At 34.4% G+C, this 72,089-nt stretch overlaps 22 non-coding genes across 22 annotated transcripts; 17 read left to right on the forward strand and 5 right to left on the reverse strand.

Annotated features, from left to right (window-relative positions):
* Nucleotides 1-17,736: 17,736 nt before the first annotated feature.
* On the reverse strand, nucleotides 17,737-17,809 carry TRNAA-AGC (transfer RNA alanine (anticodon AGC)). The gene has a single exon. It is a non-coding gene; the product is annotated as a tRNA-Ala (tRNA).
* Nucleotides 17,810-27,414: 9,605 nt separating this feature from the next.
* On the reverse strand, nucleotides 27,415-27,487 carry TRNAA-AGC (transfer RNA alanine (anticodon AGC)). The gene has a single exon. It is a non-coding gene; the product is annotated as a tRNA-Ala (tRNA).
* Nucleotides 27,488-30,362: 2,875 nt separating this feature from the next.
* Nucleotides 30,363-30,435, reverse strand: TRNAA-AGC (transfer RNA alanine (anticodon AGC)). The gene has a single exon. It is a non-coding gene; the product is annotated as a tRNA-Ala (tRNA).
* Nucleotides 30,436-30,736: 301 nt separating this feature from the next.
* TRNAA-AGC (transfer RNA alanine (anticodon AGC)) lies at nucleotides 30,737-30,809 on the forward strand. Its single transcript has one exon. It is a non-coding gene; the product is annotated as a tRNA-Ala (tRNA).
* A 6,861-nt stretch (nucleotides 30,810-37,670) lies between these two features.
* TRNAA-AGC (transfer RNA alanine (anticodon AGC)) lies at nucleotides 37,671-37,743 on the forward strand. Its single transcript has one exon. It is a non-coding gene; the product is annotated as a tRNA-Ala (tRNA).
* Nucleotides 37,744-39,125: 1,382 nt separating this feature from the next.
* TRNAA-AGC (transfer RNA alanine (anticodon AGC)) lies at nucleotides 39,126-39,198 on the forward strand. Its single transcript has one exon. It is a non-coding gene; the product is annotated as a tRNA-Ala (tRNA).
* A 413-nt stretch (nucleotides 39,199-39,611) lies between these two features.
* Nucleotides 39,612-39,684, forward strand: TRNAA-AGC (transfer RNA alanine (anticodon AGC)). The gene has a single exon. It is a non-coding gene; the product is annotated as a tRNA-Ala (tRNA).
* Nucleotides 39,685-40,037: 353 nt separating this feature from the next.
* Nucleotides 40,038-40,110, forward strand: TRNAA-AGC (transfer RNA alanine (anticodon AGC)). Its single transcript has one exon. It is a non-coding gene; the product is annotated as a tRNA-Ala (tRNA).
* Nucleotides 40,111-40,796: 686 nt separating this feature from the next.
* On the forward strand, nucleotides 40,797-40,869 carry TRNAA-AGC (transfer RNA alanine (anticodon AGC)). Its single transcript has one exon. It is a non-coding gene; the product is annotated as a tRNA-Ala (tRNA).
* Nucleotides 40,870-42,245: 1,376 nt separating this feature from the next.
* TRNAA-AGC (transfer RNA alanine (anticodon AGC)) lies at nucleotides 42,246-42,318 on the forward strand. Its single transcript has one exon. It is a non-coding gene; the product is annotated as a tRNA-Ala (tRNA).
* Nucleotides 42,319-43,016: 698 nt separating this feature from the next.
* TRNAV-AAC (transfer RNA valine (anticodon AAC)) lies at nucleotides 43,017-43,089 on the forward strand. The gene has a single exon. It is a non-coding gene; the product is annotated as a tRNA-Val (tRNA).
* Nucleotides 43,090-44,767: 1,678 nt separating this feature from the next.
* Nucleotides 44,768-44,840, forward strand: TRNAV-AAC (transfer RNA valine (anticodon AAC)). The gene has a single exon. It is a non-coding gene; the product is annotated as a tRNA-Val (tRNA).
* Nucleotides 44,841-46,385: 1,545 nt separating this feature from the next.
* TRNAA-AGC (transfer RNA alanine (anticodon AGC)) lies at nucleotides 46,386-46,458 on the forward strand. Its single transcript has one exon. It is a non-coding gene; the product is annotated as a tRNA-Ala (tRNA).
* A 5,610-nt stretch (nucleotides 46,459-52,068) lies between these two features.
* TRNAA-AGC (transfer RNA alanine (anticodon AGC)) lies at nucleotides 52,069-52,141 on the forward strand. Its single transcript has one exon. It is a non-coding gene; the product is annotated as a tRNA-Ala (tRNA).
* Nucleotides 52,142-54,192: 2,051 nt separating this feature from the next.
* TRNAA-AGC (transfer RNA alanine (anticodon AGC)) lies at nucleotides 54,193-54,265 on the forward strand. The gene has a single exon. It is a non-coding gene; the product is annotated as a tRNA-Ala (tRNA).
* An 813-nt stretch (nucleotides 54,266-55,078) lies between these two features.
* TRNAA-AGC (transfer RNA alanine (anticodon AGC)) lies at nucleotides 55,079-55,151 on the forward strand. Its single transcript has one exon. It is a non-coding gene; the product is annotated as a tRNA-Ala (tRNA).
* A 605-nt stretch (nucleotides 55,152-55,756) lies between these two features.
* Nucleotides 55,757-55,829, forward strand: TRNAA-AGC (transfer RNA alanine (anticodon AGC)). The gene has a single exon. It is a non-coding gene; the product is annotated as a tRNA-Ala (tRNA).
* Nucleotides 55,830-56,192: 363 nt separating this feature from the next.
* TRNAV-AAC (transfer RNA valine (anticodon AAC)) lies at nucleotides 56,193-56,265 on the forward strand. The gene has a single exon. It is a non-coding gene; the product is annotated as a tRNA-Val (tRNA).
* An 11,382-nt stretch (nucleotides 56,266-67,647) lies between these two features.
* On the reverse strand, nucleotides 67,648-67,720 carry TRNAV-AAC (transfer RNA valine (anticodon AAC)). Its single transcript has one exon. It is a non-coding gene; the product is annotated as a tRNA-Val (tRNA).
* A 701-nt stretch (nucleotides 67,721-68,421) lies between these two features.
* On the forward strand, nucleotides 68,422-68,494 carry TRNAV-AAC (transfer RNA valine (anticodon AAC)). The gene has a single exon. It is a non-coding gene; the product is annotated as a tRNA-Val (tRNA).
* A 1,931-nt stretch (nucleotides 68,495-70,425) lies between these two features.
* Nucleotides 70,426-70,498, forward strand: TRNAV-AAC (transfer RNA valine (anticodon AAC)). The gene has a single exon. It is a non-coding gene; the product is annotated as a tRNA-Val (tRNA).
* Nucleotides 70,499-71,758: 1,260 nt separating this feature from the next.
* Nucleotides 71,759-71,831, reverse strand: TRNAV-AAC (transfer RNA valine (anticodon AAC)). The gene has a single exon. It is a non-coding gene; the product is annotated as a tRNA-Val (tRNA).
* Nucleotides 71,832-72,089: the final 258 nt, after the last annotated feature.

The following is a 72,089-nucleotide window of genomic DNA, read 5'->3' on the forward strand; positions in this document are numbered from 1 at the left end:
GAATTCGACCGGGGTGTTCGACTGTCTGACTGGCTTACTGGCGCACACGAGAACTCTCGAAGGGAGTATCCGATTTGGTCCAAACTTGGTACATCCTAATATTATTGACAACATAGATTGAGTTGGCAGATGGGCAACATAGGTCCACTCCTTCTGGAACCTCCCCCACAAAAGATCGAAATTTTCAAACAAAATTATTTGCTTCACAGAAAGAGAAAGGATCATTCGATTCTGTGCATGCTTCGCAAATCCCAATTTTTTTTTTCAGTGCTAGGTCAGATGTAAAAATGGACAATATCGGCCCAGTCCATCAATCCCACAAATGTCCTCTCCCACAAATGTCTTAAAATTTCAAATATTCCAATGCTTTTATAAGTACAAGATCTGGTGTGAAGGCGGTATATGTCAGCCCACTACTTCTGGTACCTCCCCCAAAACGGGTCAAAATGTTGAATAGCCATGACGCTCTTAAAAGGCGAAATGAGTATCCGATTCAAGCAATATTTCTATTGACAGAAAATCTGTTATGGAGATGGTAGATATCGGCCCACGTCTTCTGGTAAATCCCCCACAAAGGGTCAAGCATTTGAATAACCAAAACGATCATAAAATGGGAATCCCAAGATCTTGTATGAAGATGGAATATATTGGATAACTCCTTCTGGCACTTTCCCCACAAAGGTTCAAAATTTTGAATAATTATATCTCTCATAAAATGCGAAATAAGTATCCGATACATTCTAAGCTTCACACATTCCAATATTACCACTAGACAAGATTTTGTGGGAAGATGGAATGACGGTCAACTACTTCTCCTATAACTTGCGAAATAAGTCAGCTATTCTTCTCAAACTCGATATATCTAATTATTTCTCTCCAACAGAGATCTGAAGCAAATAAAAATTTTGATTAGCAAGTATTCTCATTAAATTGAAAATAAGTGTTGAATTTTCTGTAAATTTTGCGTAACCGGATATTTTTTTTAGAATTAAATGAATAACAATATTCCGATCCACTATATCTGGTACCTCTCGCACATTTCAATATTTTCCTAAAATTTTCAATATAATATAAGGCGAAGGATGTAGTCAATATCTAGCCCCTTGTAATATTTATATCAGACTTAGATCAGATACAATATTGGACAATATTGGCCAACCTTTTTGAAACCTCTCTAGTAAAGAGTCAAAAGATTGAAAAATCATAACGCAGGTTTATATGTATTGTAAAGAAACAGACATTGACTGAGAGTATACATATGTCGGCAAACTCGACAGCTACTTTTTAACTTATTTTGAGAGGATTCCACATCAAAAATGGTAATGCTTTTAGAATATGGCTAATATCTGAAGGAAATTTTATGCGTTAAACAATTGCCATTTAATGTTCTCCTTTTTCTAGAAAATCTCGAAGACAATTTGGTTATTAAGAATTAAATAATAGAAGAAACTTAATTAATTTCATAACATTATTCTTTTGATAAAATATCTTCTTGGTTATTTTGTCTGTTGAATGTCTATATTTCAGTCCCCATAGTAATATTTTTATGACCCAAAAATTGTAGTGTCATATTTCGGTTTTCTGATGAAGATTTCAACATTATCTTTGGCATACAATTTTTCGAGCTTTTTTTAAAAAAATATTTTTTCCAATATTTTTTATTTTCTTTTAAAAAAATTCCCAATTCCTCGCATCATGACATTTGACACTAATCAATTCAATGCAAATCAAAATATGTCAATTATTGCATGACACTGCCATTTTATTACAACATAATTTCATTTCTAATCACTTTCACTTTCGTCCAATGACAAAATTTCAAATTCACGCAACCGAAACCGCCAAACCAATTAACATTCGTGTAAATTGTCATTTATTCAAAAACCTTTGCTCTTTTTATCAATAATGTGTGTGTGCGTGTGTGTGTGTGTGCACCCACATACACATGTATACACATGTGTGTTTATGGACTTGTCCAAATGTATAGTTTTCTAAAAACTAATTATCATCAATTATAATTAAAGCCGTTGTGATTTATTACAACAAAAAAAACAGAAAAAATACTAGTTGATTTAGAGGGCTGATTGGACGACTTTTTTTTTTTTTTTTGGTTTACTCTCCCATCCAGGGCTTGGGAATTGCCACAAATTATGCTGTAAATAAATCACAGAGATTTAGTCATCTGTATGTGTGTGAGCGCATACATGGGTGAGTGCGTGTGTGCGAATTGAAATCCTTTTGGTCGCCAATATTATTGTAATTTAAAATTTTAATGACTTAAAACCGCACATGGTGTTCACAGCCGATTTACATTGGCAGCGACATCGAAACCGACATGAACTAATAATAAGAAATTAAAGCCAACAAAAATGAACAGAGATCGGTGACAACAAAACGCACACGCACACACGCGCACAGACAAATGAACACTCAATTGCAAGGCCGCCGGATATATTTTTTTCATTAAATTATTTATTTATATTATTGGAAATACAAAAACAAAACTCAGACACCCAGTCAACATGGATTTATTTACATATGCAAATTTGGTTAATAAACGAGGATTACATGTGACATTTTTTTGTGAATTCGAATAGCTGTCATAAGCTTTCTTTGGAAATCTGAGGAGCCTTTATAAGGTTGCAGACCTCGTGAACCACTCTAGAGTGAATTTGAGTAGATTAACATGAAATGTTATAACTTAACTTTTGAACCACACCTCCAGCTTTATGTTTTCCAATTGAATCGCTTAAAAATTAACGCAGCTATAATCGAATGTTACACATCAAAATGTTGAATTTAATTGCAATTTCGTTGTTGGCGTTGCCGTTATTGTTTTATAATCAATTGAAAATAAATTAAGTGTAATCTAAATACATATATCGTTCAATAACGTGTGTATATCTTATATTTGGAAGTGTATTTGGGTGAAACGTAAAAAATAACAAAAATTAGTAATACTTTATTATTTAACAAATAAAAAAACACAAAATATAGAAAACTTCTATCTATATTATTAAAATGAATAAAGTACAAGATTTACTGACTAACTTAAAGATTCATCAACGTCCACACATAACGACTAAGGTAAGAATCTTGAAATTTTAGATGAGGGTCATTATTGGTCCGATGGGGTCAGATAAGGCTGGGTTATCGGAAATTCGTACTAGAACGGTACGAAATGTATATAAATATAGTACCCTTTGTATTTAAGGAAGCAGTAGAGTTAGAACTCTTAAATTTGGAATGATGGTCACTGATGGAGTGTGTGATAAATGTACCGAAATTCTAACTATAAGTGTATGGAAACCACCTTTGGTACCATTTCGTATCATGTAAACGGTTAAACCTAAAAACTTAAAATTTGGAATGAAAATAAAGATTAAGGTGTAAAGTCGATTTAAGGAGGTAGTTTTGGAAGTGTATACTCAAGTATACGAAAAGTACTAAATGGTACTAAATTTAGTACAATTTGATTTTGGACAAACGAATGGAGCTGGAATCTTGAAATTTGAAATTAACATTACTGGCGGAGTGTAGGATTGGGATATAGAGGAAGTTTTCGAAATTTGTACTTGTGTGCACGAAAAGTACCAAATGAAACTAAATTTGGTGCAATTTTGATTTGGGTAAACTAATAGAGGTGAAATTCTGAAATTTAGAAACAAGATTACTATTGGTAGTAGTAGTGTAAATCCGTACTTATATGTACTAAATGGTACTAAATTTATTTTATTTTTTTTTTTTGAAAACCAGTAGAATTTGATTCCTGAAATTTGGACTTATATTGGACTGGTGATATAGATAATTATGAATATTAGTACTTTAGTGTACTAAATTCGGTGAAATTTCGATTTGAGCTGTTATCCTGAAAATTATGAAAATTAGTACTTTAGTGTACCAAATTTGGTACAATTTCGATTTGAGCTATTATCCTGAAAATTGGAAATAAGATAACTGTTAGAGTGTAGTATTGGGTTATGTAGGGAGTTTTGGATATTCGTACTTATCTGTACGATATGGTACTAAATTTAGTACAAATATGTACTAAAAATTGTTACAATTGGGATTTTGGTGCAAGCTCTATCGGGCTTGTATGATTAAGGTATGGAGGTAGTTTTGGAAATTCGTACTTCTGTGTACTAAATCGTACTGAATTTGGTATAAATTGGATTTGGGCTAGGGTTCTGAAATTTGGTATTAATTTTGGAAATAAGTAATACTAGAGTACAAAAATTAATAAATGATACAAAATTGAGTATTGATTGTATGGATAGAGTTAGATTTCTGCGTTTTGGTGTTGGGGTCAGAATTGGGGTATAGTTTTGAGGTATGGAGGTGCTTGTGGAAATACACACCGCAGATGTACGAAATGTATTAATTGGTACTAAAATGTTAATTATGGTCGATATTGGTGTGTAGGTTTGAGATATGAAGTGGTTTTGATATATGTACTAAAAAATACTAAACGGTACTGAATTTGATATTTGTGTAAGGAATTAAGTTGGAAATCCAAATTTAGAATAAGGATCACCTTTTGTGCGGTTGATACATGACGGCCGATTTGGAAATAACTACTTAAAAGTATGGAAATTACTAAATAGTATAAACATTGGTATTTAGGGAAGAAATAGAGCTGGAAATGTGAAAGAGTTTAGATTTGTTCGAATTGGTCACCTTTGGCACGAATTATGGCCTTCCCGGTAAAGCGCTTGCTTGAGGTGATCGACACTTTGACATTTTTTAGTGCCAACCTTACTTTCCAAGATACTCCAGACACAATAGTCCAATGGATTGGTATCCGGAGATTTTGGTAGCCATTGTGCCACCATTGTGAAATGAAGCGAGGAACCTCATTTTGTAACCATTTTTGACGCGTGCTGAGTCTTCAATATACCCTCCAAAATATTTGCGCGATAATATCTTTAGCTCTTTTTAGTCTACCTTCTTTGCGGCGTAAGTTCTTGCACTTTTTGCAAATTTATGGCTTTACCTCGAGCTCATTTTTCAATATTTGCCGAATTCAATATTTTTCATTTTTCAATATTTTCCACTGCGGCTCGGGTTCCGATCAAGTCGCTTCTTTACATTTCGAACCATTTCTGCTGATGTTGCTGTTTTCTTCCGTCCTCTTCCTTGAGCGATGGTACGAGACAAAAAAGATTTATTCACATTTTAATGCTTGAGTGCTCTAAAGATAGCCACTTGTGGTTTTCCAGCCAAATATAAAGAAATCGCACTATCACGCTTGTATTTCATCACGAATAACTTTTTTTCTGGAAAATTCACACCAAAATGCCTTTGTACGCTTATAAACAATATAATGAGCTGTCACTGGAATAATTTTAACAGCTGTCGAACGAGTGGCTTACGAGTGACAGCAGTCTGAAGTTGGTTGCAGTTTCTTTATCTCACCCTGTAATTTCGAAAGTGAAATCTTCCACAATGGATTTGGATATAAGCCCCCTTATATCCTAACATAACATATTGTAGTGTTGTAGGGTGTTACATGGTCGGTCCCGCACGTCTATAGCATTTGCTTACTTGTTTTTAAATACATTCCGAATGTATCCTTGTTTGCACGAAAGCTTGTTCCTTACTTCTATATTAAATAAATTATTATCCAAAATTCCATTGGCAAAATATGGGGAAAATCATCAAAATATTGAGTATGAAGATTGTGACGGCAACTTTATTGGGCAGTACCTACTCTGAAATTTCAAATTTCTTTCTTTCAAAAAAATATCGGTAGACATGTACTATATGTCGGTTGCGGCCGTACGAACACGTTACAAATTGAAAATGCCAAATTTTCAAAGATTCTAGCTAAATTCGTCAAAATTAGAGCTCGTAAAAACTAAATTAAACAGTGCAACTAGAATTTGAGCGCGAGCATTCCTTACCACACAAGGTAAGAGCGCTTAAATAAAAGAATGAAGAGTAAACTCCGAATATGAGGACGCACATTCAATTGTCAATTGCAAATGTCGGCAATTATTTCCAATTAGCAATAACTTTTGCAAAAAAAAAGAATCAAATGTAAAAATGAATAAGGCTGAAACGGCCACACTCTAAACGTGGTATTAATTCCTAATTAAATACTCAAATCCCAAATTTCTGACGAAACCCTTTAAAAATATCATGCAATCTTTTAATGGTATGAATATCGCATGATTAGATTATATTGAGACGAGGACTTATATTGACCAGATTTTCCAGAGGTGAGATCAATAGATCATTCGCTTAATTTCAAACAATTGGTCTTTTTTTTAGAATGACAACCAACGGGCGAAAGAACATCGTAATGCACTATTATTCCCTATTTCCAGTTTTCAAAATATATCAATATAATGATATAATTTAATAAATGTGTGATATATCGTGAATATATATTAACATCCCTGAAAACAGCATTCTTAGTGATCCACCTATGTTTTCGACAAAATTTTCAATGCAAATTGTTTGCAAATAGTCATTTCGAGTATCTTCTGGAAACTTTCTTATTTTCCTTATTTCCACCGAAAAAATATTTCAAGATCGGCGCTCCAAAATATATTTTATATCTAGATCCCTTTCAACTAATTTTGGAAAATTGTGCGTGCCAACTTCACACAAAAGATTGCAATAAAATATAGTAATTGCAGCTGTTCACTTCCCAAACAAAAATTAACTATTCAACACATGCGATTAACAATCAAAATATTTACACATACACATTCAAATAAATAATTGATCGGTGAAAGATGGCATTCGCGCGAATGGAATTCATTAAAATGCAGGTCACTCACCTCACAACTATCATCATCAGTGGTTCGTTCGTTTTAATCATGGCCGGAAAAATGTTAAATTTCCTGATGAGGTTCTTCACTTAATTAATTCCGTCGTCTCAGTCAATGCGGTTGTCCGATGCACGACATTTACACATGTACCAGACCGTAATTTACATGTGAATTCATATACAGACATATTATTTGTCATGTCCATTCATTCAAATACACCATCAAATTGTTATAATTAATTAAAACAAATTAAATGTTGTAGACGAGAGTTTAATTTGAAGCAATTAAACACTCACAAAATCAACAGAGATTATTGTGTTGTGTATTTGTTTCTTGGTGTGTGGTGTGAGTGTGAGTGTGTGGTAGTAATCATGTTTCGAACAGTTTGTAAATGATTTTCATCAACATATTATTTGTTTGTCCGTGTAATGAACAAATTTATTTGTATTTGTTTATTAATAAAAATACAAAAAAAAAAAAAAAAACACTGTTGTTTATTTCCATAATTGGGTTGGGTGTTCTGGCAGCCACTGTTTTTGAATTATGATTATTTTTTGAATAAATATATATTTAACAATTTAATTACTTATGATATCTATAGTAATGGTCGTGTTCATTGCGTTTTATATGTAGCAGAGATATGACACGTTTGCAGTATGCTGCATTTGTAAATATTACATTTATGATTTTTATGAAGGTATGACGACAAGCTGCAATTAAGTAGAGTAAAAACATGCTTTAGTAGTCGATAAAATATATTAAAAGTTTAAAACAACAATAAAATAATAAAAATGAAACTGGGTATAAGAAGTCGGTTTTTATACTGGCATAATACGCTGACCACCACAAGGTGGTCAGGGTATTATGTCTTTGTGCATTTGTTTGTAACAGGCAAAAGGAAACTAGATATACCCATAGTTCCTTTTGATGAACTGGATAGAATCACATTCTGAGTCGATTTATGCATGTCCGTCCGCCTGTCCATGTATTTTTGTAAACAAAGTACAGTTCGCATTTATTGCGCGATCCAGACGAAATTTTGCACAAGGACGAACCCTATTGAAATTGGAGATAATCGGTAAACATTTAGATATAGCTCCCATATATATATTCGTCCGATTTGCTTTTATTGTGCACCAAACGTGTAATATCAGCCCGAATAGTATGGAATTTTGCACATACAACCAAAATAGGCCTGAAAATAAGTATGCCAAATTTGATCGAAATCGGTTTAGATATAGCTATAGCTCCCATATATATTGTTCATCTGGTTTGTTATTTTTATCCTCCGCAGCCGTAATATGCACTCTGTAACAACAATATATGGGGAAATACATCAAATACAGATCAGAAATACCTTTGCTACATTTTATCGAGATCGGTTCAGATGTGGATATAGCTATCATATATATCTTCGTCCGATTTACCTTTTATTGTGCAGCAAACGTCCAATATTTGCCCAAATGGGATAGAATGTGGCACTTGCGACAGAATTGAGTCTAGAAGCTAGTATTTCAAATTTGGTGAAGATCGGTTCAGATATAGCTATAGCTCCCATATATATTGTTCATCCGATTTGTTATATTTGTTACCCACAGCCGTAATGTGCACTCCGTAACAACGATATTCAGGGAAATATATCAAATACAGCTCGGAAATATCTTTGCCAAATTTTATCAAGATCGGTTCAGATTTGTATATAGCTCCCATATATATCTTTATCCGACTTCAAATTAATTGTGCACCAACTCGGCAGTGCAAGTCCGAATTTAAAAGAAACAAATGCTTCGGCATATTTAGTCCTTTGAACTTTAAATTATTATTATAATTATAATCATAGCGTGTATGATTGAATTCTCCCATAAAAACTTTTAATTGTTATGTAGAGCTCTACTAAATTAGCAAAGTGGTGTAGGGTATCATAAAGTCATAAAGTCGGCTCGCCCGACTTTAGGACTTTTTTTTACTGGTTATTAATTTTTTTTTACCAATTGGGGTGGACTGAAATACAACAATTTATTATTATGATTATTATTATTATTATATTATTTATTATTATTATTATTATTATTATTATTATTATTATTATTATTATTATTATTATTATTATTATTATTATTTTTGTTATTATTATTCGGTTGGTCTTCTAAAATACTACACCGCCTAAAAGTATGCCATCTTATGCAACAACGTGAATTTTATTAAGTTTTAACCCACACACAACAAAACGTGCAGCCAATTTCATACCCTACACCACATAGTGGTAAGGGCATTATGTCTTTGTGCATTTCCTTGTAGCATGGAAAAGGAAGCGAGAATCACTTTCTAAGTCGAAAATTGCATGTCAGTCCTTCTTTCCGTACATCTGTCCATTTATATTTGTGAACAAAATGCATGTCTCATCTAATATCCGATTGAGATGAAATATTCCAAACAATATTTGTTTGGCCCAAGGACCAAACCTATTGGAATTGGTGAGAATCGATTCAAATTTAGTTACAGCTCCCATATACAAGGTGAGATAAAAAAACGCTCTAATTTTTACTTTTTTCTTAATTTTGTTGAATGAAAGCAAAAAATGTCGGAAAGATCAAAATTTTTTAAAATAATTTTAGATTTGTTCGAAGAGGTCACCTTTGGCACGAATTATGGCCTTCAAACGGCCAATGAAACCGTCACACGCTGCCCGAATGTTGCTCTGCGGTATTTTGGCCCATTCCCAGCGAAGCGCTTGCTTGAGGTGATCGACACTTTGGTATTTTTTAATGCCAACTTTGCCTTCCAAAATACTCCAGACACAATAGTCCAACGGATTGGTACCCGGAGATTTTGGTGGCAATTGTGCCCTGGAAATGAAGCGAGGAACCTCATTTTGTAACCATTCTTGGTAATATTCGGCATTTATACAGATTTATTCTGATTCCGACCATGGCGGTCGATTAATAGGAGCGGAGAGCGACCATCGGCTGTTATGGTGGCCCACACCATCATGGCCGGCGCTTGAGTTCTGCTGGCCAACCGAAGGTGCAAATTTTCAGCTGACCTTTTGGGAAGTTAAATGCAATCATTTTGTTTGTTTACAAACTGCTGGCCAACGAATGTTTTCTCATCGGAGAAAATCAAATTCGGCAGTTCACACTGTTGCAGTGTAAGTTATTGCACTTTTTGGAATTTCAATGGCTTTACCCCGAGCTCATTTTTCAATATTTGCGGAATGGAATATTGCGATATGTTCAGCTCACGAGTCATTTTTCGGCCGCTGCGACGCGGGTTTCGATCAAGTCGCTTCATTACTTTTCGCACCATTTCTACTGCTGTTGCTGTTTTCTTTCGTCCACTTCTCTGACGTCGGGCTACGCCAGCAGTATCACGGTAACGAGCATTGGTACGAGAAACAAAAGATTTATTCAAATTTAAATGCTGGAGTGCTCTAACTATAGCCACATGTAGTTTTCCAGCCAAATATAAAGAAATCACGCTATCACGCTTGAATTCCATCACGAATAACGTTTTTTCTGGCAAATTCTCATCTAAATTCTTTTGTACACTTTAAAAACAATATAAAGAGCTGTCACTGGAATATTTTTAACAGCTGTCAGACGAGTGACTTAGAAATTACATCAGTCTGAAGTTGGTTGCAGTTTTTTAATCGCACCCTGTATATCTTCAACCGATTTCGGGTTATCAATACAAATGACCTGAATTTTGAGAAATCCGACCGAATTCAGTCTAGAAGCTAGAAAATCAAATTCGGAAAAAATTGGTTCAGATATAGCTATAACTCTTTCATCCGTTTTAGTTCTGTGATGGTTGGTACTGAAAAAGAGAGAAATTGGTCCACGTTTTCTTATAGCCCTCATATAACGACATCTTCCAGCTGCGGTGGCGAAAAAGTGAATATAAAGAAATCACACTATCACGCTTGAATTCCATCACGAATAACTTTTTTTACTATTTACATTATTTACAGGAATTGTTTCAATTTTGGTATTTGAAGTTCGTAGTGGATACTACATGCTAAGGCAGAAAATTGTCTGTGCAGGTCCACGTCTTTGTGTAGCGCCCATATAACGGAACCCCCGATATTCGGTATTTTGATGATTTTAGCGACATTATTTACCGGAATTATTTCAAATTTTGTGTTTGAAGTTCGCAATGGATACTACAGCCTATGACAGAAAATTGCCTGTATAGGTCCAAATTTTATAACCCCCATGGTACCTCCTTATATTCGATATTTTGATGATTTTAGCTATATTATAAACAGATTTTTTTTCAAGTTTCGCATTTTAATATTGTAATAGTTTGTGACAAATGTCGCCTATGCCGTATATAGCCGTATATTAGGGTCTATACGACGACGGCATTTTTAAAATTTTAACAGAATTTTTAACGGATTTTATTTTTTTGAAAATTGTTAAATTTGTTACAAATAGTGGAGGGTATTCAAAGTTCGGCCCGGCCGAACTTACAGCTTTTTACTTGTTTTTTTTGTGATTTCACCAGAATGTGACTATTACACAAACAGTTGGTCCATTTCAATCGCTAACTATTATTCGATGACCATTCAAAGTGGCAGGTTTCTAACCTGCTTCTAACTCTAACCTAATTCAAAATTTCACGAGGATTGATCTATTATTGTGATCTGTAGAACTGCTGCATGTTTGGAGGTGTTTCTTTTTGGCCCAATCAAACTTATAATACCTTCACAACATAGTATTGTAGGACATAATTATAAATTACATATAAACCGGCTTTGCACATATCAATATAAACATACTAATGTCCAATCATGCCATATAGCCACACAATATGTCTGTCTAGACGACTAATATTTTCATACCTATTAACGATTGCGATTGGACAAAAAAAAAATTGGTTAGGCTATTTGGTTCCCTTTAACTTTATCTGTTTTGAAATGGTGTAGAAAATATGTCCTCCCAATGGATTAGTTAGTTATAGGACCAAAAATTACAAATTACTTTTTCCATTGCTATTTGCACATGCCTCCGAACTTTCTCAACTAAATCAAATGTGAACACATCTCGCCAATTCAGGTATTTCACGCAACTGTATAATCTTATATTCGACTGTAAATCTTATTAAAATAATCCTATCCATTTATTCTGCCATTACACATTGCACCTACACGCTTACCAGAACAACGATACGCAGCACCAAAGTCACGATTCGAGTGAAAACTTTTATGAATGGGCATCAAATTTCATTGCACGCAATAACGCTTAAGTTATTAAGTGTTCTTTGCGTCTTCTTCCTCTGCATCTTCCTCTTCATCAGCTTCTGTTGCGAAATGAATTACAACTAAATTGTTGTTTTGTTATTGTGGTTTTTCGTTCAAGTTTTCTTTATTTGTTGTTCTTTCATTTGTGTACTTTCCCCTCAACCCTCTATAGACAGGTGAAAATGTTTTTATACGAAATGAAATTACTCGTGCAGCGCATAGCGAGTGGGGTGGAGAGGAGTGGCAACCTTTAACACGAACCCAAGAACCTTACTTTTGTTTATTTTTCAAGTTGTCGAGCGAATGGAGAAGCATGAACCGCCAACAAACCCGGTCATGGGCTTTGACTCCATCGAAGAGTCTGAAAATTCCAATAATGTCGGTTGGCTGGTTGGTAAGACAATGAACGAGGTTTGTTTTGTAATTTGCACCTATCGTCGATAGAAACTTTTGTTCTTGTTCTTGTTGTCGTTGTTGCTGTTGTACCACTTCTTATTGCCAGCAAATGAAGTCATAAAACTTTTTAATGAAAGCTCAAAAAATAGCAACAAAAAAACTGAAGATTGCAATAACAACAGCAATAACACAGAAATCACAGAAACTAGCCAAACTAACAAAAAACTATGCGGAACATAAAGTTTACAGTCGCAATATAAAAAAAGGTAAAGACCATGGCGGAGATGCGCTCACGTAATTGACTGGCTGCGTTCGGGAGGTATGGGGGCGTGTGTTTCTTGGCCGTCTATGGCCAATAAGATCAATATTGTTTCGAACTTTTTGTTTTATAAGACTCTATTGTAGTGGGGTTGGAATTTTTAACGAACAGCTATATTTTATTGCTGATTTCTGTTTTCCATAAAATATTTTAAGTAGCATGTTTTCAATTTCTATGCCAGAAAAATCCAGGAAATTATGAAAGTACACTTAAAATAGGAGACACTTGAATTGACGTTTTGCAAAGTAACAATTTTTTATATAAAGAGTCTTGGACAACAGTACAGATAACAGACAATGTATATTTATACCCCGAAATGTCAATATTTAAGGAGTTATGGCAATTTTTAAGTATCCTATTTTTCCACCAGATGTATACCCTCAGCCAATGTTCGATTATTTAAATATATTTTGACTTCTATTATGATTATTCAAAAGTTTGACTCTCTATGAAATAGGTTCCGAAAGAATGGGTGGTTAATATCGAACCTAAATAAATATGATATAAATATTGCGACGTGCCAGGTTTGGACTATATTGGTTACTTCCTTTACTTTGTATGAGATATCTAAATCAAAGAATCAAAGAAATCAGAGAAAAAATAAAAATTTGGCGGTTGGCAATGTTAATCATTTAATTTGTTCCAAGTAGATTTGTTTACATCAATTTTTGAATATGATATCTCTGGCTTCAATGACGTATTGTGCCCTTTTTGCTGCATTTTCCATCGTTTTTGCCAACATTTCGGCCGGAATAGCGGCTATTCCTTCACGAATGTTGTCCTTGAGCTCTTCTACGGTCCTTGGCTTGTTAACGTAACCCTTTGACTTCAAATATCCCCACAAGAAGAAGTCAGGCGGCGTCAAATCGTTCGAACGCGGTGGCCAGTCCAAATCACCACTTTTCGACATCAAACGGCCCGGAAACAAATTCTTCAGAAAATCGATTGTTATGCGACTTGTGTGCGGTGGAGCGCCGTCTTGGTGAAACCAGAACTGCCTCATACGCTTTCGACGAATAATTAGCATCACAAAATTGGTCATCATGTCGCGATAACGCTCCTGATTGATGGTAACAGCATGGCCATTTTCATTTTGGAAGAAAAACGGCCCAATGACCGTTTTCGCACTAACGCCGCACCAAACTGTGACTTTTTCGTCATGAAGAGGCATTTCTTGAATCTCCTGAAGATTTTCAGTGGCGTAAAAACGGCAACTTTGCTTATTTACTGTCCCATTCAATGTCCCAATGAAATGGGCTTCATCGGACATGATAATTTTGTTAAAAAATTGCTCGTCATCTACGGCCATTTCGATGACTCTTTGGGCCCATTCCAATCGACGAGGCTTGTCCGCAGGCAACATTCTTTGCGTCAATTGAATTTTTTACGGGAACAAATGCAAATCAATGCGAATAATCCGTTGTAAAGTGGACCGAGCCATGCCCAACTGCTGGGAACGGCATTTTTGGGATGTTCTTGGGGACCTCTCAACTCTGGCTCGTACGGCAGCGATATTCTCGGCCGATCGCCTTGGTCGACTCTTCGGATTAGAAGAGCCTTACCAGTCGAAAATTTTTCGTATAAACGCTTAATGGTGTTCTTAGAAGGCGCACTTCTCACATGTTTTAAAAGCACGTTGAGTTTTCACAATTGACTTCTTCTGTTGAATGTAAATTTCAACTATTTCAGAGCGCTCGCGTAGCTTGTATTGGTTCATGGTAAAAGTCTGCTTGGACTGACGCTTCAAACGCGGTATGTCATTAAGCGATGTGACATCTCTGTCAAAAGTTATGGCGTTGCCAGATGGGTCCGTCTAATATGGGCAACCCTGTATTGCAAGTTGTAAAGAATCGCTGATTTGTTTCGCAAGTTCTGACAGTATTGAAAATTGTGACCCTTGGTGAGTGAGGTACCAGAAAGGGTTCGCAGCTATATATTATTTTCACAACAGATCTTGTGTTAGCAAAAATGTTTGTATGTGCGAAATTTGAAGCGATTTGAATGCTTTTTTCACGTTTTTTTGAGTGTTCTGTTGTTCAAAATCTTGAACGGAGGGAGGGAGGTACCAGAAATAATGGTCCGATCCCTATCATCTTTATAACCGATCTTGTGTTGATGTAAAAATTGAGATGTACCAAGTCTGGGAGGAATCGGATATTAATTTCGCGTTTAATGAGCTGCATGGATTTTAAAATGTTGACCCTTTGTGTGGGAGGTATCAGATGGAGTGGACAGATATATTCCATCTTCGAATCTGACCTTGAGCTAATAATGCGTGTAATTTGAAGACAATCAAACTCTTACATCACATTTTATAAGAGTTATAATTATTTAAAATGTTGACCCTTTGGGGAACATACGTGATGGAGTGGTCCGATATTGTCCTATTTCGCCCCTGACGTAGCACTGATGGAAATATTAGGATTTGCAAAATTGGAGCAAATCGAATCATTGTTTCTCTTTCTGTGCAGTAAAATATTTTTTTGAAAATGTCGCCCTTTTGTGGGGAAAGTACCAGAAGGAGTGGACCGATATTGCCCATCTCCGAACTCGATCTAAATTTGACAACAATATTACGATGTACCAAGTTTGGACCTATTCGGATACTCTCTTCGAGAGTTATCGTGTGCACCAACCAGACAGAGAGATGGACGGACGGACGTCGCTAGATCGACTCCAAATGTTGTGAAACGGATTTGGTCCAAAGAGACCTAGGGTCTAAAACCGTTTTTTTCGACTAGACACGTTTTGACCGTATTAAATGATATATACCCTCTCTAGTCATATGGCTGAGGGTATAAAAACTTCAAAGGCCGACTCAGAGTCAGTGTTTTAATTATAATAAAATTTTAAAATAAATTTTGGAGATGCAGGGCATCGATCCCGAACATCCCCTTATATTAAAGTTCTCGGCCGGGCCAAACTTTTAATACCCTCCACGATTGGACAATGAAAACATTTTTTTATGAAAGTATCTGAATTCATACGTGTTTCACTTTAAACTACAAATACCAGTAAGAACGTTTGGATAATGCCGGTTTTTGCGGGTCATACCAAAACGGGAATCTCCGTAGAAAATTTTATACTTCAAGTATTGTCATCTACCAAGTCTTCTAAAATACCAAATTTGAAACAATTTCGTGGTTAAATGTGACTAGGATTATCAAAATACCGAATATCATTGTGTATCGTTATATGTGCGCTATAGGAAAACGTGGAACTAAATATTCAATGTTCTGCCACCGGAGCTAGAACCCATTATGAACTACAAATACCTATTTTTAGACAAATTCGTGGGAAAAACTGGTAAATAAAATATCCCTCAAAACCAAAATTCTAAAATGGTCATAAAAAACGTCGAATTTAGTGAGAATGTAGAGTGAACTATCCAGGATCCTTAATCATTGTTGAATGTTATGTAAAGAACCAAACTGCTGAAGCAAATATTTGAAAATATGTCATGTTAGCTAGAAATATCTAAGCTATTTTCCAAGCCCACTCTTTCAAGAACCAATATTTTTATTAAATTAATTTTGAGCATCGAAATTGTTTAAAATCGCAATAACTATGCGAAAAAAAAAACAATTCTTACTTTGCGAATATGCAGAGGTGAAAAATAAATGAAATGCTGTCTTGTAGCAAATGTCAGTGTCATGAACACACCAACATCCACATCGAACGCCACCCACCATCCATGCATGCAACAACATAACAATCAGTATCAGCAGCAGTCAAATAACAACGTGATGTTTTCCATCCAAATACATTGTTCTAATGTAGGGAGACCCGATAGGAAAATATGTCTTAAATTAGTACTGTCAAAATAGACAATTGAAATTACAACAAACTAAATACTAATGGTCTATATTTTTCTTCTTTTTCAGAGTGATTCGACAACGGTAAGTTTAAACAAAATATTATGGTGGAGCATAAAATTCTCTACGAAAAGTTTAATATTGATTTTATTCCTAGAAACTACATTAGACATTTCGCGATTACTCATAATGTTGACCCTTTCTTGATGATGTATTAGAAGGAAGTGGTCCAAATTGGTCATCCGAAATGGTGTATATTCGCTCACTCTAAGGTTCTCAGAAATATTTCGATGTAAAATATTTAATAACACATTTTCGAGAAAAAAAAAAAAAAAAAAACAAGTAAAAAATCAGCTAAATTCGACGGGGCCAAACTTTTAATACCCTCTACCATTTGGAAGGAAGTTGAAAAAAAATCCGAAAGCTACCACTTAATTGAAAACCGTTATATGGGGACTAAACGAAGTCGTTGACCTGCTTACGTTAAATGTTTGTCATTTGCCCATTACGAACTTCAAATACGAAATTTAAAACGGTTCCAGTTAATAATGTCGCAAAAAACATGAAAATACCGAAATACGACTATAGGGAGGTCATATGGGCGCTATACGAAGACGTGGATCTGCATACAACATTTTTTGTCTTAGGCTGTCGTACCCGTCACGAACTTCAAATACGAAATTTGAAACGATTTCGGTGAATAATGTGTCTGAAATCATCAAAATAACGAATATCGAGAGGTACCGTACCATACGGAAACGTGGACCGGCATTGCCCATTTACGAACTTAATCTGCCTATTGGTAAAACATGCGAAATTTTAGCCTTCAACCTCAATTCGTTCGAAATATAGCGTGATTACAACACACAGCCGGACATCGCTAAATCGTCTTAGAATTTTACGCTGATCCAGAATATATATACTTTGTAGGGTCTATTATGAATATTTCGAGGAGTTACAAACAGAATGACAGAGCCCTCCATAGAATGGTGGAGGGTATAAAAATCAAAACACTTCAAAAGGTCGACCTTTGACCGATGCATGATCTTCGCTAAAGAGTCTGCGCAACGCATCAACAGCCAATACCAATACCTCATACTGTGACGCATTGTATTCGCATATTAGCCTGTGATAAATGCCTGCTTTAATTGCAGTAAGACCACATTACCACATATAAAACATATTTGGAGATGCGGGGCATCGATCCCCGTACCTCTCACATGCTAAGCGAGCGCTCTACCATCTGAGCTACATCCCCAGATAACGAATCGACGAATAAAGTTAATTTTGAATATTTGTTTGGGAATTGCTCCAACTAATAATATTAACCTCTGCACGTACGAAATTGAAAAGGTCACTGCACACATTTACATGATTTGAATACAGAATGACATTCATTTAGGTTTAAACTAAAACATCCAACCGAAAAATAATGCAAGTTGTTTTCAATATTCAGTGTCAATGTTTAGTATCAACAACTGTTTTGTTAAATATTGATAAATGGTTCCTAACTGTTATTCCATTGCTTATAATTCGCATATGTAGTTTCCTTAACGCAATCATTTAGGAGAATTTTGAAAAACAAGTAAATGTATCAGTCATTATCAGATGAATACCTTCAGCCAATGTTCGATGATTTAAATATATTTTGACTTCTATTACGATTATTCAAATTGCTGACCCTCTATGGCGTAGGTTCCGAAGGAACAGGCCTATATTGATTATTTCGATCCGGACCTAAATATATATGATATAAATCTTGCGACGTGCCAAGTTTAGACTATATCGACTACATCATTCACTTTATATGGGATATGTGATAATTTTTAGAAAATGTTGAAATGTGCGTGAATATATCGACCAAAGTATTCCATTTTCATACTTCTTCTTATAAAGATAAAAATATTGGTATGGGCAAAATTAGCAGAAAATCGAACATTTACATCCAATTTTTTGCGAAATCAAAAAAAAAAAAAAAAACAAATTCCAGAATCATCTCAGGTTTCCGTTTGAGAGAGTTTTGGTATTGTTTGAGAGAATATTGGTATTTTTTAGTGCCAACCTTGCTTTCCAAAATACTCCAGACACAATAGTCCAACGGATTGATATCCGGAGATTTTGGTGGCCATTGTGCGCTGTAAATGAAGCGAGGAAACTTACTTTTTAACCATTCTTGGGTGGCGCGTGCTGAGTGCGAAGGTGCTGAGTCCTGTTGGAATATCCAAGGTCTGCGTACAAAATGTTTGCGTTCCCAAGGCTTTAATACACCCCCCCAGAATATTTTCGCGATAATATTGGACATTTATTCTGAAGTCGAGTTAATACGAGCGGAGAGCGACTATCGGCAGTTATGGCGGCCCACACCATCACCATTGGTGGCGCTTGAGTTCTGGTGGCCAACCGAAGGTGCACATTTTCAGCTGACCTCTTTGGCAAGTAAACACGATAATTTTGTTTGTTTATTAACTGTTGAACAACGAATGTTTTTTCATCGGAGAAGACCAAATTCGGCAGTTCACCACTCACCGAAGCAACTCTTTAACTCTTTTGAGTCTATTTTCTTTCTGTTGCGGTGTAAGTTCTTGCATTTCAATGGCTTTATCCCGAACTCATTTTTCAATATTTGCCGAATGGAATATTGCGATATGTTCAGCTCACGAGCCATTTTTCGGCCACTGCGACGCGGGTTTCGATCAAGTAGCTTCTTTACTTTTCTAATCATTGCTGCTGATGTTGCGGTTTTCTTCCGTCCACTTCCTTGACGTCGGGCTACGCTACCAGTATCACGGTAATGAGCAATGATACGGGACACAAAAGATTTATTTACATTTAAATGCTGGAGTGCTCTAACGATAGCAACTTGTGGTTTTCCAGCCAAATATAAAGAAATAATACTATAGCGCTTGAATTCCATCACGAATAACTTTTTTCTGAAAAATTCTCACCAAAATGCTTTTATACGCTTGTAAACAATATAATGAGCTGTCACTGGAATAATTTTAAAAGCTGTCGGACGAGTGGCTTACAATTGACAGCTGTCTGAAGTTGGTTGCAGTTGGTTTTACTGAATATTATCGCGCAGACCTTGAACATTTCAATAGGACTCAGCACCAACGCACTCTGCACGCACCACCCAAGAATAGTTACAAAATGAGGTTCCTCGCTTCATTTCCAGAGCACAATGGCCACCAAAATCTCCGGATACCAATCCGTTTGACTGTTGTGTCTGGAGTATTTTGGAAAGCAAAGTTGGCACCAAAAAATTCCAAAATGTCGATCACCTCAAGCAAGCGCTTCGCCGGGAATGGACCAAAATACCGCAGAGCAACATTCGGGCAGCGTGTGACGGTTTCATTGGCCGTTTGAAGGCCACAATTCGCGCCAAAGGTGACCTTTCGAACAAATCTAAACTTATTCTAAAATTCGATGCTATTTCCGACATTTTTGCTTTCATTATTATCAATATCGGCCAACATTTTGATACAATCCTCATATAAAGCCTGTTCAGCTGTTTCTGGGCTCATAGTCACATTTTTTAATTGATTTGGTCCTTGTTTAACATTTGGCTTCTAAGGTATTGGAAAACCTCTTGTCAGACATTTTTTATGTAGGTCAATGTTTAGGAGTAGCGCCCATATCCTGACTCTACCAATTTCGAAGGGCTTGACCACAGTTTTCAATCGATTCGGTCAACAATTTGTATTTTAGCTACTTTGGAGGGTAGAGAACCATCATCAACATAGGTATATATTTTGGTGTAGTGCCTATGTAACGGTACGATTCCTATCGGGTTTACCCGAATGTTTACGCTAAATGTAAGTGTTTCTTAAGTGATGTTAAGATGTACGTTTGATTGCACGGGCACACACTCGTACACCCATGCATGTACATTCATATGTTGTCCTTATTCCTTCATTTACCATTGTTTTTTGGGACTGATATTTCTTGTTGCTCTCTTTCTTTGATTTTCCCTGTTCTTAGTGTTACAGTGACAGCCGGGTGTGTGTGTGTGTGTTTGCGTATAACAATCGCTTGGCGTTGCTGTAACTGTGACAGCAGCAATGGCAATGTCTTTTTACACAAAGCGTAACATTTGTAATGGCATTTTTATGTTGCATCACGTAGTGGTCATAAGTCATGTTTAGAAATGTCTGCTACACAAGTCAAATCAAGGAAATTGTATACACAAGTCACTGCCGAATACAAGTGGCTGTCTGACGACTGCCCGCCTGACTGGATGTCTTTGAACATCACTTCAGCAACACACACACACACACATCCGTGTGCACGTATTTGCACACTATTCACTTATGAACTCTAGTGGTATGTACATATACAGATGCATGTGTATGGATGTGGCAGTTTATAAAGAATATGGGGGAAGATCTCAAGAACAAAGCTTCAGCATAGTTCTTTTTTCATTTTCAATATTTCTTCATTTCTAGTTCAATGTTTGCCATTCGCCATTTCATTCATCATTTGTGTTGATTTTTGCCCTTTCAAGTTCGTTTGTTGTCCTTTTTGCTGCAGGAACATCTTACACTTAGTGTAAATGTTGTTAGACGATTTGTTAAGTTAATACGTGCCCTTGTGTTAGGGGTTTCTTTTTTTTGCTAAGGTTGTAGTGTTTCATTTGTTATGCTGCTTCCAGAACAAGGAGACTTTTAGAGCGAGAAACCCTTGAACTTTTAAAGAGATTGAATGTTTTGGTTGTAGTAGAATTTTCCAAATTAAATTTCCAATAAAAAAATTACATATTTTAGATTATTTGTCTATGCATTTAGGGGTGTGTTGGCGGTAGGGAAACTGCTGAATTACACAAATACTATGCTAGCTGCGTCATTGGGGCGGGTCTTAAATGAAAGGTCTCGAGGAGTACTTTATGTCTATATATGCCATATATTCCCAACTGAACTTGTTTGATGATCGCCTACTATAGTAGGCAATCAACAGAAGACGTTCTGGATAAACAAATAAATATGTATGCGAATAACGTTTCATTGTTTTTTTGAAAGAGAAGCACAAAATTTTGATTATCTGAAATCAGTTGGGAATATAAGGCATATATAGCCAGAAAGTACTCCTCGAGACCTTTCATTTAAGACCCGACTCAATAACGCAGCTAGCATAGTATTTGTCCAATTCAGCATTTTCCATGCAGTAGGGAAACTCATCTCAGGTTTCTGGCAAAGAAGGATGTATTTGAATATAGCAAGTTGTAAAGAATCACTGACTTGTTTCGTAAGTTATTACAGATAAAAATATTAAAAATTGTGACCCTTTGTGAGTGGGCTACGGATACATGTCATCAGCACAACAGATATTGTATTAAAAAAAATGTTTATATGAGTGAAATTTTAAGAGTGTTGCGTGCTTATTTCGCTTTCTTTGATCGTTTTGTTTTTCATAATCTTGAACCTTATGGGCAGGTAGCAAAAGAAATGATCCGATCTCTACCAACTTTATAACAGATCTTGTGTTGATAGAAATAATGAGATAAACCAAGTTTTGAATGGAATCGGATGTTAATTTCGTTTTTTATGAGCTTCAAGGATATTTAAAAATTTCAGGCTTTTGTGGGGGAGGTACCAAAAGGAGTGGACCGATATATCCCATCTTCACAGCAGATCTTTTGTTAGTGGAAATAATGGGATGTGTGAAATATTAAGAGAATCTGATGCTTATTTCGGTTTTTATAAACGTTTTGATTATTCAAAACTATGACCCTTTATGGAGAAGGTACCAGAAAAACCGATCTCTACTGTTTTTATAGCAGATCTTGTGTTGATGGAAATATTCTGATGTAACAAGTTTAAATGGAATCGGATATTAATTTCGCGTTTTATAAGATCAATTGATATTCAAAATTTCGACCTTTTGTGGGGGGAGGTAGCAGAAGGAGTGGACCGATATATTCCACCTAAACACCAGGCCTTGGGCTAATATAAATATTGGCATGTGTGATATTTTAAGACAATCGGATTTTTACATAACATTTTTTTACCCTTTGTGGGGGAGGTACTTGACCGATATTATCCATTTTTTGCACCTTACCTAGAACTGACGCAGATATTAGGATTTGCAAAGTTGGAACAAAATCGGACTATTGCTTTTCTTTCTGTGCAGAAAATATTTTTTTCTGAAAATTTGTGGGGGAGATACCAGAAGGAGTGGACCGATGTATTACATCTTGGCACTAGACCTTAGGTTATTAAAATTATTGGGATGTGTGAAACTTGAACACAATCGGACTCTTACATCACATTTTATATGAGTTGTAATTATTCAAAATTTTGACCCTTTGTGGGGGAGGTACCTGTTGGAGTTGACCGATATTGTTCATTTTCGCATCTGACCTAGCACTAATGAAAATATTAGGATTCGCAAAGTTGAAGCAAAATCGGATTATTTTTTTTTCTGTGCAATAAATTATTTTCTTTGAAAATTTTGACATTTTGTGTGAGATGTACCAGAAGGTGTGGACCGAAAGAGACCTAGGTTCTAAAACCGTTATTTCGACTAGACACGTTTTGGCCGTATCAAATGAGATATAACCTCTATAGCCATATGGCTGAGGGTATAATTAAAATTGTCTGAATTTTGCATGAGATTAAAGTTTAGGACAGGATAGAAGTCTTACAATTTGGATGACCTTTGGATTATATTTAGCGCGTAAAATGGACCACTACTTTTGTGTGAAAGTGTCATTCATAAATCGATTCACATCACCAAACCAATCAATGGATCTCTCTGTTTTACTTCTACGTGTTTGTACCGGAACTTGGTGTAGGTTTAAAAATGTCCAATGGTACAATTTTAATAAAAAAAAATTAATTAAAAATCAGTTAAGTTTAGCCGATCCTAACTTTTAAAACCCTCCACCATTTGAAAAGTAAGGCATTCGATAATAAGTCTACAAGTGCTGAGATCTATTACAATGTAGAACCGCCATTCAGGGGTGGAAATTCCAAATGGTAATAATATTATTCCTTCAGTAGATCAAAATCCCCCAGGTTAATTTATTAGGGGCTAATATATGCAGGGTAAGATAAAAAAACTGTAACAAAGTAATTTTTACATCTTTTTTTTTTTTGATGTTTTGAATGAAAGCAAAAATGTCGGAAACATCATAAAATTTTAGATAAAGTTTAGATTTGTTCGAATTCGTCACCTTTGGCACGAATTATGGCCTTCAAACGGCCAATGAAACCGTCACACGCTGCCCGAATGTTGCTCTGCGGTGTTTTGGAATTTTTTAGTGCCAACCTCGCTTTCCAAAATACTCCAGACACAATAGTCTCATGGATTGGTATTCGGAGATTTGGGTGGCCATTGTGCGCTGGAAATGAAGCGAGGAACCTCATTTTTTAACCATTCTTGGGAGGCGCGTGCTGAATCCAGTTATAATGTCCAAGGTCTGCGGCCAAAATGTTTGAGTGCCCAAGGCTTTAATACACCCTCCAGAATATTTTCACGATAATATTCGACATTTATTCTGATACCACGACCGGAGAGTGACCATCGGCTGTTATAGTAGCCTACACCATCACCATGGCCGGCGCTTGAGTTCCGGTGGCCAATCGAAGGTGCACATTTTCAGCTGACCTCTTTGGCAAGTAAACACGATCATTTTGTTGTTGTTGTTGTTTACAAACTGCAGGACAACGAATGTTTTCTCATCGGAGAAAACCAAATTCGGCAGTTCACCACTTTCGGCCAAGCAAAACAACTCTTTCGCTATTTTGAGTTTATTTTCTCTATGCTGCGGTGTAAGTTCTATCACTTTTTGAAATTTCAATGGCCTTACCCCGAGCTCATTTTTTAATATTTGCCGAATGGAATATTATGGATATATTCGACGCGGGTTTCGATCAAGTTGCTTCTTTACTTTTCGAACCATTTCTGCTATTGTTGTTGTTTTCTTCCGTCCAATTCCTTGACGTCGGGCTACGCTACCAGTATCACGGTAGCGAGCGATGGTACGAGACACAAAAGATTTATTCACATTTAAATGCCGGAGAGCTCTAACGATATTCACTTTTGGTTTTGTCAGTCAAATATGAAGATATCATACTATCACGCTTGAATTCCATCACGAATAACTTTTTTTCTGGAAAATTATCACCAAAATGGTTTTGTACGCCTGTAAACAATATAATGAGCTCTCACTGGAATAATTTTTTGTCGGACGAGTGGTTTAGAAATAACAGCAGTTTGAAGATGCTTGCGGTTTTTTCATCTCACTCTGTATATAATCCATCTTATATCACCTCGTATATCAATTTTTTTAATAACTTTTTCAACTTAATTCTACTTCAATGTCAAATACTCTGGTGTAATCGCAAAAAAAAAAAAAAGCTTATAAAAAGTGTTATTACAAAACTTGCAAAGATTTACAAACTCATCTGCAACCTTGACATCTTGTGATTACTTCCTTTTGATTTTACAAAAATTTCAACTTTATTTCTCTTTTGAAAAGTCCTCATGGTCATCTATCTCCAAAGGATATTGCAAAAAGAATTGAAAACAAAAAACTACATTGGATAAATATTGACCGTACATGTTGGTAATAAAAGTATTTCTTTGGTGCTAAGCCTCAAACAGAAGATTTGTTGGAAACTTTCGTGGGCGCCATCTGAACGACGCCTACAAGTTCATTATTAAACACGCACACAACAACAAGAAGAACAACAACAGTAGCAAGAAGATTTGTGTTCGAGTTCATCTTTTCCATAAACGCCTCCATCATAATCCTTATTTGAAAAGTGTTGTTACATTATGGATAGTTGGTGGGGGGATGGGATGGTGCTTGCGTGTCTGATGGTGTGTATGCCGGTGTTGGGTTAATCATTGATATTTTCTGCCACTGCAACGGACACAGAAAATGTTTGATTTATGTTTCATGGTTTGTCCGTGTGTAGGTCAATTCCATGCCTACTCCTTCGCTGCCATTTGACAATATTTTGTGAGGGGTTCACGAGGGTCACTACAAATTCAACCGACATATATTTTGTAGGCAATCAGGCGTGACCAAAGTGTTACAAGAAGACCAGAATGAACAGAAATATAACTTCTTAAGATTTACAACTGATATTTCTTACAAAGCAAAACTTTTGCCTACTTTTACCAGCCCCACCCACTTTTTTATGGTTATTAAGATGGTTACATTAACTATATGGAATGGTAGTTTAAGTTTGAAGTTTAATTTGCTTCCATTTTGGTAACGAGACGTTCTGGTAAAACCAAAAGTATAACAAAAATTAGTTTCATCCGAAAGTGAACCAAAACCATTTAACATTTCAAAACGTGGATATCAGAGTTAGGGTACTGAAATACTAATATATAGGGAATCCCGATGGAAAATTGGAATATATTTAGATTATTATATACTTAGTCATATGGTTTGCAGAGGGTATCTATCATTTGATACGGCCAAAAAGATGCGTCATCGAAATAACGATTTCAGATCCTAAATCCGATTTTGGACCAAATCCGTTTTAAGGCATTTGAAGTCGATCTAGGGGAGCCGTCCGACTCTTTGTCTGTCTGTCTCTTGAGGAGAGTATCCGATTTGGTCCAAACTTGGTAGATCGTAAAATTATTATCAAACTTAGATCGATTTCGGAGATGGGCAACATCAGTCTATTCTTTCTGGTACCTTCCCCACAAAAGGTCAATTTTTTTCAAAGAAAATATTTTGAGATATGTGATACTTTTCAAATCTGTATATTTTTGTCAGGACTAGTTCAGTTGGAAACATGGACAATATCGGACAGCTCTATCAAGTACCTCCCCAAAAGGGTCAACATTTGGCACAATTATAACTCTTATAAAATGTGAAAAAAGAATCAGATTGTATTCCAATTTCGCATATCCTCCCCACAACGGGTCAAAATTCTCTCATAAAATGCGAAATAAGCATCAGATTCTCTTCAAATTTCACATATCTAAATATTTCTATTCCCAAAAAATTGGTTACAGAAATTTGATTTTCTTAAAATTTTATACATCCCCACATTTTTATCAATATTAGATGAATTGGAATGCTTTGGTTAGATATATCTGGTACCTCATGTATTTGTCGACATATTCCAAAAAAAATATCACATATCTCATATAAAGTCAAGGAAATAGTCGATATACATAGTGAACCTTTTAAACTAGCTATGGTAGAGGGTAGCAAGTGAGAAAATTCATATATGTAGGTGTAATATATAGGTCTTGACATGGCCCACTCTTTCTGGTACCTCTCCCAAAAAAGATCAACATTTTGGAAAAAAGCAAATCTCATATTGAGCAATGGGAGTACCCGAAATAGTTGCAAATTTGCACATCCTAATACTTAGATAAAACAAAAGTCAGGTGCGAAAATGATCAATATTTGTTCACTCCTTCAAGTACCTCCACAACGTAAGGTAAAAATTTGAACCTATAATAACTCACTTAAATTGTGATACCAATATTTTTCAAATTAAGCATTTTCCAATATTTTGACATATGTTAGAGAAAAATTTGCACATAAAAATATCCTGTTTATTTTGGAGCGAGTTTGAAAATAGTATTTATCGGCCTTTTTCTGGAAGCCCTTATCCCCACAAACTTTCAAATATATTCAAAAAAGCTAACATTTATCCCATACGAAAGAAATCGTGTCTCAAGATAGTCCGAATTTGTTTAGTGATAATGTTTATATCAAACTTTGGTCAGGAACAATAGGCCACTTTTTCTAGTAATTTCTTTACTTTAAATATATCTTCGGTCCATAATCTCCCAAACTGAAATTTACGATCTATTGCGAAAGTTCTGAAAATAAATACAGATATTATATATTTGTTAGTCCCTAGAGTGTATAAAAGAAAATTCTGGAGATGCGGGGCATCGATCCCCGTACCTCTCACATGCTAAGCGAGCGCTCTACCATCTGAGCTACATCCCCTGTAAAATGCAGGGTAAGGATGCTATTAAAATGCAATATCGATGGACACTTAATTTTGGAATATCATGCCACACAATGTGTAAAGTAAATATGATTGCTAACTCTTCGGAAAACAACGTATTTATATTCCGAAACAGAACTCCACATTACAGTTTTTTTGTCGGTGCATTGTTATTCAACCCATATTCAGTACCCGCACGTGTACTGCATATTGATGCGTGACCTTTTAGTGGAAATTTGAAGTAATTTACTTAATGCATTTTTCAGTTATATTCATTTAAGTATATCTCGAATATTTTTTAAGCTCCATATGGGGATGTAGCTCAGATGGTAGAGCGCTCGCTTAGCATGTGAGAGGTACGGGGATCGATGCCCCGCATCTCCAATAAACATTTTTAATAATCCTTCATCGACAAGGATTATATACCTTTGCCAGTTGAACTCGTGCTAATAAAGGCTATATTAAAAAACCTTTGAACGTATGAAGACTTTTGGTCCCGGATGAAGACTTTGGAGATCTTATTCACAATGAGATCTTTTGACGAAAGTTAAAAACCGGAGCAAATTTTAATTTTTTTCACATTTTTATTTAAGTTCCGTTCGATCATCTTGATAAATGAGTTTGCAATAAGTGGAGAGTTTATCTAATGAAGAAGGTATACTGTTAATAATGAATAATGATCACTTTTTTAAAGAGGAAAAAATCTATTTTTAAATTGGCCATAACTCCTTAAATATTGACATTTCGGGGATTTTAAATATTATTTGTGATCACTTTTTTAAAGAGGAAAAATAACGTTCTTTAACATGGCCATAACTCCTTAAAAACGACATTTTGGGGATTTTAGCTATTATTTGTGATCACTTTTTTAAAGAGGAAAAATAGCATACCTTTAAATAGCCATAACTCCTTAAATATTGACATTTCGGGGATTTTAGCTATTATTTGTGATCATTTTTTAAAGAGGGAAAATATCATACTTTAAAATAACCATAACTCCTTAAATATTGACATTTCGGGAATTTTAGCTATTATTTCTGATCACTTTTTTAAAGAGGAAGAATAGCATACTTTAAAATGGCCATAACTCCTTAAATGTTGACATCTCGTGGATTTTAGCTATTGTTTGTGATCACCTTTTTAAAGAGGAAAAATAGCATACTTTAAAATGTCCATAACTCCTTAAATATTGACATTTCGGGAATTTTAGCTATTATTTGTGATCACCTTTTTAAAGAGAAAAAATAGCATACTTTAAAATGGCCATAACTCCTTAAATATTGACATTTCGTGGATTTTAGCTATTATTTGTGATCACTTTTTTAAAGAGGAAAAATGGCATACTTTTAAATAGCCATAACTCCTTAAATATTGACATTTCGGGGATTTTAGCTATTATTTGTGATCATTTTTTAAAGAGGGAAAATATCATACTTTAAAATAACCATAACTCCTTAAATATTGACATTTCGGGAATTTTAGCTATTATTTCTGATCACTTTTTTAAAGAGGAAGAATAGCATACTTTAAAATGGCCATAACTCCTTAAATGTTGACATCTCGTGGATTTTAGCTATTGTTTGTGATCACCTTTTTAAAGAGGAAAAATAGCATACTTTAAAATGTCCATAACTCCTTAAATATTGACATTTCGGGAATTTTAGCTATTATTTGTGATCACCTTTTTAAAGAGAAAAAATAGCATACTTTAAAATGGCCATAACTCCTTAAATATTGACATTTCGTGGATTTTAGCTATTATTTGTGATCACTTTTTTAAAGAGGAAGAATAGCATACTTTAAAATGGCCATAACTCCATAAATTTTGACATTTCGGGAATTTTAGCTATTATTTGTGATCATTTTGTAAAGAAGGAAAATATCACACTTTAAAATAACCATAACTCCTTAAATATTGACATTTCGGGGATTTTAGCTATTATTTGTGATCACTTTTTTAAAGAGGAAAAATAGCATACTTTAAAATGACCGTAACTCCTTAAATATTGACATTTCGTGGATTTTAGCTATTATTTGTGATCACTTTTTTAAAGAGGAAAAATAGCATACTTAAAATAGCCATAACTCCTTAAATATTGACATTTTTAAAGAGGAAAAATAGCATACATTTCGGAGAGGTGGACCCCGAAAAGTAAGTCGCAAGGTGTTAAATAACAAGATGTCTGAAGATAATCATCATTCGATAAGTAAGGTCCAAAGACTTCGCTGGACCATAAATCGTACAAAAGTTGGGGATAGAGAGATTTCGCAGCAATAACCCTTGGAGTTTTCGAGCCCTAATATGATTCTTCGATGAAACTCCAAGTCATTTTAAGTCATTTTAGAGAGCCAATTAGCAAAGACATGACTTCTTGATGGATGGTCGGCTTGAGTTATTGTGCTAACCTAACTTTATAACCTTAAAATCCAAATCTCTATAAAAAATACCATTTGAATTTTTGTAAAATACTTAACTCCAAAGAACGACGATGAAAGGCGAAGCTATGGTTTCTTAAATATTCTCAGGTATTCCTGAGTAATTTATTTGAGCTTTATTCTTCAAATCACTTACTTGTCCCAACATACCCTGCACTCTTATGTATAAAACGATCTGAGAAGTTACTTCACGCTTTAATTTTGCGCACCAATACTGCAAGATTTTCAAAATTTATGTAGTGTGTTGTAATAGTTAAATGCGATTTTCAAAATTTTTATGTAACGATTAAAATGCGTTGTTGGGGTTCCGGGGTTATTTGAAGAACACCACTTGTCAGGAACCCGTATATGCGTCGTATGCATGTCATAATGATTATTAGGTATAATTATATAGCTAGTGTATATCTTTTAGTATGTAGGATGTATAAAAGGAATTCCTGGAGATGCGGGGCATCGATCCCCGTACCTCTCACATGCTAAGCGAGCGCTCTACCATCTGAGCTACATCCCCAGTGAAATACAAAGTAAAGGTGCAACAAAAAATGCAATGTTGTTATACAATCAATTTTATTATATCAAACTGGTTCAAATATAATACTAAACCAACTTGTTACTATTTTTTTTCGAAAATCATAGTTTTAAATACCAAGTCACGTCTTCACTTTACAATTCGAAACTAGCATAATTAAAGCTAATAAAATGTAGTCGAGCTACCATTGCATTACTATTCAACCCGCAGTACTCCCACCAGTACTGCACATAATTAAGTAACCTAGTGGCGATATATCAGAGCTATTTACATAGACATGTAAGGGGATGTAGCTCAGATGGTAGAGCGCTCGCTTAGCATGTGAGAGGTACGGGGATCGATGCCCCGCATCTCCAATGAAACTTTTATATGATCACTGCAATTCGTCCTTTATCAGAAGGCTAACCAATACATATCGTCTATACTTACATAAGCTAAATTAAAGGATAATCAAGTCTTCCTTCAAGCTTATCTACTGTGAAAAATTCCACACTTTAAAACATAAACATGGAAGTATGTCTCCGGTCAGACAAGCATATCTAAAGGGTGGTTTTTAATAGCTATAAGAAAAAAGCTGAAATCTTTTTTTGAAATAATATATCACGTTATCGCCATGCATATATTGTTTTGAAAGTGATTTCATGCAAATCGTCCAATTTTGCCGAACTCTTTTTCATTCTGTATATATAAGCTTTAATATAGCCCTAGAAAAATAGTATGAAATCCATAAATTGTACAATCTAGGCGGCCAATTGACCGGTCCCGAAAGTGAATAAGTTTTGGCATGTGGCACAGTTTAGTTAAAACCGCATGTCAAAAATCGTAGGTCGATCGTGTCAAAAATCGTAGGTTATTTAAAAGTATTTTGACTTCTTTTATGATTATTCAAATTGTCGACCCTCTATGGAGTAGATTACGTAGGAATGGATCAATATTGGTCATTTCGTATCGGACCTGAATACATATGATATAAATATTGCGACATGCCCGGTTTGGACTATATTGGCTACTTGCTTCACTTTATTTGAAATATATAATATATTTTAGAGAGTGTTGAAACGTGCTTGAGGTACCAAATACAGTCGACCGAAGTATTACATTTTCATGCTTCATCTAATACATATATAAATTTTGTTATGGGGAAAATTACAAGAAAATCGAATATTTATATACAATTTATGGGAAATAATAAATTCCATATTCATCTCAGGTTTCTGGTTGAGAATCGCAAGTTATTATCGCAAGTTATTATTCAAAATGTTGACCCTTTGTGGGGGAAGCACTTGATGGAGTGGATCGATACTATCAATTTTTGAACCTTACCGAGACCTGAGGCAAATATTAGGATTTGCAAAGTTGGACCCAAATCGGATTATTGTTTCTATTTCCGAGCAGAAAATATTTATATATTTTTTTGAAAATTTCGATTTTGTGGGGGAGGTACCAGAAGTAGTAGACCGATGCATTCCATCTTAACACCAGACCTTGGATTAATATAAATATTGGGATGTGTGAAATTTCAAGAAAATCGGACTGCAACATCACATTTTATAACAGTTTTAATTATTCACAGTTTTGACCCTTTGTAGGGGAGGTACTTGATGGAGTGGACCGACATTGTCCATTTTCGCACTTGACGTAGCACTGGCGCAAATATTAGGATTTGCAAAGTTGGAGCAAAATCGGATTATCTTTTGTCTTTCTGTGCAGAAAATATATATTTTTGAAAATTTCGACATTTTGTGTGGGAGGTACCAGAGGGAGTGGACCGATAAATTTTCACACCAGACCTTGTGTTAGTAAAATTATTGAGATGTGTAAAAGTACAGAAGAAGACAATTTGACCCTTACATCACATTTTATAAGAGTTTTAATTATTCAAAATTTTGACCCTTTGTGGGGAAGGTACTTGATGGAGTGGACCGATACTGTCCATTTTCGCACCTGACCGAACATTGATGTAAATATTCGGATTTGCAAAGTTGGAGCAAAATCAAATTATATTTTCTCTTTTTGTGCTGGAAATTAATTTCTCTGAAAATGTTGACATTTTGTGTGGGAGGTACCAGAAGGAGTGGGCCGATATTGTCCATCTTCGAACTCGATCTAAGTTTGATAATAATATTAGATCGAATAGCATACTCCCTCCGAAAGCTATCGTGCGCACCAGCCAGACAGACAGACGGACGGACATCGATAGATCGACTCCAAATGTCCTGAAACGGATTTGGTCCAAAAAGACCTAGGGTCTAAACCCGTTATTTCGATGAGGCAGGTTTTGGCCTTATCAAAAGATATATACCCACTCTAGCCATATATAACACAAGCCTTTCTTAACACAACATGCATTTTAAAATTAAAATTGAATGATTTTAATTTGAAATATTAATGGCTGAATTTTAGACTAAACTGAGGATTTTTGACAATGAAACAAAACACGAAAGGACCTGTTTTACAATTGTTGCCATATATATAGTTACTAATAAATCACCCTTTACAATTGGTGCAATAGAAGTTGGGTCAATGACAAATATTTCGAGGAGTTACATCGAATGTATACTTTTTTATACCCTTCACCATTTAAAACATAGTTTGTAACATTTCAAAATCTAGATTCACTAAATCTTACATGGGATGAAATGGAACAAAATTAGAATTTGTCCCAGTCACTCTACACATTACAACCAGATATAAAGCGGCATTGAGCGGCATGAAATTCCTAAAGGGTTAAATTCTAGAATTCTAGAACAATTTTGGATGGTGACCGGTGTCGCAATTTCCACAATTTTGGTATTTGAAGGTCGTACTTAGTACTTCTTCCTATGACAGAAAATTGCCATTAACGGACCCCCCTATAGTCGGTAGTTTGAAGATTTTAGCCACGCTTTTTAATTATTTCAAATTCGGAATTTGGAGTTAGTAATGAGTATTTCTTTCTATGACAGAAAGTTGCCCCGTACAGATCCATGTCTTTGTATAGCCCAAATATAACGGTTCCTTCCAATATTCGGTATTTTGATCATTTTAGCTACACTTTTCAACAGAATTAACTCAATCTTGGTGTTTAGAGTTCGTAATAGGCACCATCTTCTCTGGCTGAAAATTACTAAACCCTTCACCTTCAACATTAAATAGTGAACAATAAATTCGTTCCTTACTCCCGAACTAAAATTCAATTTTATTTTATCTTCCAAACACTGTATTACAATTTATAGACTATTTGTTGATACTGCGTTGCGTATTGAACAAACCGTAAATATTTTGCTTGCACGCTGGCCATAATTCGGTTAACGCCCAGCTATTTTATGTCCCTTTATGATTTACGCAATTTCCAGTGATTGTATGTTATGAGTGAAACTCATATTCATAAATATTTAGCACTACAGCAGAACACTTTGTAGGTGGAAATCGGGGTGAGTTCCACCCACCCAGCATTGCGAAAATAAACCGTTACACTATGCTGTTAAATGCAGTCGATAAGGCGGGGGCGTGGGTTATAAGACACACTGCTAGGAGATTCAATCAAAAAAGGGTGTGCTTACTTATTTCAGTCTGGCACATCCCCGTTTTTCTTGTTCCTGCTATTAGCTAATATACGTATTTCGAATGTATCTGTTTTCAATTTATTTTATTGTCCACCTCCAAAGGCAAACGAAAGTATGAACGTAAACACCCAGCATTTTTATTTAATCAAGCATTTTGTTACATTTAGCTCCCCTCCCCTCTCCTCCCTTTGCTTTCTTTTCAGCAACTGTTATCAGTTGACACATATCCATTCCATTTCATTTTCTTATTCTGTTTCTTCGTTTTCCTTCGTTCGCTATTTTTTACACTTCCATTTGATATCTTGAATTACCTCAGGCTTCACCTTTATTATTTTATCAAAGTTTTGTGTATTTGGTGTTCCTGTCGAGATTAATGTTTTCCGATAAGACAATTCAAAATGACCAGATAATGGTTCAACTTTGACCCTTAAGGCAATTCACTTGGTTGGAGTGTGAATTTTCCTTAGTCATTAGTTAATTAATATTCCTAATGATGATTGCGAACGCTGTTAATCATTTCCCCACAAATGAAAATTAGTGAATTGACACTTTTTACTTTCGTTTGTTTTTTTAATGTGAATTTTTCTTTGATGATGATGACGATTTTCCAGAGATAAGTTTTATTTTAATGGAGATGTAAAACGTAAGACCCTTCTAATGGAATTAAAACTTGGTTTTGTGTTTGCATGTCACAAACAGATTTCAGAATTTTGCAAGCTCTTTTAATTAATATCGAAAAGGCTTAGTGAATTTGTGAAGATAACCATTTTACTAGGCCATTGTTATAGTATCTACATACAAATCTCTATTTTTAATAGTGCGAACTTTATTGTGATTTCAATAGATGGACAAAAAAAGGTGCCAGAAGGAATATGCCGATGTTGTCCATTGTCACCTGATTGGAATACATCAGATACTCACTTCCATGGTATGTGTTTTTTAAACCCTACATCATAGTATGGAGCGTATATTAAGTTTGTCACTCCGTATATAGCACCTCGAAATATAAATTTTAGACCCTGATCATTCTTGATCAGCATAAAATTCTATATCTATGCCATGTCCGTCTGTGGACATCACTCTAGCTTCCCTGATCATTCTTGATCAGCATAAAATTCTATATCTATGCCATGTCCGTCTGTGGACATCACTCTAGCTTCCGAATGAAATGAAATAGGTAAATCATATTTTCCTCAGATGTATTTTATATCTGCAGGATTTTTGGAATTAAAGATGGGCCATATAGGTCCACGTTTCATGTTCAGGCCCCATATGGCAGTTTCGGCATATTTAAGGTCTTTTGGCTGTGACAAAACCCCTTAAATCTGTCGAAACAGTCATATGGGGGCTGAACTTGTTTTCTTAGTATGAAGGAAAAATCCTTGTTTACAATTTCCCGTATAAGTCCAAGTTTTGGTACAGTACCAATTTACAGGGTGAGATAAAAAACTGCAACAAAGTCAAAGCCATAATTTTTTACATTTTTTTTTTAAATTTTTTTTTTAATTTTTTGGAATAAAAGCAAAAAATTGTTGGAAATAGAATCAATTTTTATAATAAGTTTAGATTTGTTCGAATTGGTCACCTTTGGCACGAATTAGGGCCTTCAAACGGCCCATGAAACCGTCACACGCTGCCCGAATGTTGGTCTGCGGAATTTTGGCTCATTCCCGGCGAAGCGCTTGCTTGAGGTGATCGACACTTTGGTATTTTTTAGTGCCAACCTTGCTTTCCAAAATACTCCAGACCAATAGTCCAACGGATTGGTATCCGGAGATTTTGGTGATCATTGTGCGCTGGAAATGAAGCGAGGGATCTCATTTTGTAACCATTCATGGGTGGCGCCTGCTGTTTGCATACCCAAGGCTTTAATACTCCCTCCAGAATATTTTCGCGATATATTCGCCTTTTTTTCTAAATCCACGATTAATACGAGCGGAGAGCGACCATCGGCTGTTATGGCGGCCCACACCATCACCATGGTCGACGCTTGAGTTCTGGTGGTCAACCGAAGGTGCACATTTTCAGCTGAACTCTTTGGCAAGTAAACACGAACATTTTGTTTGTTTACAAAATGCTGGACGACAAATGTTTTCTCATTGGAGAAAACCAAATTCGGCTAAGCGAAGCAACTCTTTAGCTTTAGTCTATTTTCTTTCTGTTGCGGTGTAAATTCTTGCACTTTTTGGAATTTCAATGGCTTTACCCCGAGCTCATTTTTCAATATTTTCCGAATGGAATATTGCGATATGTTCAGCTCACGAGCCCTTTTTCGGAAACTGCGACGCGGGTTTCGATCAAATCGCTTCTTTACTTTTCGAACCATTTCAGCTGATGTTGCTGTTTTCTTCCGTCCAATTCCTTGGTGGTATGAGAGTTATTCACATTTAAATGCTGGAGTTCTCAACGATAGCCACTTGTGGTTTTCCAGACAAATGTAAAGAAATCACACTACCACGCTTGAATTCCATCACGAGTAACTTTTTTTGTGGAAAATTCTGATCAAAATGCTTTTGTACGCTTGTAATCAATGTAATGAGCTGTCACTGGAATAATTTCAACAGCTGTGGGACGAGTGGCTTAGAAATGACAGCAGTGTGAAGTTGGCTGCAGTTTTTTTTATCTCACCCTGTATATAATTGTAGCCCAAATTGGATAGATTTTTTTCATATTCAACCAAATTTTCTATTTGGTAAAACTATGTCCTTATCGAAGTCATATCATGAACGATACAGCAATATTATTTGGTGCCAGAGCTAAAAAGCCTCCGTCAAATTTGTTGACAATTGATTCAGATTTGGATATCGGTCCTAAATTGTGACTAATCTAAAGCCACGATACACATTCAAATAAGGCCCATGGTTGGCATGAACGACTTCAAAGAAATTTCCAATATGCGAATTTTAAAAATACCTGGCCTTTTCTCACCCCTATGGGATAAATTTTGAATTCTAGCTACAATTACAATAGAAATGTAGTATCTTCAAAAATTTCGTTTTTTACCCCTTTACACCGAATGGGGAATAGGTTTCTAAAGGCTTTGAAAAACGTTATATAGGCATTTCACTTGCCCTCATTAAAAATTTACAAACGATATTGACTGCAACATCTGCTTAACGTTGTCTCTAGGTAGATACAAGTATTTCATTGGACATTCCATCAATGAAATCAGTGAAACGCCTTTATTAATATTTAAGTCCTCATCTGTGGATAAACGTTCCATTTTAATCGTAATGAAATTTTTGGTATGCTTGAAAATCTTTTATTTTCAATAATCGAATATGCATGTTTCATATTTAAGAGTTAGGGGATGAAAAATTGAATACATGGATGAATACCCCCATGATGATTTCTTAAGGGTCATTTTGGGGTTGAAAAGACATATTTAAAATTTTTGGACTTTAAAAATGATTAAAATCTACCTCTCTTGGTCAAGGTCATATTTCAGGGGCTTATCAGCCTGCATTTCTTAATACTTAAGATTTTTAACTCACTGTAATTTAATTTTAAAAAATTTTCATTAACTTCATTCCATTTCATTTCTAATAGCTGGCATAATCGACGAAATATAGAATCGTCGAAAACACAGTGTCAGCCTTCGACATCACAGAGGTGTCTGTGTTATAGTTATAGTTATTATTTCATTGTTAATATTTTTAGCATTTTGTGTATGGGGATGTAGCTCAGATGGTAGAGCGCTCGCTTAGCATGTGAGAGGTACGGGGATCGATGCCCCGCATCTCCAATCAACTTTTTTTCACCATAATTTTTTTTATATTTTTAATTTTGGAAAAACAAAATTAATTTGAGATATAAGAAAAACTATCTTTTAATTAAGAAAAGTGATAATTTATTAATTATTTAAAGCAAATTTTCCACTGAAAATTATAAGAGCTAATAAATACATGTTTCCCAATTTACTTTATTTTTTATATTATTTAAATTAATTTCTCCCCATTATTTAATATATTTATTTTATTTATTTCATTTATTTGAAATTTGCAAAGATTTTCAATTATTAATTTTTTTTATTATTTATCTATTTTCTTTTTTATTATCATTTTTTTTTTTTTTTTTTGAAATTTATATTCTTGACTTTTTCAAAGACTTTACACAGACACTCTGTTGTGTGGGATGTAGCTCAGATGGTAGAGCGCTCGCTTAGCATGTGAGAGGTACGGGGATCGATGCCCCGCATCTCCAATTGAAATTTTACATTAGAAGTGTTTTCAGCATTTGTAAGATAAATACAATTGTTATTTGGTTATTTCAAATTGAAGGTGTTAAAAAAATTCCATCCAAAAAATTGTTGCACAATTAACGAAACTAAAAACTAAAATAATTGATGCTGGCTACTTCCTTCTTAGATCTTTACTTCAAGTAAATATTTAAAATTGATTTGATATCTTATGGCCTTGGCATAGCATATACCGTGTTTGTTTGCCACCCAGAAGGTCGCAGGTTCGATTCACAAACGTAGCGATGAATATTATATGGAAGCAACAAAGATTATAAAACTAAATCAGAAAACGGTGTGGTGGAATGTTGAATTTGAATATTGGAGCAAATATAGCAAAACTAGTTTGTTGCTGCTTGTCATAACATAATAATCCATAACACGGCGTAAGCTGATTAAGGAGTATGTTGTTTATATACCACATGCAGATTTTACTTGAAGTATGTGGTTATTTGAATAGTTGACAAGAATAATAAAAAATTGTCTGTATCTGTTGAATGCTTGTGGAGGTTAGCAGCAACCATCATCGACAGTGTAAAAAGGAAAGTACTCTCATCAGGTTAATTAAAAAAATACTTGTTTTACAAAATCATTTGAAGCTATCATAAAACACTCATTTAGGTCAAATCGAATTCCATATGACAAAAATCGGAAATCAATTATATGAAAAAAAAAAAACAACAAATGTTTACCAATATTTGTGGTAACATTGACCATCTATTAAAGGTTGTTATACATGCCTAAAGCTTTTATTACAGTCCAATTAAAATGCAGTCATTGCATTGTAAACGTGACCAACAAATAATTTTTTTTTTTTTTTTTTTCAAAAAAAATGTACAAAATTTTATTTTTCCAAAAATTTTAAATTGTTACAAACTTGAGTTTTATGAGGGGATGTAGCTCAGATGGTAGAGCGCTCGCTTAGCATGTGAGAGGTACGGGGATCGATGCCCCGCATCTCCAAAAATTTTTGGATAGAAATAAATTATCATTTTTTTTTTTTAAATTGTAAATATAATATGCTAATTATTGTATAAAAAAATGCATAGTCCTTGGCATTTATGGAAAGAAGAACAACACATATGGACCATAGGGTTCATTAAGGCAAAATTAATATTTTACATTTGCATGAAACTTAGTTACATTTTCATATTTTTGGGATCTAAGAACTTAAACATAGCTAAAGTTAACACGAATAAGTCGATCAAATACAAATCAACAATGGTTAGTGTAGTTATATGTCCTCCGCTTAACCAACGATTCCTTAAAATTCACACCGCAACATCAATTGTAATACGCATATGAGAATTACTTCAATACTTTTTTGGATAATTTGGAAAATTAGAACTGAATGATCTATTAATAGATTTTCAACTGGGGATGTAGCTCAGATGGTAGAGCGCTCGCTTAGCATGTGAGAGGTACGGGGATCGATGCCCCGCATCTCCAAATATTTTTTTTGAAGGGTGTTTTTGTAGGAGTTTGTTATTTTATTTATAATTTAACAATCTAATTTAACAAAATTTGTATGAACAATATTTACATTTTCATAAACACGTCTCCTAATCCAGGAGCCTCGAGTATTACTAAAGTATGCATGAATTATACCACTTTCAAATCAACGATTGTAAATTTGTACTTCGTTCGATTAATGAAGGGTTAATTACAATTCATGCTATAACACGAAATGCAGTGCGTGGTGCTGTCTACGTGAGAAATAATAACAGATTTTTATAAAAATAAAAAAGTTGGAACATAGAAAAATTTTAAAAACCTATTTTTCGATTCATGAAATTTCAACTGGGGATGTAGCTCAGATGGTAGAGCGCTCGCTTAGCATGTGAGAGGTACGGGGATCGATGCCCCGCATCTCCAAAAATAATTTTGCTTGCTTATGCAGGGTCTGAAAAATAAATGTACGCATTTTTTATTTATTTATTTATTTTTTTAAAAATCGAGTGACTCTTTGTCAATGTGGCAAGTAGCGCAGTCCTGTTGAAACCAGATGTTCCCAATATGCGTCTCTACAATTTTGGTGAAAAAAAAACTTTATTTAACAAGGCCCTATAATGAAACGTCCACTTCATTTTTAAGGACCAAAATCAGAACCTAATTGGGTACCAAAAACTTTTCAATGTATGCGTTCGAGTTTCTGTGCGCCAAATGCTCAAATTTGCTTCTTCGCATATGGGGTGGACGATTACTTTCTTCTTCCGAAATCCGCACGCAATTTTCGCCCACATTCCGCAACACTGCCACGATTTTCCAAATAATGTCACAACGTTTCCTAACGTTGTTAAAGCTTATACATATCCATATTCGTTCGGCAAAATAAACACTACTTGAAAAAAAAAACAAATAAAACAACTCAGTAATAATTGGTTCTCGCTATTTTATAATCCGAAATTTAGCAATATTATGGTTATCATTATTTATTTTGCTGGATATTTATTCAAAAATCACAAATTATCCTAATTGTAAATATCCTATGCGAATTATAAGAATGAAATACAAAATGACTATGTCAAAGTACTTTCTGTAATATCTGCGGGTTTCTGTACGGGGATGTAGCTCAGATGGTAGAGCGCTCGCTTAGCATGTGAGAGGTACGGGGATCGATGCCCCGCATCTCCAAATATGATTTTATACTTTTGTAATTAGAAATGTTTTTTATACTTTCCTCCATATTATGTAGGTCAGAGATCTCAAAAAGCTGACATAATTGTGATGAACATAAAGTTTGAAGTTATTTAAATCAAGGTGGATGTTACAATTTTCAAGATAATGTATTAAGGTTGTCACTGATATTTGCACTACTTCTAAGATGTTTGCTATTCAAAATTTAACGTTTTGGTTCTATATAACGATACCTCTTAATTGTTGAGCTTTCAAAGTTTTTGATTCCATTTTTCAATCAAATTGCCTATAATGTTATATTTCTGGTTTTCATTGACTAATTTAACTGTTCAAAAATCAATATAAGTCCTTATTTTTTTGTATAGCTCGCATATAATGGTTTCACCTGAGTTTCGGTATTTTAAGGGCTTTAATCCCAATTTCCAACCAAATTAGCTGTAATTTTGAAATATCGGGTTCTTAGTGGCAATAAATATTCAACATTGGTCCCTTTTTGTATTGGTCTATATTTCTGAATTTTCCGAAAGTTTAACTTCACTAAAATATATTAAATGTAAGTATGGACCCAGTATAACGAATCTACCACATTTTATGGTTAATGAGGATTGCTGATTTGGTCGTTTATACTTGGTTTGTAGTCTCTTTCATATTTCTCCTGCAATTATACAATATTTCGGAAATTAAATTAATAATTTCTTGAAGGATACATAGGGTAAGTGTACCAGTAGTCGCCACTTTTAGGATTTTCGCGTTTTTAATCGCTCACCATTCTGAGTGGAACATTTCAATTTTTACAAAGTTAATTTATTCAGATTCGAAATTTTGTATACTTTTTGCAATATAAAATAAAGTTTTAATAACTTTTTATTAAATTTCATAAATATGTTTTTTGCCAGTAGTCGGCACCACTTGCCAATTGTCGGTATGGCATTTTCCAACAGTCGGCATACCAATTTTTTTGTAAGAATAATTGAAAATAATAATAAATTAATTCATTAAAATATAATATTTTTGTTTAGTTAAACTGATTCGACGTCTTTATTGTACTTTTATTAAGAATATGAATTGTTGAGGACCTTCACAGACAAAAATTTAATTTTAATTAGAATAATTAATCTTTTCGTAGCGAAATTGTGCACAAAGATAGCTGACAATATATTTGAAGTAAACAAAATACATTTAGTTCTAATAGTTTCATTTATTTGGGCTTAAAAATAAAAAGTGTCGACTACTGGGACGTGCCGAACTTAGGCACACTTACCCTATTCGAAAAAATATTTTTTATTCGCAATGCAAATATTGCATGTGAATTACACAAAATAAAATCGGAAAGAAAATGTAAAAATAAATGTTAAATTTCCAGTTTTCTATCCGGGGATGTAGCTCAGATGGTAGAGCGCTCGCTTAGCATGTGAGAGGTACGGGGATCGATGCCCCGCATCTCCAAATAATTTTTAATACATTTTTGTATACTCATTAATTTTTCGAAATCTTTTCAGTTTATCGATTCAGTAAATATATCAAATATATCTCAGAAATACTTTTGCCAAATTTAATCGAGATCGGTTCAGATTTGAATATAGCTCCCATATATATATATATATAGAATTTAGCTTGGAAAAAGTTTAATCAGATTTTGTATTTCCTCCCTTACTCCCTTACTGTCGTAAAATACTCTCCACAACAATGATATTTGGTACCAACTATCATATACAGTATATAAATACCTCTGCTAAATTTTATGGACATCGGTTCAGATTTGGATATAGCTCTTCACCTGATTTCAGGTTTATTGTACCTAAAAAGTAATATCAGCTCAAATCTAATCGATTTTTATGAATAATACGAATTCAAAAAGGATCATATTTGGTATGTTTTAATTATCATAAATTGTCCATAAAAGCGTCTATATAGTAGAGCAAAATGGTGTAGGGTATCGTAAAGTCCGCCCAGCCCGATTCTGGCCTTTCTTTACTGGTTTCATATGGGCTTTCTTTCAGACATAGCTCCCATATGTGTTACACATTTTTAAACATTTAGGGTGCTGTAGGACAACTCATCCTAACTGCTTCTATTTGAGCTGTTGTGGAATAGTTTAAAATTTCTATCTTTACAATATTCCAGGCTTTGATTTTCCAACAGAAGTTTCCGTGGTGTAGTGGTTATCACATCCGCCTAACACGCGGAAGGCCCCCGGTTCAATCCCGGGCGGAAACAGTCCATTTTTATGTTTTTTTTCATTACTGTAACATCATTTTTGAATATAGTTTCCAAAGCGAATATAAATTTTACAACTCTCGTCACATGATAACAAAATTTTCGTCTGAATTCTCAAAAATTTTTGCATTAAGAGATTTGTGGCTAAAATATATATGACTTGTTATACTTCATATTTTGCATATTTTCATGCTGATATGGTAATATTAATGTTATAAAAATTCTGTGTTATTTTTTCTTCACCATTCTGTAGATAGAATATTATAACTTATATTGAGCCCATGCGTTTATAATACCTTAAAATATTGGTAGTAGATTTAGCTGAGTAGGTCCGTTCGTCCATCGGTCCATTTTGAATTGTAATCAGTCAACAGGTCTCAATTATGGAGTTTGACATGAGATCATGGTAAGGGTGAGAAAATATGACCTTAATTTTAAAGATGATCGCGAAATATTGAGTAGATAATAGGGATTAACAACTGAATTTTGGAGGTTTTGCAGTAGTTCCACATATAACAATTATGGATCGATATACACAAAATTTGCATAAGCTTAGAGTTTAGGTCAGAAAAAATCCAATATTTTTATTTTAATGATTGCCGAATAATGTTCAACAAAATGGACCATGACTTTTGTGTGAAAAATGCCTGGAGGGAATATTCCCAGCGAAGTCGCATATACATGAAAACGATCTTCATTACCTTCATATGTGTGGTGATAAAATTGCCACACATTATCAGATATTGATAATTTTACCCCAAAAATAGTGGTGTTTGGTAATACATGGCCCACTATAGCCTTGTCTTATTATGACACAGTTTCGTTATAAAAATGTCTTCATTTTATATTTCCATTATATTTTCTATGTCAAAAATGTCTGAAAATAATATATTGTACTAAATTTTTACAAGGATGTTCGAAAGAATTAATTAATTATTTTGATATGCCTTTTGTAGATTATTAGGATTAGTGGACTCATTGTAAAAAGACATGAACAAGTTAAGGAGTTAAGTTACCAATAATATTCACCAAAACAATATTTAACCGAAAAATTCAAATATCACAATTATCATTTTGGTGATAATCACATGTTCACCAAAAATCAGTACGGGGATCGATGCCCCGCATCTCCAACATAATTTTCGTAAAAGTATAGTTTAAAATATGCCATATTGTGAAAAACTTACCAATAATATCCATGACCCGCAATAAAACCCCTGCGGATACCACTTTGTGAAAAAATGGGTACAATAATGACAGGCAGGCTATACGAAAGTAGTACTACAATATACAGGCCGGCTCGCCTGCCATTTAATACGCTTATTTTCTAATGGAATATTATTGACCATAATTAGCGCGGTATTGGACTCCCCCTTGGATGTTAGGCAACTGGATCAATGATACTAAGAATATATGTGGGTATGTGTTCTACAAATTCACAGTTTAGATCTGAGGTGGCACATATTTTTTAAATGATTGTCCAATGATATTAAGTTCTTAAAACGGAATTAGCTGGTTATAACCCTGTATTAATAGTCTTTTATATAGACCCTTACGAGTAGTGGACTTATTGTAAAAAGACTTTAACAAGGTTCGGAGCAAACTTAACTAAGACTCGACGTTCTAAGTTCCCATATGGTGATAACTTGCATAGTTAAATCAAATCAGATCCACGTGAGTTTCCGTGGTGTAGTGGTTATCACATCCGCCTAACACGCGGAAGGCCCCCGGTTCAATCCCGGGCGGAAACAGAAAGTCATTTTTATACCCTACAACACTTTGTGTTGTGGGTATTATAAGTTTGATTGGGCCAAAAATTATGTAACACCACGAAATATTGATTTCCCACATAGGAAAGTATATATGGATCTTCCTAGCTCGCCGAGTTGAGTCGATCTAGCTATGTATGTCCGTCCGTCCGTCTGTCCGTCTGTCCATGTTAATTTGTAATCACTCTACAGGTCGCAATTATGGCCCGATCTTCACGAAATTTAGAATGGAGGTGGGGCTAGGGTCAGAATAGAACCCTATTTCTTTTGGAGATGATCGCCTAATGTTTAGGGGTTGAAATGGACCAAATACTGAAAAAATGTCGGATTTTGCAGTAGCTATACAGGTCGCAATTATAGACCAATCGACGCGGAATTTCGCATGTAGCTAGAGTTTAGGGCGGGGAAGAAGCCTATCAATTTGGGTGGTCATCGAATAATATTTAGCGGGTAAAATAGGCCATATCTTTTTTGTTGAAAAAATTCAAAATTTTTCATAAAACCGTGAATATTTTAAATCCCGGCGAAATCACAAAGCCATTACAAGGTTACTTCTGATCTTTACATTCATGTTAACATCCAAAAAATCGGATATATAGCAAAATATGTGCGATATATATGTCTATCAAAGAAGATATGCTTGAAAGATCTCTTGCATGTCGAGAACGGCTGAACTGATTTCGACAGTTCTCATTAATTCAGAATGGCCTCTTGGCAGGAAAGAAAAAACGTCTAAAAAATCGCATAAACATATCTCTCTAAAGATGAAAATATTGATTTTGTAAAATTTTCTCATATTTTTTCAATTTTGTCATATTTTTGGCATATTTTCATTTTGAATTAAACATTTGGTAATATTTCTACAGCTAACAAAACTAAGTAGTTAGGATATCAGGATATAATATACAGATCGCATTTATGGCCCGATCCTTATGCAATTTTGCATGGGGATAAGATGAGGGTCAGAATAGAAAACTACTCTTTTTGGAGATGATCGCCATATATTCAGGGGTTGAAATGGACCAAAAAACTGCAAAATTGTCGGCAGGTCGTAATTATTGCCCGATCCTCACGCACATTTGAATGGGGGTTACCGGACATTGCAAAAGCCAAGCAGTTTTGGATGGCCATCCAAAGACATGGAAGACCATTTACGTGCAACATGTACCAATAAATTGGAAATGAGCAAATTAGTTTAAGTTGCTATTATTCGAAAATTAGAGAACGAATCCAGATGGTTTTCTTGTATTATTTGTCACAATATCTTGTGGAATTCTTTCGAGTTTCTCGCCTATATAAACTGTATCGTTTATTATAGTGTTGTAGGGTATTTAACGGTCGGCCCCGCTCGACTGTAGACTTTGCTTACTTGTTTTTAATGAAAATATTCACGAAAACAATAATTATCCGAGAAATCACATATCATAAGTATGTGATATTTATCATAATGGTGATAATCACATTTTCATCAAAAGAGAAGTTTCAGTATTAAATATGCATGTAAGTATTGTTCATTCTTTTTCACAAGGGGATGTAGCTCAGATGGTAGAGCGCTCGCTTAGCATGTGAGAGGTACGGGGATCGATGCCCCGCATCTCCAAAACATAATTTTCTTAAAATTAAAGTTGAAAACATGCAATATTGTGCCATATTACTACCCAGCACAATCATTGGCAGATAAAAAAAACACAAACAATTTTTCTCATAAAATTGGTTATAAATATTCCATTTTCTTCTATCCAGATGAAATTTTGCACAAATCATTTGTTTGGCCCAAGGATGAACCCTATTGAAATTGGAGATAATCGGTTAAAATTTAGATTAAGCTCCCATATATATCTTCATCCGATTTGCCTTTTATTGTGCACCAAACGTGTAATATCAATCCGAATAGTATTAAATTTTGGACTTGAAAATAAGTATGCCAAATTTGATCGAAATCGGTTCAGATATAGCTATAGCTCCCATATATATTGTTCATTCGATTTGTTATTTTTGTTCTTCGCAGCCGTAATATGCACTCTGTTACAACAATATTTGGGGAAATATATCAAATACAGCTCAGAAATACATTTGCTAAATTTTATCGAGATCGGTTCAGATTTGGATATAGCTCCCATATATAACTTCGTCCGATTTACCTTTTATTGTGCACCAAACGTCTAATATTTGTCCCAATGGGATGAAATTTGGCACTTACGACCGAATTTAGTCTAGAAGCTAGTATGTCAAATTTGGTGAAGATCGGCTCAGATATAGCTATAGCTCCCGTATATACTGTTCATCCGATTTGTTATATTTGTTACCCACAACCGTAATATGCACTCCGTAACAACGATATTCAGGGAAATATATCAAATACAGCACAGAAATATCTTTGCCAAATTTTATCGAGATCGGTTCCGATTTGGATATTGCTCCCATATATATTTTTATCCGATTTCAAATTATACAATACAAGTCCGAATTTAAAAGATACAAATGCTTCGGCATATTTAGTCCTTTGAATTTTAAATTATAATTATAATCATAGGGTGTATGATTGAATTCTCCCATAAAAGCTTTTAATTTTTATGCGGAGCTCTACTAAATTAGCAAAGTGGTGTAGGGTATCATAAAGTCTGCCCGCCCGCCTTTAAGACTTTCTTTACTGGTTTTATCTTTAGAATCATTCCCACATTCAATAAAGTCAGATTACAAACAAATATGCACCATAAGCTCGTCTACATGGTGATTTTTTAGCATTCTTGAGTAATGTTAGAGTTCCATGCGTAGTGTTCTACTGCCGTGCGACTTGCGCTCTTTGTTCTCCACATTGCTATAGTTTACTCTCTTACTTATATAAAAGCTTCACTTCACCTTGATTATATAAATATAAAATAGAATGTAATAAATCTTTCTTTATTTATTTCCATTTTTATTTGCAGATTGTATAAAGCTGGATGCATATATTCTGGAGAGAGGCTTCAAAAATACTGACGATTATTCTGATTTTTGTTTATTTGTATTTTTACAATAATTTGTATATGTTATTAAAGTCAAACAAATAAAAAAATTCATTATTCCAATAAAAACACCAAATGTACAAATAGTTTTATTTGAGCCTTAAAGTATGCTTTGTAATGTGATATTACTATAGTCGCAAGTAAATGCATACCTGGTTGGCAACACTGGCAACAACATGGTTTTAGCGCCATCTATTGAAACACATGATTGAAATATGGAATTCATTTCTCTAAATTTGATTTTTTGCTCAAAATTGGGAGGCCACTAAAAATAAAAAAATATTTTATTTTCAAATCACAGTTCATCATTTTGGACTTTTCTTTTACGTTGGAGTCATGCTTAAACAGGGACTTATGTTGACAATTATTTGTTAATAGATTATTCCCCAGTAATGTTGTGGAGGGTCAATTGGTTGAAAAACCAATTTTTGAAAATATTTAAAAAATTGTTGAAAGTATTTAAAAAAATAAAAATCTGTCCAAAAATAACCATTAATAAGGAAACTCAGGGGTTAAATTCTCTTAGTAAAAAGTATAGAAAGAGTTTCGATCGAGATACAATTTATTATGCCATTTTAACTCAATTTAATTAAAAATGTCCGTAGAAACGACTAAATATCGAATTTTAGAATTGAAATTTAGAATTCTTCGGGCTTTTTCAATTTTTATTAATCTAAAGTTTTTGTTTTGAAATGCTAAAAAAACGAAAATTTTTTGCAGAAATGTGCCTTCAGATTTGGCAAAATTTCCAACAAAATTTTTTTTAATTTTCTCATTTCAATCATGTCGTCCAATAGATGGCTCTATAAACAGGTCTTTGCCACTGCTGCCAACCATTAGTGTAATTGCATCATTAAAGCATACTTTAAGGCGTAAATAAAATGTAAAACGTCGTCGTTTATTCTTATAACATTTATTATGGACTATATTGTATTCATTTAATTATGTCAATAAATTTCATATTTTAAATTAAAATAACAAGCTAAGGAAGTAAAAAAGCACCTAAGTTCGGCCGAGCCAAAATATTAATATCCTCCACTATTTGGAAAGAACTTGATTTTTTTTTTTAATTTGGACAATAAGATTGGTTTAAATGAAATCCGTAATATGGGGGCTATATGAAGACGAGGACTTGCATACATATTTTTTGTCATAGTACCCATTACAAACTTTAACTACGTAATTGGAAACAATTCCGGTCTATTATGTCTCTAATACCATAAAAATATCGCGTATTGAGACGTACCGTTACATAGGGTCTACACGAAGGCGTAGACCAGCATAAGTAACTTTTTGTGATAGGTTGTAGCACCCATTAAGATCTTCCTATACGAAATTTTGCAACAATTCCGGTTTATAATGTCGCTAAAATCATCAAAACACCTACTATTGAGAAATACCGTTATATGGGGGCTATAGGAAAACGTGGATCGGCATGATCTATTTGCGAAATTAACCTGCCTACTGACAAAATACAGCAAAATTTTGTAGTATTTTTTATGTCTGAGAAAAAATTTGTATTCCATTTTATTCTCAACTCTTGAATTTTGTTCATTTCTCTCATTTGAAATATTCAAGAAAAAAAAAACGAAGCTTTTTGCAGAAATGTGCCTCCAGTTTTTGTCAAATTTCTAACAAAACAATTTTTAATTTTTTTATTTCAATCATGTCGTTCAATAGATGGCTCTATAAACAGGTCTTTGTCAGTGCTGCCAACCATTTGTGAAATTACGATTTTAAAGCATGCCTTAAGGCGTAAATAAAAGTTCGATCAATTATTTTTATACCCTCCACCATGGTATATTAAGTTTGTCATTCCGTTTGTAACGCCTCGAAATATACATTTTAGACCCCACAAAGTATATATATTCTAGATCAGCATAAAATTCTATATCGATTTAGCGATGTCCGTCAGTCTGCCGAACGAATTGAAGCAGATTGAAAAATGTATATTATGTCTGTAGGACTTTTGGTATTGAAAATGGACCATGTAGGTCCACGCTTTGATATAGCCCCCATACAATGGTAACTTCGCATATTCGGTATTTGGATGATTTTAGCGACATTATTTACCGGAATTGTTTCAAATTTGGTATTTAAAGTTTGAAATAGGTACTACAGCCTATGACAAAAAATTTCATATGCAAGTTCGCGTTTTCGTATAGCCCCCATACAACGGTACCTCCCGATATTCCGTTTTCGTATATCCCCCATATAACGGTACCTCCCGATATTTGGTATTTTATTGATTTTAGATATATTATTCACTGATTTTTTTAAGTTTCGCATTTGAATACTGCAATGTCCAAGTCGTCGTATAGACACTGATATAACGGCTACATTCGGTATTTTTACCCTACAACATGTGTTGGGGGTATTATAAGTTCGATTGGGCCAAAAATTATGTAACACCTCGAAATATTGGTTTCCTACATAGGAAAGTACATATGGATCTTCCTATCTTGCCGAGCTGAGTCGATCTAGCTATGTATGCCCGTCCGTCCGTGTGTCCGTCTGTCCATGTTAATTTGTAATCACTCTACAGGTCGCAATTATGGGGATAGGGCCAGAATAGAACCCTATTTCTTTTGGAGATGATATCATAATATTTAGGGGTTGAAATGGACCAAAAAAGCGAAAATTTTCCTTATTTTGCAGGTGCTCTACAGGTCGAAATTATAGACCAATCGAAGCGGAAGTTGGCATGGTTCTAGAGCTTAGGGCTAAGCAGAATACTTCCAATTTTGATGGTCATCGGGGAATATTTAGTGGGTGAAATAGGCCATAACATTTGTGTTAAATAGACGCCAAATTTTCCATTAAACCGCGAATATTTTTTATCCCGCGAAAACATAAAAAGACGAACAGGCCAATCCTCACCGTTATGTAAATAACGATAGTAAATATATCGGATATATATAGCGAAATATATACAATACATATATACAAAGGAAGGGGAAGGGGGATGCTTATATCTCAAGAATGGCTGGACCGATTTTGACAAATTTTGTCAATTCAGAATTCCTTCTTTGCATAAAAGTATAAAATCTAAAAAATCGCATAAAAAGATGCCAGTAATGATGTTAATATATATTTTGTAGTATTTTGTGACATTTTTTTATTTTTTCATACTTTGTATCGCATGCGATTTTTTTTTTAATTTGACTTATAATATTGAAGTGTATATTTTGTAATATTTTTCACTTTACAACACAGGATGGGGTTATTATATACAGATTGCAATTATCGTCCGATCCTCACAAAAATTTTCACAAGGGTAGAGTTAGGGTCAGATGGGCTAGGCCTATTATTTTCAAAGAAGACCGCAATATATTTGGGGGTTGAAATGGACCAACAACTAAAAACAACTAATGGGCTGATTTTGCAGCCGTTATGAAGGTCACAAATAGAAACCACACGACACGAAATCTCGCAGGAAGTTAGAGTTTAGGACAGCGGGTAGAATGGACCACTGCTTTTGTGTAAAAATACCAGCATTATTTACAGGCGATATCCGAAATACACAAAAGGCGAACTTCTGTCTTTTTTATGCATTTTTATACGAATATAACAAAATATCGTAGAAAAGCAAATCATGAAGATGAATCTAAATTTGGAGAGAGCATGACGGAGTGCGTTAATATTGGGCAAATATCCTTGGTCACAATGCTAAGAGTGATATTATTTCAAAAGCGAAATCTTCCAAAATTTCGACATAAGGGGGCTTCTCATATATTGTAGTGTTGTCGGGTATCACATGGTCGGCCCGCACGTCTATAGCCTTTGCTTACTTGTTAGAGAATTTAAATGACTTTGTTAAGGACTTCTTACTGAATGTCGGGCAAAAAAAATTATACTTTAAATACATATGGGTATGCATCCTACAAATTCAAAAATATATGAAATTATTGAAAGCTTGAGATCTATCGAAAAATTTGAAAAAGAAAATGTTGCAATATTTTTGGTGAGAAATTCTGAGTTAAAAATTCCATTTAATCTTTGGGAAATATTATTTAATGAAACTACTTTGCACTACACATCCAACATGTGCAATGAGTTGTAGTGAGGCCTACTTAAAATGCACGGTACCTTATAATAGTGCATTGTACGTGATTAAATTTTAATTAAAATTTACCAATAATGTAATTGACATTAAATTTTGTAAACAAAATATTGAATAACAAGAAAACGAACATTTTGTATCAGGGGATGTAGCTCAGATGGTAGAGCGCTCGCTTAGCATGTGAGAGGTACGGGGATCGATGCCCCGCATCTCCAGAAACAAATTTTATTGGCTAATATAAATATCAATATTGGAAATGTGTGTGCATTATTCCTCATAGGAACTGAACTGAATTTGAGAATTGTAGTAAATTATAAGGGCTGTTCTGATATCCTACAGTGAGCGGCCCTTTGGTGGGGGGTCATTTCCAAAACAAAATTAGTAGTCTTAATTAGCTTAAAATTTCTCCATGTTGTGTTAGATAGTTTAAACAATAGATTTTGAAGAGTGAAGAGTGAATTGACTGATTTCATATTCGACTTTCTGAAGTCAATGGGGTCTGGCAAAATATAGTCCTTGGCACTGAGGTATATACAGGGTGAGATAAAAAACCATAAAAAAGTCAAACGCCATAATTTTTACATTTTTTTTAAATTTTATTGAATGAAAGCAAAAAATGTCGGAAATAGCATTAAATTTTAGAATAAGTTTAGATTTGTTCAAATTGGTCACCTTTGCTACGAATTATGGCCTTCATAAGGCCAATGAAGCCGTCACACGCTGCCCGAATGTTGCTCTGCGATAGTTTGGCACATTCCCGGCGACGTGCTTGCTTAAGTTGATCGACACTTTGGTATTTTTTAGTGCCAACCTTGCTTTCCAAAATACTATAGACACAATAGCCCATAGGATTGATACGGAGACCAACGGAGATTATAGTGGCTATTATGACTTGGAAATGAAGAGAGGAACCTCATTTTGTAAGCATTCTTGGCTCAAGGCTTTAATACACTCTTCAGAATATTTTCGCGATAATATTCGGCATTTATTCTGATGCCACGGTCGATTAATAAGAGCGGAGAGCGATCATCGGCTGTTATAGCGGCCCACACCATCACCATGGCCGGCGCTTGAGTTCTGGTGGCCAATCGAAGGTGCACATTTTCAGCTGACCTCTTTGGCAAGTAAACACGATCATTTTGTTTGTTTACAAACTGCTGGACAACGAATGTTTTCTCATCAAAGCGGAGAAAACCAAACTCGGAAGTTCACCACTTTCGGCCAAGCGAAGCAACTCTTTAGTTCTTTTAAGTCTATTTTCTTTTTATTGCGGTGTAGGGTCTTGCACTTTTCGGAGTTTCAGTGGCTTTACCCCGAGCTCATTTTTTAATATTTCCGAATGGAATATTGCGATATGGTCAACTCTCAAGCCTTTTTTCGGGCATTGCGACGCGGGTTTCGATCAAGCCGCTTCTTTACTTTTCGAACCATTTCTGCTGATGTTGCTGTTTTCTTCCATCCACTTCCTTGATGGGCTACGCTGCCAGTTACGAGCGATGGTACGAGACACAAAAAATTTATTCACATTTAAATGCTGGAGTGTGGTTGTGGTTTTCCAGCCAAATATAAAGAAACCACACTATCACACTTGAATTTCATCATGAATAACTTTTTTTTCTGGAAAATTCTCACCAACATGCTTTTGTACGCTGTAAACAATATAATGAGCTGTCAATGGAATAATTTTAACAGCTGTCGGACGAGTGGCTTAGAAACAACAGTAGTCTGAAGTTGGTTGCAGTTTTTTCATCTCACCCTGTATTTATTATTATTATTATTATTATTATTATTATTATTATTATTATTATTATTATTATTATTATTATTATTATTATTATAATTATTATTATTATTATTATTATTTATTTATTTTTTTTTTTTTTGAAAAGTAATAAGGTTTAATACCACTACTTTTGTTTTATTTTTAACTTATATATGTTTAGAAAATATTTGGTTGATTTGCAAGCAGATAAACTGACGGAATTTTTTGCGAAGAATTCTGTGATAAATTTCCATATGCGAATTATGCGTAGTAAGGCATTGAAAACTGTGGCTAAACTTCATACATTATTAAATACTGACAATAGTTTGTACAATAGCTTACACGTCCAACATGTGCAATGAATCGTAATGAGGTCTACTTATAATGTACGGTACTGTAAAATAGTGCAGTGTACGCGATTTAACTTCAATTAAAATTGATAATTGTAATTGATATTATTTTTTCGAATAAAATATTGGATATCAAAAAAAACCTCTTGTATCAGGGGATGTAGCTCAGATGGTAGAGCGCTCGCTTAGCATGTGAGAGGTACGGGGATCGATGCCCCGCATCTCCAAATACTATACTTTTATACTTTTGTATAAAATGATTATTATTCTTTTATACCATCAACCATAAGAGCTAGGTTCTAATAACATTGTCATTATCTTTGCAACAACTCAAAATATTTGTTGGGAATACCATAAATCAGATATATCCTTGATCAACACAAAATTCGAGGATGATTTATATCAAGATTGATGTTACAATTTTCAACACATATGACAACTCCAAACATAAATAAGTAATGACATTTCCAAATAAAATACGTAATCCTAAATTTTGGTGTTAGAATAGTTTTGATCCCAATTTCCGACCAAATCAGCATTAATTTAATAATTTCGATTTTATAGGTAGTTAAAGTACTCACCAGAGTAATTAAAGTGGGCGAACTATTTTCTACAGCACCATACCTTTTCATTTTTAATATTTTGAACGTTTCGGCCCCACATTCTAACCCAATCTGCTTTAAATTGATACATCGGGTTCTGTGTGTATAGATTTGCTCCAGGCGAAAAATATTCCACATATGCCCACTTTTTGGAACGGGGGGTATTGTTAGGGTAGCCGATTTGAGCATGGATAAAGTTTATGCATGGAAAATGGTATACAGAATTAGGCCTAGCAGTTCATACCGCCGCTTTCATTTGTTTTATAGTCACTGTGACATATTTTCCTATAAGCAAAATAATGAACCAGCAAGCGTTGTTATTACTTTGGAATGTGGTTAGTATTTTTTGAAATTGGAAACTTCATATGCGAATTATAGGAAATGAAATCAAAAGTGAATTTAAAAATAACTTTTTACAAAATTTCCAGTTATATATACGGGGATGTAGCTCAGATGGTAGAGCGCTCGCTTAGCATGTGAGAGGTACGGGGATCGATGCCCCGCATCTCCAAATATTTTTTTTTTGCCAAAATGTTTGTGATCTTTGCTGTTTATAGCCTAATGAAGTTCTGAGGTTATTATACGGTATTATACTCCGTTCAAATGACCCTAATTGCTTTTAAACGAATTCAAAGGTATGTCCTTCTTCACAACATTCCTGGTTCAAATGCAAATTCATGCATAAGTTTCCGTGGTGTAGTGGTTATCACATCCGCCTAACACGCGGAATGCCCCAATCCCGGGCGGAAACAGAAAATATTGTTTTTTGGTTTTAAAAAGAGCTCCAATGGCAATTTTTTAAGGCCATGGTGATAATCACAAGCTCAATAGTTGAGTAATCGAAGAAACAAAGTAAACTTATTTGTTTGGAAATCCTCATGCGAGTTATATGCTGTAAGGCATTGAAAACGATTTATAATTTTTGAGCAATATTAATAAATGAAAATAGGTTGTATTGTAGCTTACACAGCTACGTGTGCAGTTAATATGGCTTACTTAAAATGCACGGTACAACATAATAGTGCAGAGTACGTGATTAAACCTGAATTAAAATTTACTAATTTTAAATTTTGGAAAAAAAAGATTGGACTTTAAGGAAAACACACTTTTGTATCAGGGGATGTAGCTCAGATGGTAGAGCGCTCGCTTAGCATGTGAGAGGTACGGGGATCGATGCCCCGCATCTCCAAATATGATTTTATATGTTTGCTATTTTAAATGTATTTTTTTTTTTTATATATTCCAATTTAATATGTAGGGTACAACAACTTTGTATTCCTTTTGGAACGATACCATATATTCCTCGGAGATCTAATAAAGAGTATGGTTCGTTACTGCATTTGAATATTATTGTCACATTGAATTAGTTCAAATTTGGACTTAGTGTAAGATTAGTATTTTGAGTTCGCTATAGGTATAGGTATGAATAGGCCTATGACAGTACATCGCCTATATAGGTCCACACTTCCGTATAGACCCATACAAAGGTTAACTCAAATATTTGATCATTTTTAATTATTTAATTGCTTACATCATATTTAATCAAATATAAGTTTCCGTGGTGTAGTGGTTATCACATCCGCCTAACACGCGGAAGGCCCCCGGTTCAATCCCGGGCGGAAACAGAAAGTCGTATTTTTTTTCTTTTTTTTTTTTTTTGTTTAAAAATCAACTTTAGGTCCATTTATTGGTAAATAACCAAAATAAAGGTAATTGTTCGTATTTGGCATCTCAAAGGCTATGGTCACAATTTCCAAGCGAATCGAATTCACATTTAGATTTCTCAGTGGGTAGTTTCTCAGAAAATTTTTGAACATAGGTCTACTTTTTGTTATATATTCCACATAGTACCATCTTATAGCTTCCACATATCACCATCTTATATTCGATGTATTGAAAGTTTTTGGCTCAATTTCCAAGAAAATTATCTAATATCAGATATTTTATGTGGATAGTTAAATGTCTGTAAAAGATATGATATAAGAGGGGATTTTAAACCGGAATTAGATTTAACATTTCCATCCGTCCGTCTGTCCATGTATTTTTGTAAACAAAGTACTTGTCGCATTTATTGCCCGATCAATGTGAAACTTTGCACAAAACATTTGTTTGGTCCAAGAACGAACCTATTGAAATTGGAGGTAATCGGTCAAAATTTAGATACAACTCCCATATATATATCTTCGCCCGTTTTGCCTTTTATTGTGCTCTAACGTTAGCCCAAATAGAAAGAAATTTAGCACATATAACCAAATTGAGCCTAGAAACAAGTGTGTCCAATCTGGTGGAAATCGGTTCAGATATAGCTATAGCTCCCATATATTTTCTTTATCCGATTTGTTAAATTTCTCCTCCACAGCCATAATATGTACTTCGTCACAACGATATTGGGAGAAATATATCAAATACAGCTCAGACATACATTTGCCAAATATTTCGAGATCGGTTCAGATTTGGATATAGCTCTGATATATATCTTCATCCGATTTCACGTTAATTGTACCATATATTAGTTCCTATCTGTTTTAACGATCATACTAACTATTGTTGGTATGTTTTAATTGGCATAAATTATATGCCATACTATATATGCATAGTGGTATAAGGTATCTTAAAGCCGGCCCAGCCCAACTTTGGCCTTTCCCTACTGGTTTATATTGTTATTCATTAAAATATGTGGACATTTGAATCCTTGAATTGTAGATATATAGCAATGAATGAAATTTGAAAAAGTTTGGGGGGGTTCGTTTTTACCGGATGGATTTCACCGATGTTGCTGATTTTCACACCTAGCCTACCCTGGAGGTTGAAGATGAATGGGAAAAAATTTCGATTTTTTTTATGATTAATCAAAATGTTGATACTTGTGGAGAAGGTATATGAAGAAGAGAGCCATTCTCTTACCAGCCGATAATATAAAGACTACAAAGTGCCACGTTTAAACCAAAAATTAACTTAAATTCAAATGGATATGGGTCAAAGAGACATGGACTATATCCATCATTCCTAGGATTCCATATGTCAGACTGTTTGAGATATATGTTATTTCTAAGGTTAAGTGAGCAACTAAATATGCAGGGGTTACATTATTTTCTAAATATAACGAATTGAACTAAAATTATGAATAAATATAATTTATAAGTAAAAAAGTATTAATAATTATTTCAAAGCACAGAAAATATGGTATATTTGTTCCATGTAATTCAAGATATTACACAATTGTGTTATAAATTTGGATATGCAAAAAAATGCGGAAGATATTTCTGAAAAACTCTTTCTAACTTCTCCTGATTCCAACGATGCATCTAAAAATTTCAGGGATAGTCATATTATTATTGCTAACATTTTCAGTCACATATCTAAAGACAATTTTCACAGTCATCTCCGAAAAAATAGTGATGATAACATTGGAATGCGTTTTTCTCATAAATGGCAAGTAGCATAGGGAACATTTATAAATTATACCTAAAATATATTCTCTGTAAAAATAAGGCGGCGTGTAAAAAAATCAAAAAAGTGTGTTGCTGAACTTCATCTTTCGAAACATTTGCATTCCAGATTAAATTTTGCAGCGATGGTATTACCAGATTCAAAAAATATAATAATAATGAATACTATCCCTTAAATGGCTTTCTCAGAATCTGTTCTGTCAATAACTTCAAATTGAAAATTTTCTAATTTTTGATCTACTGCCTGCCTCTATCAGCAAAAAATAATTCAATATTAATAATTTTGTTTTCTGCTCAATTAAATAAATACCTTCAAATTGTCCAGATAACAATATACATGCTACGTTCAAACACAAAAATTTGTTAACTCTAATCTCTTTAGTGTAAACAGAATATCAGGTAAATATTTGCACAGGTAAATTTACTTCTTATAACAGGATTTTGCAAACCGGCTGGACAGTGTTTAAAGATGGAAATGTTTTAAAAATCCATTTAAGATGAAAGTAAAAATTATAAGGCATTGATATTTGTTTTTATTTGGTATGCAGAAAAAATTTCCCTTACAATTTTGATGCTCTGTGGGGCCTTGCTCAGCAAAAATCCTCATTACAAATCGAGCTACCAACCCATCATTTCAATAAGGACATAAAATAAACAGTACTTATTTCTGGGCTCTGAAAGTCAATTAAAAGTACATTTATAAAGACATGTAAAAATAAAATCTACAAATAAGTAGTAACTACTATTTCGTTAGTGCGACATTCCCTTGTTGAAATAATGGGTTGGTAACTCGATTTGTAATGAGGATTTTTGCTGGGTAACTAAAGACGAGATATCCTTACTATTTGGGGATTTACTATAGCCAAAGCCATATGACAAGTGAGGGTATATATCATTGGAAGCGGCGAAATAACGGTTTTAGACCCTAGCTCTCTTTGGACCAAATCCGTTTCAGGACATTTGGAGTCGATCTAGCGATATCCGTCCGTATGTCTGCCTGTATGGCTGGTGCGCACGATAACTCTCGAAGGGAGTATCCGATTTGATACAAACTCGTGTACATCGTAATATTATTATCAAACTTAGATCTAGTTCGGAGATGGGCAACATGTCAATATTTTTGAAGAAAATAATTTATTGCACAGAAAGAGAAAGGATAACTCGAATATGCTCCAAATTTGCAAATCCTAATATTTCCATCAGTGCTAGATCAGGTGCGAAAATGAACTATATAGGTCCACTCCATCATGCACCTACATCAAAGGATCAAAATTTTGTGACATAAGTGTCCGATTGCCTACAAATTACACACATCGCAATATTTTTATGACCCAAGGTCGGTTGTGAAGATGGAATATATCGGTCCACTCCTTCTGGTACCACACCCAAAATGGGTCAAAAAACAAGAAATTGGCATCCGAATCCATTCGGACTTGGTGCATATCAATATTTCCATAAAAAACAAGATTGGTTATAAAGATGGTAGAGATCTGACCATTCCTTCTGGTACTTCTCCAACAAAGGGTCGAAATTTTAAATAACCAAAAGGACTTTAAGATCCAAAATAAGTATCTGGTTTTATTCAAATTACCCACCCCACAATATATTGATTAACCCAAGGTCCAGTGTTGAAATAGGATATATCGGTCTATTCTTTCTGGTACCTCTTCCACAAAGGATCAACATTTTTAGTATCCATGAAGCTGATAAAATGAGAAATTAACATCCGAATCCATTCAGACTTGGTACATCTCAATATTTCACGCAACACAAGATCTGTTATAGCGATGGAGAGAAATCGGACCATTTCTTCTGGTACCTCCCCCACATAGGGTTCAAGATTTTTGAAAAACTAAACGCTCGAAGAAATCGAAATAAGCATCCAACTCTCTTCAAATTTCACACATCCAAATATATTTTGCTAACACAACATCTGTTGTGACGAAGATATATATCTGCCGACCTCACTCACAAAGGGTAAAAATTTCCAATACTTATATCTGTCATAACTTGCTAAACAAGTAGGCGATTCTTTACAACTTGCTATATCTAAATATTTCTCTGAACCAGAAATGTGATATGAATATGTACTTTATCGAAATTTATGGTTTCGGATAAAATTGGATTTAAATGTTCGATTTTCTTGTAATTTTGCCCATACCAATATTTTTAAATGTAATAGATGGAATGTGAAAATGGAATACTTCGGTCGACTATAACTTCTCGAAATATTCATAATATACCCTACAAAGTATATATATTCTGGACCAGCGTAAAATTCTAAGACGATCTAGCGATGTCCATCTATCCGTCTGTTGTGATCACGCTATCATTCGAACGGTACCTCATGATTTTAGCGACATTAATCACCGCAATTATTTCAAATTTCATATTTAAAAGTCGACATGGGTACTACAGCCTATAACAAAAATGTTTGTACGCAGGTCCAGGCAGGTCTTCGTATAGCCCCCATATAAAACTACCTCCCGATAGTCGGTATTTTGATGATTTCAGCAACATTATTCGCCGGAATCGTTTCAAAATTTTGTATTGGAAGACCTTAAAGGGTACTAAAAGCTAACATAAACGTCTTTGTATAGCCTCCATGTATTATTTAATATCTAAATATCAGTATCAGATTTTTGAAATTTGGAATAAACATATAGGTTATTTTGTATCATACCATATTTACCACATCATGTAACAATTGTGACAAAACACCGAAATTACTTTGAATATTTTTATTGAAACACAGTGCAATAAAAGGACTTAAAAATCAATTACCAGTACTCCTTCAGTTGAGTAATTACTATTACAGCAAAGCATAGTAACTACTATCACCCATCCCCCAGGAGCTCGTCGTCCAAAGTTTGTATTATGAATGAATAAAATGAATGAACAAACAACCGATACAGAACGGACAATGCATACATGAAAGAAACACAAAGGCAAACAAGTTCGCTCATACACACTCTCACACATACACAATAATACAACTAAAGAGTAAATGTTTGAATGTTACCTTTCGTAAAAAGGGTTCAAGTACATATCCTTTGCTGTGTGTGCAGCACACTTACATGCATACATACATGACAACAACTTTTCTCTCTCTCTCATGTATTTTGTTCCCACATGTATCCTTAACCTGGGTAAACGTTTTCTCGTACTTGGTGTCATGGTGTGATAGTGCTATACTTGTTGTACTCCTGTGTGTGCTTATCACTGATAGGTTTCTTCTTTGTGAACTGGTTGATATCACAAAGTAAACAAACAAGAAGCGGCTACGGAAGGGAAAACAAAAACCATAATGCCAACACAAACTGTGTAGAAAGTTTACATTTATGGATAGCTGCGTGGCTTGTTGGTTGGAGCCAAGGGACAAATAGAACACCAAGAGAAGGTGTACCATGATATACTGATCAACAACTACTCCCATATGAACCATAAACAGTTGAGCAGAGTTAGTTTATACATATGTACATTTGTGCAGTATATATGTTATATATATATATATATATATATATATATATATATATATATATATATATATATATATATATATATATATATATATATATATATATATATATAGATAGGCTATACAAAGACGTTTATGTTAGCTTTTAGTACCATTTAAGGTCTTCCAATACAAAATTTTGAAACGATTCCGGCGAATAATGTTGCTGAAATCATCAAAATACCGACTATCGGGAGGTAGTTTTATATGGGGGCTATACGAAGACCTGCCTGGACCTGCGTACAAACATTTTTGTTATAGGCTGTAGTACCCATATCGACTTTTAAATATGAAATTTGAAATAATTGCGGTGATTAATGTCGCTAAAATCATGAGGTACCGTTCGAATGATAGCGTGATCACAACAGACGGATAGATGGACATCGCTAGATCGTCTTAGAATTTTACGCTGGTCCAGAATATATATACTTTGTAGGGTATATTATGAATATTTCGAGAAGTTATAGTCGACCGAAGTATTCCATTTTCACATTCCATCTATTACATTTAAAAATATTGGTATGGGCAAAATTACAAGAAAATCGAACATTTAAATCCAATTTTATCCGAAACCATAAATTTCGATAAAGTACATATTCATATCACATTTCTGGTTCAGAGAAATATTTAGATATAGCAAGTTGTAAAGAATCGCCTACTTGTTTAGCAAGTTATGACAGATATAAGTATTGGAAATTTTTACCCTTTGTGAGTGAGGTCGGCAGATATATCTTCGTCACAACAGATGTTGTGTTAGCAAAATATATTTGGATGTGTGAAATTTGAAGAGAGTTGGATGCTTATTTCGATTTCTTCGAGCGTTTAGTTTTTCAAAAATCTTGAACCCTATGTGGGGGAGGTACCAGAAGAAATGGTCCGATTTCTCTCCATCGCTATAACAGATCTTGTGTTGCGTGAAATATTGAGATGTACCAAGTCTGAATGGATTCGGATGTTAATTTCTCATTTTATCAGCTTCATGGATACTAAAAATGTTGATCCTTTGTGGAAGAGGTACCAGAAAGAATAGACCGATATATCCTATTTCAACACTGGACCTTGGGTTAATCAATATATTGTGGGGTGGGTAATTTGAATAAAACCAGATACTTATTTTGGATCTTAAAGTCCTTTTGGTTATTTAAAATTTCGACCCTTTGTTGGAGAAGTACCAGAAGGAATGGTCAGATCTCTACCATATTTATAACCAATCTTGTTTTTTATGGAAATATTGATATGCACCAAGTCCGAATGGATTCGGATGCCAATTTCTTGTTTTTTGACCCATTTTGGGTGTGGTACCAGAAGGAGTGGACCGATATATTCCATCTTCACAACCGACCTTGGGTCATAAAAATATTGCGATGTGTGTAATTTGTAGGCAATCGGACACTTATGTCACAAAATTTTGATCCTTTGATGTAGGTGCATGATGGAGTGGACCTATATAGTTCATTTTCGCACCTGATGGAAATATTAGGATTTGCAAATTTGGAGCATATTCGAGTTATCCTTTCTCTTTCTGTGCAGTAAATTATTTTCTTCAAAAATATTGACATGTTGCCCATCTCCGAACTAGATCTAAGTTTGATAATAATATTACGATGTACACGAGTTTGTATCAAATCGGATACTCCCTTCGAGAGTTATCGTGCGCACCAGCCATACAGGCAGACATACGGACGGACATCGCTAGATCGACTCCAAATGTCCTGAAACGGATTTGGTCCAAAGAGAGCTAGGGTCTAAAACCGTTATTTCGCCGCTTCCAATGATATATACCCTCACTTGTCATATGGCTTTGGCTATAGTAAATCCCCAAATAGTAAGGATATCTCGTCTTTAGTTACCCAGCAAAAATCCTCATTACAAATCGAGTTACCAACCCATTATTTCAACAAGGGAATGTCGCACTAACGAAATAGTAGTTACTACTTATTTGTAGATTTTATTTTTACATGTCTTTATAAATGTACTTTTAATTGACTTTCAGAGCCCAGAAATAAGTACTGTTTATTTTATGTCCTTATTGAAATGATGGGTTGGTAGCTCGATTTGTAATGAGGATTTTTGCTGAGCAAGGCCCCACAGAGCATCAAAATTGTAAGGGAAATTTTTTCTGCATACCAAATAAAAACAAATATCAATGCCTTATAATTTTTACTTTCATCTTAAATGGATTTTTAAAACATTTCCATCTTTAAACACTGTCCAGCCGGTTTGCAATATCCTGTTATAAGAAGTAAATTTACCTGTGCAAATATTTACCTGATATTCTGTTTACACTAAAGAGATTAGAGTTAACAAATTTTTGTGTTTGAACGTAGCATGTATATTGTTATCTGGACAATTTGAAGGTATTTATTTAATTGAGCAGAAAACAAAATTATTAATATTGAATTATTTTTTGCTGATAGAGGCAGGCAGTAGATCAAAAATTAGAAAATTTTCAATTTGAAGTTATTGACAGAACAGATTCTGAGAAAGCCATTTAAGGGATAGTATTCATTATTATTATATTTTTTGAATCTGGTAATACCATCGCTGCAAAATTTAATCTGGAATGCAAATGTTTCGAAAGATGAAGTTTATACATATGTACATTTGTGCAGTATATATGTTATATGCAGTATGCAGTATATATGTTATATATATATATATATATATATATATATATATATATATATATATATATATATATATATATATATATATATATATATACATATATATATATATATATATATATATATATATATATAACATATATACTGCATACTGCATATAACATATATACTGCACAAATGTACATATGTATATACAAATGTACATATGTATAAACTTCATCTTTCGAAACATTTGCATTCCAGATTAAATTTTGCAGCGATGGTATATATATATATATATATATATATATATATATATATATATATATATATATATATATATATACAGAAGAATAAATGCAACAGTAGTTTGGACAGTGGACGGAGACAATATTCTACAATGAAATGACTTTTGAACACAACCCAGCAAAAGTTTCTATTAGCAAATAATGAGTTCCCCTAACCAAATATTGGCACCGCAACTACATACATATCAATCTACTAACCCATTATTTTTACCAGGGTATGTCAACCGAAATAAATACTTATCAGTTTGGGACTTTTGTGGTGGAGGTCTAGGAAGATGGAACCAATATACCCCATCTTCACACTCGCCCTAATATATGCAGAAGTATTGATACATGCTGAGATAGAAGAAATTCGGTCAAAGAGTTCACATTTTACGGAAATTGTGATTATTTAAATTTTTTGACATTTTGTGGGAGGTACCACAAGGAGTGAGTCAATATTTTCTATTTTCGCTCCTAAAATAAAAACAAAATGTCAATATCACGATGTGTGAAGAATCAACCAAATCGCATACCTCCTTCGATTTTTAGGGGAGGTTCGAAAACGAGTAGTTCAATATGGCTTATTTTCGCTCTAAATTTTGTACTAAAAGAGGCATTTGAATGTCAAAGTTTAAAAAAATCGGTGATTCATTTCGAATTTCATAAGAGGTGTCTCAAATATTGACTCCTTGTGTGGGAAGTAAGAGCACCATTTTCGAGAAACTTTGCTGTCTAAGTAATATCCCAGCAAGTTTCTGCTACTTTCACAGAGAATAGTCCCCATTAAAATTCAAGCTCAATCCCTTCACCCAGTACCCAGTTTAATTCTAATTAGTACTTTTCGAAAAACTATAGTACATATCTCCAAAACCCACTGGATATCTCAACTCCAGCTACCAACAACGACATCAATATAAAATGTGAGGATTCTAGCATTTTCCGTTCACTCAATACCAAAAATAGTACATTAAGTACTTTTCGTACAATTATAGTACATATTTCCAAAACCACATCTACACGTCCAAGCTACACATGAGTACCGACCTTACTAATAAATTTAAAATGTTAAACATTTTCTGTTCATCTAATACAGGGTGAGATGAAAAACTGCAACCAACTTCAGACTGCTGTCATTTCTAAGCCACTCGTTCGACAGCTGTTAAAATAATTCCAGTGACAGCGCATTATATTATTTGTGAGGGTACAAAAGTATTTTGGTGAGAATTTTCCAGAAAAAAAGTTATTCGTGATGGAATTTAATCGTGATAGTGTGATTTCTTTATATTCGGCTGGAAAACCACAAGTGGCTATCGTTATCGCAATATTCCATTCGGCAAATTTTGAAAAATGAGCTCGGAGTAAAGCCAAAGTGTTCCAAAAAGTGCTAGAACCTACACCGCAACAGAAAGAAAATAGACTCAAAAGAGCTAAAGAGTTGCATCGCTTGGCCGAAAGTGGTGAACTGCCGAATTTGGTTTTCTCCGCTCCGACGAGAAAACATTTGTTGTCCAGCAGTCTTTAAACAAACAAAATGATCGTGTTTACTTGCCAAAGAGGTCAGCTGAAAATGTGCACCTTCAGTTGACCACCAGAACTCAAGCGCCGGCCATGTTAATGGTGTGGGCCGCCATAACAGCCGGTGGTCGTTCTCCGCTCGTATTAATCGACCGTGGCATCGGAATTAATGCTGTATTAAAGCCTTGGGCACGCAAACATTTTTTCCGCAGACCTTGGACATTTCAGCAGAACTCAGCATTCAGTAAATATAAATAAAGAGAAAATGGGACCTGTTGTGAATTCGAAATATTAATTTGAGATAATTCCTTCAAAAAATGTCTAAATTCATCTAAATATCGAAAACTCCCTAGTTGCCGTTATACGGGAGTCAATAAAGCCTATATACAAAAAAATTAAAAAGCTGTAAGTTAGGCCGGGCCGAACTTTGAATACCCTCCACCATTTGAACGAATTTGGAAATTTTCAAAAAATAGAAACCGTTACAAACTCTGCTAAAATCTTAAATATACCGAATATAGCCGTTATATTGGGGTTTATACGACGTGGACCTACATTGTTGATGTAAGCCATTACCATTTTAAAATTCAAAACTTGAATAAACGGTAAATAATGTAGCTAAAATCACCAAGAACCGTGTCATCGAAGACCTGGACTTGCATTAACAATTTTCTCTTATAGCTTGTAGCATTCATTACGAACTTCAAATACAACATCTCCAACAATTTCTGCATAGACAAATGTCTGTCATAGGCTGAAGTATCCATTACGAACTTCAAATACAAAATTTGAAACAATTCCGGTGAATAAGGTCGCTAAAATCATCAAAATACCGAATATCGGGAGGTATCGTTATATGGGGGCTATACGAAGACGTGGACCTGCACAGACAATTTTCTATCTAAGGCTGTAGTATCCCTTTGGAACTTCAAATGCCAAATTTGAAAAACAATTTTCTGTCATAGGCTGTAGTATCAATTACGAACCTAACCTGCCTACTGGCAAAATTAACATGTCTGCGGAATTTTAGCCTTCTATCTCGATTCGTTCGAAAGATAGCGTGATTACAACAGACAGACAAACAGACACACAGACAGACGGACAGACGGACAGACGGACATTGCTAAATCGGCATAGAATTTTACGCTGATCAAGAATATATATACTTTGTTGGTTCTTACATTAGTATTTCGAGGAGTTACAAACGGAATGACGAAGATAATATACCCTCCATAGTATGGTGGAGGGTATAAAAACGATCGGGTGGTATCGTTATATGTGGGATACAATAAACCGTAGAGTTGACTGTCTGTTGGACTACCTCCAACTACTTCAGTCCGTTCGGGAACTAGACAGATTTCCACTACCACGGTATTAAAAAAAATCGACATCAATTTATTCGCTATATAATTGTTCATATTTGCACATGTTTGAATAAATTGGGAACATTTGGTAAATATATATTTTTCTGCAAACTACTTCGCAATCATAATATTTGTGCGCAAATTTAAAATCATCAACATATTATGTCTCAGATTATGCTTTTTTCTGTTTGCTAATATTATACGAAGTAATATATACATACTCGTTTATTTTCTTATTTCATTTTACAGAATAAAATATTTTCAACTGTTTCCGCCCGGGATTGAACCGGGGGCCTTCCGCGTGTTAGGCGGATGTGATAACCACTACACCACGGAAACATATACTCTAGTGCTCGAGTGCCTAAAAAACGAACGAACAAACAAATTATTTATATCTTTTCGGTCATGCTGAATTGCCGCTATAGCAACACATTGTGCGGTGCTTATAGGTGCTATAGTTTTAGCATTGCCTAACAACATCAATGTCATGTATGTGACAATTCAACTTTTACTTTTTATAATTCAAAGTCATTCAATAAGTTGCCCTAGCAAAGTTATTATTATTCCCAATACTTTGCATTGTTTGGCTGCCAGGCATACCAGTTTTGTGTCGGCGTAAGTGGTAGCTAATCAAAAGAAAATCTCAACAAACTTGATAATGCGAACTGACGTAGACATTTGTTTACATGTATTTGATTTTAAATTTCAAATAATCATATGTTATCATAGGTTTCTTCTATATTTTATAGATAATGATAATAAACAGATCTATAGTTTTTTTTCGATTTAAATAAATAAAAAATTATCTTATCTCTTGAAAATTACAAATAAGAATACAATTATTTATTATATATAAATTAAATAAATTTTATTCACTCCTTTTTTAATTTAATATAACAGTAGTTAATCCAAACCCCATTAATTGGTATTGAACTCGCGAGTTGTGTATTGTATATAATAAGTAATAATCAATATTGACATTCAGGTAAAATACCCAATGCTATTAAAGACATCAAAACTTGGTAAGCTATGGGTTATACGTTTCCGTGGTGTAGTGGTTATCACATCCGCCTAACACGCGGAAGGCCCCCGGTTCAATCCCGGGCGGAAACAGTAAAAGGCATTTTTTTACTTTGTAACACACAATTAGAATACACTAAAATTTTTATTTTGTATATCTTGTCACCCGATGTGCCTCAAAAAGGGTCTCTGGTGTTTTATTTAAATTATAAAATTTATTCCTAAAAAACAAAAAAATATTAATTAAAAAAAAAAAAAAACAAGTAAGCAAAGGCTATAGACGTGCGGGGCCGACCATGTGATACCCTACAATATGTTCGAAGTCCCCTTATATCCAAATCCATTTTGGAAGCTTTCGTTTTTGAAATAATGTCAAAGAACCCAGCCCAGAGATTACCCTTAAATTTTTGTCCCGGAGAATTTGGCAAAAGTTGTGACAGTGGTCATCCAAAATGCTAGACTTCTTCCCTGTCCTTAACTCACTTCCGATGAAAAATTCCGTGTCGATTTCAATTGTGGCCTATAGAGCGACTACAAAATTAGAAAAAATTAAATTGTTTTAGTCAATTTGCACCTGCAATAGGCTTTAATTCTGACCCTACCCCTACCCCATGCCAAATTTCGTGAGGATCTTACGATAATTGCGACATGCATATAATAGCCTCAAAAAGTTCTGTTGAAGGGTGTAAACATTTACAAAATGTACAATTCAAAACTGTAAGACAAATTGAAAAAATTACATGCGATAAAAAAATTAACAAGAATTGAAAAAAATGGAACAAAAAATATTAACTTTTTATTGGTATATTTTTCCGCGATTTTCTTAGATTTTCTGCTTTTCTGGCAAAAGACCATTCCGAATTGAAGAGAATTGTGAAAAACGGCGCAGCGGTTCTTGATTTATAAGCGGAGTAAATAAGATCAATTATTTTACATATATATTGTACCTATTTTGCTATATATCCGATTTCTTGGCTATTAGCATCACTGTATTGGTCAGAAGTGATCTTTTAATGTATTTGTGATTTGGCTGGGGTTGAAAATATTCGCGGTTTGGTGGAAATTTTCCTATTTTCTTACATAAAAGTTAGGGTCTATTTTACCCGATAATTATTGTCCGATAGGTTTTTTGCCCACTCCTTGACTCAAACTCCATATAAATTTTCGCGTCGATTGGTTCATAATTGTACAAAAACATAAATCTGCAAAATCTGGACATTTTTCTGTTTTTGGTCCATTTCAACCCCTAAACATCGTGCGATCATCTCCAAACAACAATAGGTTCTATTCTGACCATAACTCCACCTCCATTTTCAATTTCTTGAGGATCGGTCCATAATTGCGACCTGTAGCTTGATTACAAATTAACATGGAGAGACGGACGGACGGACATACATAGCTAGATCGACTCAGCGGCGAGATAGGAGGTGTTACATAATTTTCGAGGTGTTACATAATTTTTGGCCCAATCAAACTTATAAGACCCCCAACACATAGTGTTGTAGGGTATAAATATAAAAATCGTAAAATTAAATTTATTATTTATTTTATGCTTAAATATATGTATACACGTCTTCCAGTTCTTTAATATTTTCAAGTACGGTTAATAAAAGTTTTATGTGAAAAAAAAAAAAAATGATATAGGTGCAAAAAATAAAATAGTTTTTAAAGTATAAGTTAATTTTATGACATTTTTTCCAGAAAATAAAATAATTGGAATTAAGTAAATATTTTGGCTTCACATTTTCCAGATTCAACTCTAACTCCAATATTTATAGTTGCAATCCGAGACTTCTTTTTTAATTGGTTATATTGGATTTAGAATTCGAAATATTTAATTTTTAATTCTTTTCTTTATCAGATAAGTTCTCAGGTATTCTAAAGAAGTTCTGGAACTCCTCTTTGCATAAAGCTCTATCAACGCAATGCCTTTACCCCAATTGGGAAACCTGTTGGACCAGTTTGTATGCCCTATTTCTTTTTGGCAATCAACTGATTTCTCGTATGAGATTTAACTCTCACAGGTTTCCGTGGTGTAGTGGTTATCACATCCGCCTAACACGCGGAAGGCCCCCGGTTCAATCCCGGGCGGAAACATTGCTTTTGACGAAATTTGTTATAACTATTAAACTGAGAATCAGTAGTGGACTACTTTCCTCCAAATTTAAATTCGGCATTTAAAGTTCGCAATAGGTACTACGGCGTATGACAAAAAATTACATATGCAGATCCACGTCTTCGTATATTGATAATTTAAGAGGCATTATTCTCTGGAATGGTTTCAAATTCCGTGTTTTAAGTTCGTAATGAATATTACAACCTAGGCCTGAAAATTGTCTATGCAGGTGAACCACTTCGTATAGTCCACATATAACGGTACATTTCTTTATTCGTTATTTTGATGATATTAGCGACATTATTCACCGGAATTTGTTTAATTTTCGTATTTGAAGTTCGGGATTGATACTACAGCCTATGACAAAAAATTACTTACGCAGGTATTCGTCTTCGTATGGCACCACATAACAAATTTTCTTTGAGCGGCATTTTTCTACGATTTTTATACCCTCCATCATAGTATGGATGGTATATTATGTTTGTCATTCCGTTTGTAACACCTCGAAATATAATTATGTCTGCAGGACATTTGGTATTGAAAATGGGCCATGTAGGTCCACGTTTTGGTGTAGCCCCATATAACGATACCTTTCGATATTCGGTATTTTGATGATTTTAGCGACATTATTCACCGGAATTCTTTCAAATTTGGTATTTGATGTTCCTAATGGATGCTGCAGCCTATGATAGGAGATTGTTTGTGCAGGTCCACGTCTTCGTATAGCCCCCATATAACGGTACCTTCCGATAATTCACGGGAATTAAATTTGGTATTTGAAGTTCGTAATGGATACTACAGCCTAAGACAGAAAATTGACATTGCCGGTCGACGTCTTCGTATAGCCCCCATATAACGGTATCTCCCGATATTCGGTATTTTGATGATTTTAGCTACATTGTTACCGATTTTTTTCAAGCTTCGCATTTGAATATTATAATGGCTTATGACAAATGTTACCTATGCAGGTCCATTTCGTAAAGACCCTAATATAACAGCTACGTTCGGCATTTTAAAGATTTTAACAGAATTTTTATTAATTAATAAATTTTGTTTAAATTAAATTTTCAAGTTCCGTCCTAATGGTGGAGGGTTTTTTCAAAAACAGGACTATTAATACATCTATGCCGCCCTGAATTTGTTGATTTGTGTTTAGAAATTGGGAATTACATTACAATTTAGACTGGATATAAAAAGGTCCATTTTTTTGTGGTATAGTAATTTAAAAAAATGTCTGCACTTGTTTCCGCCCGGGATTGAACCGGGGGCCTTCCGCGTGTTAGGCGGATGTGATAACCACTACACCACGGAAACTTTAGAATGGAATTTTATAAGGATTTTTAAAACATTTTATGCCAAATAACATTTCTCCACCAACATTAAATTTAAATTCAATTATTTTAAATTAACACTTTATGCACGATGGCGGTACGATGGCAACACCAAGATCTGATATATTCATCACATACAAAAATTCAAAATTGTAAAGACAATGCAGCTGTGATATTATATTTCTGGGGAGGTATGCATACATATATATTTCGAAAGAAAACGCATGAAACAAAAGCAAAT

The sequence above is a fragment of the Musca domestica genome, unplaced genomic scaffold (genome assembly GCF_030504385.1).
Source record: "Musca domestica strain aabys unplaced genomic scaffold, Musca_domestica.polishedcontigs.V.1.1 18, whole genome shotgun sequence".
NCBI classification, from domain to species: Eukaryota; Metazoa; Arthropoda; class Insecta; order Diptera; family Muscidae; genus Musca; species Musca domestica.